This window comes from Poecilia mexicana, unplaced genomic scaffold (genome assembly GCF_051168715.1).
Source record: "Poecilia mexicana isolate PSO_F unplaced genomic scaffold, ASM5116871v1 scaffold_20, whole genome shotgun sequence".
NCBI lineage: Eukaryota > Metazoa > Chordata > Actinopteri > Cyprinodontiformes > Poeciliidae > Poecilia > Poecilia mexicana.
The window spans coordinates 25,017,891-25,089,979 of record NW_028263389.1 but is presented as its reverse complement, the minus strand read 5'-3'; the positions used below and the strand labels follow the sequence as shown (position 1 = coordinate 25,089,979).

The 72,089-nt window shown below is 39.1% G+C and overlaps 2 protein-coding genes and 1 long non-coding RNA gene across 3 annotated transcripts; all 3 read right to left on the bottom strand.

Moving 5' to 3' along the window:
- Positions 1-19,395: 19,395 nt before the first annotated feature.
- On the bottom strand, positions 19,396-21,073 carry LOC148153522 (uncharacterized). Its single transcript, XR_015761684.1, has 2 exons — positions 20,343-21,073; positions 19,396-20,066 (listed from the first exon to the last, which is right to left on the bottom strand). It is a non-coding gene; the product is annotated as an uncharacterized LOC148153522 (long non-coding RNA).
- Positions 21,074-43,219: 22,146 nt separating this feature from the next.
- Positions 43,220-52,197, bottom strand: LOC148153521 (uncharacterized). The gene is made up of 5 exons (XM_088001333.1): positions 51,987-52,197; positions 51,801-51,894; positions 50,915-51,368; positions 43,798-43,957; positions 43,220-43,446 (listed from the first exon to the last, which is right to left on the bottom strand). The coding sequence occupies exons 1-5, from the start codon at positions 52,195-52,197 to the stop codon at positions 43,268-43,270; spliced, it is 1,098 nt and encodes a 365-aa protein (XP_087857459.1). The 3' UTR covers positions 43,220-43,267.
- A 23-nt stretch (positions 52,198-52,220) lies between these two features.
- On the bottom strand, positions 52,221-54,242 carry LOC148153520 (uncharacterized). Its single transcript, XM_088001660.1, has one exon. It carries the CDS (start codon positions 54,240-54,242, stop codon positions 52,221-52,223), a length of 2,022 nt encoding a protein of 673 aa, XP_087857786.1.
- Between the last annotated feature and the right edge of the window lie 17,847 nt (positions 54,243-72,089).

Genomic DNA, 72,089 nt, shown 5'->3' with positions numbered 1-72,089 from the left:
GTCTTCCTGGCGATGAGTCCAGTCGTAGTTCCAACATAGCTCAGCTTTCTTATTTAATTTTTAAGGTTTTATCGGCCTTGGTGGCCTTTATTTGAGTGGTCTCACAGGAAACTGTGTTCTGAGACAGAGGGAAGACATGTAGCAAAGGTCATTAGGCCGGTACTCGAACCTGCACGCTCTATGCCACCACAGCGCCCCATTGCTCAGCTTTTTTGTGGTGACTGCTTCAGAGAGGACCTACTGGACCTGATACCACTGGAAGGATATACCAACGCTGAAGTTATTTTTCTGAAAATTGTGTATTTTTAAAAAGTGAATGGTCTGCATGTGCGCTGTGTAAATGTGCTTGTGACCAGTGGTTGAAAAGACTTTCGGCTAGGCTGTCAGCTGTGGCTCTGCGGGTGAAATCCCTTCACTGCCTCATCCACCACAGTTCTGTGTGCCTAGCTCAGCAGCGAGTTAAAAACACCATGTTCTCCTCAGTTATGTCTGTTATTAACTTCCTGGGTTCAACATCCAGTTACCAGCAGACTGTTTTGTTGGCTGGTTGCACTAATCCTCTGAGCATCAGTACTTGTTTCACATCTTAAGGTCCGTTAGATAAGTAAGCAAAATGTGCAAGCTTTGGGAGGAAACAGTCACATTTTTATCAGAGAGGAAGCAAAACACAGCTGCCACATTAAACTCCATCATTTGAAAGAAAATAATCTGGGACTTAATAAAACTGTTGTTGATCTTGTGGAAAAACTGAAATTTTTATAAAAAAACTTGGATGCCTCTCATCCGATTTTACCAACAAACTCTTCCATTTTCCACACTGTACAACCCGATAAAATCCTCCACACTTGCTTCGATAACGCACCGTATGGGTTTGGTAATCAAACACCAGTGAAATAAGTTGACTGACAACTTTGCAGCAAGTTTTAGTGATTTTGACATGGCCAAGAAGCTGCTGCAGTTTGTTTTGGGACCCTTTTGTTGACAGCTTGAGATCACTGATATGCAGACATCATCTGCTTTGAAAAATGTTTCATGGGCTAACTAAACTGATACTGAGAAATCACCATATATGAAATAACTCCACTCAAAGGCTTTTAATGTACTAACTTGGGCTCAATGTAGACATGCGGTATGTAATTTTAACAAAAAATGTTTGTTTTTTTTACATATTTATTAAAACTATTACCTTATCTGTCAATATGAGGCAGATAAAGTATGAGAATATGAAGCTCCTCTGCCTTCTATGGTGCTGTCATCTGCAGAAATACATGGGTTGGTCAGAACCAACTTGCTCTCTGTTACACTGCATCTGGTTCACCAAATGAAGTCTACTATGAATCCTGAGGCTAGTTAGCATGGCCACCAATGATGGTCATGCTAACTAGCCTGGCCATTGTAACAGTCGTAATTGTGTAGTATCTCTTTAAGACACTCTAGTATCTCTAATGACGTCACATGTATGCGCCACTGCTTCTCTGTAGAGAGCGTGGGAGAAACGTGATACAGTAGGATACCCGGACTGAGACGGACATGTAGCTCTCTTAATGTTTACTAACGTTACGGGTTATCTTGGACTCTGCTTATTTCATGTATGAATGTATAGCAGCCGTTCAACCGGGCTTGTAAGGTTGGTGAAGAGCATTTTATTAAAGGACGACACTGTGGAATTCTCAGTACTAGTGTGGTTGTGAGTTACTAACCGTACAGTCGAGTTTACCGCCTCCTCTCCTCCCTTAAACACAACCCAAACCGTTACACCATCAAGAGGTTTTCAAGAGACCAACCATCACATGTCTTAATGACTTTTGCCCCATTGCATTAATATATATCATCATGAAGTGCTTCAAGAGGGTGATTAAGAACCACATCATCTCTATACTGCCTCTGTATATTTGACCCTTTCCAGTTTACATATAAATCTAACCGCTCTACTGAGGATGCCATCTCCACTGCTCTTCATCTGAGCCTGGTTCACCTGAAGAAAATAAACACATAAAGATGCTGTGTTTGGACTTCAGCTCAGGACGATCATCCCCCAGGATCTGGTATGCAAACTCTTTGAATACTGGCTCCCCACAGAGCTGTGTCCTGAGCCCCCTGCTGTTTACCCAGATGACCCATGACTGTCATCCCAGGTTTAACACCAACCACATCATGAAATATACAGACGACACAACAATTATGGGACTCACTCAGGACAACAATGAAGTGAACAACAGAAAAGTGGTACAACATCTTGTGGACTGGTGCAGAATAAACAACCTGCTCCTGAAGGTCGACAAGACAAAAGAGATCATTGTTGACTTCAGGAGGTCACAACCCAACCACACCCATTCCTCATCAACGGCAACCTTAGCTGGACACCTCATATCACTTCACTGGTGAAAAAGGCACAGCAGCGCCTGTACTTTGAGATGAATAAGAAGAGCTTCGCTCCCCCCTCCCATCCTCTACACTTCCTATAGAGGAACCACTGAGAGCCTGCTGACCAGCAGTATCTCCATCTGGTCTGGAAGCTGCAAGGCCTCAGACTGGAAGTCTCTGCAAAGAGAGGTGAAGACAGCGGAGAGGTTCATTGGAACTCCACTCCCCCCATCCAGAACATTGCACACAGACGCTGCTTAGCCAGAGCAAACCAGATCCTCTCTGATTCCACCATCCTCTCCATGGTCTGTTCATCCGCTGCAGAACAGCCAGACTCAGAAATAGTTGTCCCTACTGGCCACCAGATTGTTCAACAATCCCATCATGAAGACTGTCTGAAACTGTTTGAAAATAGTAATTATTATTTTTATATTATTTAATTTAAAAACTTGTGTTTTTCCGTGTGCTCCGGTGGCTAAGCAAGGACAACTTCACTTGTGTGTCTTTGTGTAATGACAACAAAATAAGTCTTAAGTTTTTCTGGAATAGGAAATTATTTTTCTGCAATTGGCACATTGAGTACAAGGTTGATTGACCCTCCTCCTGGCTCTGATTGGGTTTTTTCACAGGGAGCGGGGCATTTTTTCAATCAGTCAATGACAATATGTATTCTGATAGCCACATGACCAATATCAATAGACGACGCATCCAATACAATGTTGAATAATTTCACTAAACTCAGATCCAGAATCACACAGTATCCTGGGGGATGTAGGCACAGGAAAGGCTTCAGCCGCTCAACCTCTCACAGCCAGCTAAGCAAGGTGAGTGAGCAACTCACTCACTCACTCACTCACTCTTTGTTTACTAGCAACAACCTGTTGAGTTACCTTTAGAGCAGCAATTTCAAGTTTTGCCACTGCTTAAGTTTTATTCTGTTTATAAACCGGGTCGTGAAGTGAAAACTGTGGATAAAAACAGGAAAAGATCATTTTACCAATTTTGAAGTATTTCAGATATTTAAAACAAAAACTGATAAATAATTATCGATACTGACTGATATGAAAAGTGTATCTCGTAACACATACATTTTTCAGCTATATGGTCCAGCTCTACCGCTTAACAACCACAATTTAGGCTTCCAAATTCATCGTGAAAATACTTAAATCTTACATCATTTTTAAAGTTTTGCATCGAAAGCTCTGCCAATAGCTGCATTTGCAGTAACCATAAAATTATGCAAATTGGAATTACTAAAATAAGTTTGCTTAATACAAAAATTCATCGCACACATCTTTTTGGGTTAGAATGAGGTGGCTTTTCAGTCGTATCAAAATTAGTGTTTTTCGCTAAACTGCAATGAAAACACTATTTTAGCATCACACAAATCACGAGTTTTGCAGCATCAACATGCTCATTCAGAGACTCTGGTCTCCTGGCTGAACTGGTGCTCTCATAACATCACAAAGTTGATCCAAAATTAAATTTGTCATTCTAAAGTGTTGAATCCATAGCTCTTCTGTAAAATCACTGACTACCATTTTCCCTAAACAAGTATCAGAATCTTGTCACTGCAACACTTGAATGAAGACACCACTGTCTCTTCTGATGGCTGATGCTGAATGCTAGAGCCATGGTTGAAATTTGAATATATCTCACATAAGTGCACATGCATAATTTTTAATGACATTGCATGAACAAGCTTATTACAGAGTGGTTTTAATTACATTTGATATTTAGTGGAAACACTGTAATTATGAAATTGTGCTTTTTGGCATTATCAGAATATCAAAAATGTTTTACATACTTTTCTAATAGAGATTCAGATAGTGTTAAATGCAAACAATCACAAAAATACAAACACGTATGGTCCACTGCATGCCAACGTAATGCTAAAGTTGGTCTGCTGAGAAGATATTCACCATGCATTGATGATATGCTAGGTTCCTGCTTTTACATCCACAAAACCAATTCCCCTGCTCCTGTATCTTTGAGACACACAGACTCGCATACCTAACCAGATACACATTTGTACTCATTCAGGGCTTTCTGCTTTCCCAGCTTTCCCTCTCTGATTGCAATTAGTGAATTATGCTCTTGGACTTTGGCCAGCTGTGCAGGATTAAATTATTCATAAATGTTAATAGGGCCTGGCTCTCTCTCTCTTGTCTACTCACAGTCTCTCGATCTCATTTCTTCAATCCTCCTCATGGGCCTTAGCTCATATAGCCCATGCCGGAGAGATAATATTGACCTTTTCATTGGGGCGTGTTATTAGGAACTGTTCTCTATTAAAACAAATGATGACATTGTCTGTAAAACATAATACAATAAGTCATTTCAAAGGGATTACTTTTGGCTCCACAAAGCGAAAGCAGGAAGAACCCAGTGCAGGTTTAGACGGTTAAATAAGAATCAACAGTGATGAGTGAAGTAAACTGACACAGGAACACATAACGTGCATTGCCATATTGGTATTATACATCAGAATGTTCTGAGGAGGAACGGAAGGGATAAATGCTGTGGGTGTTGATATCTTTACACTTCCGCTATAAACAACTGATCACATATCCTCTGCTGTGAATACTTCATTAACCTCTTCCTTTGTTAGATTTCTAAGTTGGAACATCAAAGGCCTTAACAACCTGGTGAAGAAATCTAAAATATATTCACATCTGAAGCACGTCAACTCTGACAGTATTTTTAACCAGGTGGTGAATTAGTTGAAAAGTGTTTACATGAAGTGGCTGTAAATTCCCACTCGTTTTGGGCCCTTGAATATACCTATGCCCCGTTTCCCCACCTTCACTTCCGGTTCACAGCATTGTCAGGCTCATTAGTGTACAGGCATCAGGTGTGCCCGCCAAGCTATGAGTGTCATGGATATTTGTGCTGCTGGTAGAGTAAATGGATTTTTGATGTCATCTGTTCTGTGTAATGACAGGCCGCTTTTTATATTGTTGCTACTGGTTTTTCTGACGTGATTTCTAATTGTTTTTTAGTTTGCATTTCAGTGGCTTTTCACTGCAGCGTCTAACTATACCCGTTTGTGTGGCTGATTAAGGTACCAGTTTTTCATTTTACCTTATATGGCTTTATTATTGTCAGCAGACACTTTATTGTCATTTTGGGTATTTCAGATTGCTGCTGTTGCTTATTATGCTCTCACCAAGGTGAATCTTGTTTCTGTAGTCTTAGATGCTCTTGGTTAATTGGCTAATAGCTCTAGATCTGGAGTTGAAGCACAAGCACTACAGAACCAGACCAACAGTTCATATTTCTTTTTTTTTTCATTATTATTTTATGAATTAGCTGATTGGGCACAGCTTTATAGGACTGGATTGACGCAATGTGAGATTTGCTTTTCTTTTGTTATTTAACATTATTATGTTTCATTAATTTGCGTTACTAATTTGGTTTGCAATTGTTTTTAAGTCTCAGATTGCTTCTAGTCTTGTCCTGGGTTGCTGTGCTTTATTGGGTTTTAAATTAGAATAATAGTTTTTTTTTAATATTGTAAAAGAATGTATAAATAAAATATATTTTGTATACCATTTCTGTTTCATCATTTTAAGCCAAACCTACATGGGTACTTTTAATTGGGAGACCCTAGACCACTTGATATTATTTGAGAGGTCTACCAGTTGGTTTTAGGGTCACGTCAACACAAAAAACAGAGCAATATTTCACCATTTGATAAAATAAGTGAGGCAAAGAGCCACTTGTGCCTCCAGAGATTAAGGTTGCAGATCCCTGGCAGATCGAATTAAAAAATGAATTAAAAATTAGTGCTGCACCTTTGTGCAGCTGCACTTTTGTGCAGCGCTATAATTTTTAATTTGTTGTTTAAGTAAAATTGTGAAGGTTAAAATAAAAACGTGATCCACCACTGAGTATTAACATAAGACATTTATTTTGTATAACTTCTTTGGTATCCTGTTTGCCCCCATCTAGATCCGCCCCTGAGCTGCAGGTCTATGTCTGGTACATTAATAATACATTAAATGACCACTGAACTCATGAATTCATAAAATATATCAACATTTCAAAATAAAACCTACAGAAAGCCCTAACAAACCTTTTAAAGTAGGAAGTATTTATGTATTTGGTAGAGGTGTGCCGATCGATCGGTCACCGATCATAATCGGGCCGATTTTCGTGAAAAAGTGTATGATCGGTGATCGGCGATCATTGGCTCTTGTTGCCGATACCGATCATCTCATTTCCAGCCTGCCTGTGCAGCTGGTCTCCTCTTTCCTTCACTCTGCGCAAACGCGCAGCAACAAATCCTAAGCGATGTGGAACTATAACGCACTGAGTGAATGGGGAAGTTTGCGTGTTGTGGCGGAAAATTGAAGCAGGTCAAAATGCATCAACACAACGAATCTAATACGACATAAAAACAATGAGATACTTGACGGAGTTTGGCTGCATCGAGGCTCACTGCAGTAAAAAAGACATACGGAGGATCAGATAGCAGGTAAAGCAGCGCACAGCTACAAACACTCACCCAGATTAGCATGACGGTCAGAAAGCTAAACAAATAACCCGCAAAATTATTTAAGTCTTCGAGCTGCGATGTAAGACGCTGGTTCTGCTCTCGCTGTTGAACCGCTGCTACGCTACAGGTAGTAATATCTGACAGACGGAGCTTCGCTTCTGCTCCACCTGGTAGTGACTCTCACACCGAACCTGCTTAAAGCTGCAGCATCTAACTTAAAAAATACATTTTACATACGTATTAAAACTTTCACTGTCCTAACATGAGGCAGATAATCTCTAAAAAAATAATCGATCTCCTCCCTGTTCTGCATAATTACTCCGCTCAGTCAGAAACAGCCAATCAGAGCTAGCAGTAATCAGCTAGCCGCCATGGTAACAGGAAGTTTTCATTCAGTAACTCTGGATTGTTTATTGTAATGGATCCTGTTTTTGCCTTTGAATGTTAAGTTTTATACTTGAATTTTTTTGGCAATGTTGAGAGGTTTTATTTTGGCTCTTTGCATTATTTAGCCTCTTCAGAGCCTTCATATGTTATCAGTCTGTTAAAGATAGTATTATCAATAGCAGTACAATTTGCACAATGCCTGTTTTGTTTAGTTTTCTTCTTGAAAAAAGTTATTAAAAACAAGTTTTTGTCTAAATTAAGGTGAATTCATGGTTCCTTTTTCCACATATTTTAACCGGTAGTGTTTATGATAAAAAATAAATAATAATTATGTGATCGGTATCGGTGATCGGCCCTCCTGATCGGCACATCTCTAGTATTTAGTGTTAATCTATTTATATGACTTGTTCTTTAAATGACCATTTGTATTCTTTTGGCTGATATTATACATTAAATAAGCAAATAATCAAACCAGTAAAAGCACAATAGGAAATTTACTCATAGAAAAACGTTCTCCACCATATCAACCTCAGGTGATCATTGAGGGATGAAGAGACGCTGATTTCTGGTTCTTTAGGTTTTGACGGGTCTGCAGTTCCTCTCCTGATCCATTCATACAGCAGCGCACTGCGCCACAATGGACACTTTTTTTTTTTTAAATTGCCTTTCTAAATATATTTCCTACTCTTGTTGCATGGATGTAAGGTGGATGTTTGTTCATCCTCACTAACATTATACAGCCTGGGATTTGCGTCTTCCCTTGCACGTCTGTATCTTTACGAGAGGTTTTACTTCTAAGGACAGTGGAGAATCGGGTCGAGGATGTTTTAAAAAGACGCGGGTTGACAACAGCTCACCCCGACTGCATTTCTAGGCAATCGTGACAACAGCCTCGGTCCGTAGCGATCTGGGGTCCTGTGTAGCTCCTGCCACAACAATTTAGCTGACCTTAATATTTCATGTGTTTTATATTGGTCACTATTGTTACACTTAGTGTTGATATGTGTGTGATAGGCGTGTCTATCGGACATTTATAGAAATACGGAACAAATCGCGCCCTGTATCGGTTCAATACGGGACGATTCTGTATTTTACGGGACGGGTGGCAACACTAAGAAAGGGTATCCTCTTTTGCCCTAAGGTCCATCACTTCTTTTCACAGAATTATCCGCTCTATTCTTATATTATAGACATAATATAAGAATAGACGCCTCATGCACCGCTTTCGCCTATTGTAGCTGACAAGATTTAGGGCGGCCATCTTGGAGCGGTTGACCACTCCAATCAGCCTTATATGTTTAGCAGCACAATGACGTATCAGCACATTTAATCGATCATAACACGCATTTTTGTTATTTAAAACCATATTCAAACATCTATCAAAGCTACATTTGTAAACAACTGTATTTTTTAGGTATTTTTTTAATTGTATTGATACATAGTTCAGCATATTTAAATATGCTTAGTGGGGAAAACGATAGAATAGGAATAGAATATTGATGTAATATTGAAGTATGATGAGCATATTACAAAGCACACAGCTGTTCATAATTTATTTAATTATTTAGTAATATCAATACATATTTATACAAACACAAATAATGATTAATAATGACACAAATAAATAATGTAATAATCTAATATTATTCATCAGCTGTTTTCCAGCTTCAGTGATTCAGTAGCTGAGATTGAGTCCAAAATCCGATGTGAGATTCATCAGTGCTGCAGTGAATCCGTCTCTCTTTATAGATTTCTCCCTCTTCTTCCTCACATCGTGTCTTTAGGAAACCTTTAAAACAAAAAGAGAAGATTTGGGATGTTTCTTACTTTCGACAGAGTGAAAGAATTGCATATAAATAATAGTCTTTACCACCAGTGTAAACTTTGCTGGTGAATGTTATAACACATAATATAAGTTTTATAATATATGTTACATTGTTTCATTTCTAATGTTGACTCTTTTGTCAGATAATCTAAGTCAGTACTAGAGAAATAAAAAATAAAAAATTCCCTTCTCACCCTCCGCGGGTGGTCTCTTTCATCCTCTGAGCTCTGGTCCTCTCCCAGAGGCCTGGGAGCTTGAGGTTCTCCTCCAGTATCTTGGCTGTGCCTAGAACTGCACATTTCTGGACTGAGATGTCTGATGTTGTTCCTGGGATCTGTTTGAGCCACTGCTCCAGTTTGGGGGTGACTGCCCCGAGGGCCCCGATGACCACAGGCACCACTGTGGTCTTCACCTTCCAGGCCTTCTCCAGTTCCTCTCTGAGGCCCTGGTATTTCTCCAGTTTCTCCTTTTTCCTGATGTTGTGGTCACTTGGTATTGCTACATCCACCACAACGGCTTTCCTCTGTTCTTTATCCACCACCACAATGTCCGGTTGGTTCGCCATTACCATCTTGTCTGTCTGGATCTGGAAGTCCCACAGGATCTTAGCTCGGTCATTCTCCACCACCTTTGGGGGTGTTCCCCACTTTGATCTCGGGGCTTCCAGTCCATATTCTGCACAGATGTTCCTGTACACTATGCCTGCCACTTGGTTATGTCGTTTCATGTACGCTTTCCCTGCCAGCATCTTGCACCCTGCTGTTATGTGCTGGACTGTCTCAGGGGCCTCCTTGCACAACCTACACCTTGGGTCTTGTCTGGTGTGGTAGATCTGAGCCTCTATTGCTCTGGTGTTTAGGGCCTGTTCCTGGGCAGCCAGGATGAGGGCCTCTGTGCTGTCCTTGAGTCCAGCTTTCTCCAGTCATTGGTAGGATTTCCTGATATCAGCCACTTCAGTTATTTGTCGGTGGTACATCCCATGTAGGGGCTTGTCTTCCCATGATGGTTCCTCCAGCACCTCGTCCTCTGTTCCTCATTGTCTGAGACATTCGCTGAGCAAATCGTCCGTTGAGGCTTTGTCCTTGATGTATTTATGGATGTTAGATGTTTCATCCTGGACAGTGGCTCTCACACTCACTAGTCCTCTGCCTCCTTCCTTACGGCTTGTGATATATATATATATATATATATATATATATATATATATATATATATATATATATATATTTTTTTTTTTTTTTTTTGTCATAGTACCCCCAAGAATTCAAAGCTACTTTCACCCCTGGTTAAAGGCAACACTTTTCTTATACCACAACATATGCAATTTATTGCATAGAATACGCTCAGTGTTTTGTGGAGAGGTGCAGCTTTGGTTTGCTTCTCAGAGATGCTTTCTAATTTGTGTCAGTAAAGACAGGCACAACAGGCTCTTTTTGGTCCTTTTGGTTTCAAAGGCCCAATACTCTTCAACTGATTATGTCATATCTGTACAACAGCATAGATCACAGTTGAATATGGTTATTCCCATGTAAATGAGCATGGAGCTTCTTTTCATTTTCATCCACTTCTCTAAAGCTCCATCAAGCCTTCTAGTGGATGAATTTAGATTCAGCTACATATTCAAACAGTCTTACCCTTTCCCATAGCATTTCCATAGCTTTTAGACAGACATTTATTTGACTAGAGATAGATTTTTCTCTTTTTTCCTTTTTATATCTGTGGGTTTTTGGCTGAAGACTGATTCTGAAGAGGTGCACAGGGCCTAATGAGCTTCTACAATTCACAGACTTCATTCCAGAGTCAACATCTGAGATCAATATGCCTTTCTGCATTAGTGGGAAAATGTATGCAACATTTGCTTGGCCTTCTACATGAAAGAAGTTGTTCATGGGCCTTACAGCACCATTTTGTTTGGCATGCAACACTCCCACCACAGCTACAAATGAGGGTTTAAGACTTGTTTGAATAAAATGGAGAAAGAACTAAATCCCATTGTCTTTAGGGTACCAGTGTCAGAAATTCTAATATGGGGAGAAAGAAGCAGAGAAGTGAAACAGAGACAGTGACTGTTTCTGTTTCCGTCTTAGATAATGGTTTCCTATACATTGTGAGTGAAGCGATGTCACTTATTAAATCTCAGACAGATGGACACTCATCTGAGGCGACAACCTTTTAGCCCACACTGCACTGACAGACATTTGACACTTTAACTAGCCTCATAATGTGACCTCCGAGATTCCTCTGCAGAGCTTGAGCCATTGTCAGGGGTCAGTTGCATATTAGTGAAAAGCAGCAGTTTTATCTCATTTGGGAGCCAAGGGATGCAATATTCTATCCGCCTCCAGTTCTGCCAACACTGACAGCACTGCTGATGAGCATGTGTTTGGTCTAGAGTTCATGACCACAGCCCCTAGATTGATGCCATGTTGATATTTAATGATGAGCTGCCAAACAAAAGGCAACACTGGACCTGGACAACTCTGATAGAAACCGTTGGCTATGCTAAATGTCATTCTAATTATCTGTCTCATTTTGCATTGAATTTGGAAGTGTTTTCTGATTTTGTTTCCTCTTAAAAGCCTTATGTATCTCTTGCTCCAACAAAGCAATGAAACATCACTGTTTTTGTTATAGCTACAGTTTAGTTTGTTTTACTGCTTCCTTTTTCAAAAAGTTTGATAATTGTCACAGGATATTACGTTTGCTCACAAGAAATAGAACACAGTTAATCTAAGAAAACCTTTGTGCTCTGATGAAAACCTTTCTGAGGTACTCATTGTTTTACTCTTCATATCTGTGTAAATATATTTAAGAAACATCTCAATCACGATGACTTGATAAATTGCAGAGATATATCTAATCTTCCTTTCTGATCAAAAATTCTTGAATCTTACCAATCAAGTGAGTGAATATTACCACAGTAATGAGCTGTTTGAAGAGTTTCAGTCAGGTGTGAACATGTTGTATGTATCGAGGGAACAGCATCAGACTGGCTTAAATCTTGTCTGTCTGAGATTACAGTTTGCTTATGTAATGATCAATCTTCTTTACACTCGTGGATTATCTGTGGAATACCACAAGGTTTTGTGCCTGGGCTAATTCTTTTCACTATTCATATAAAAAAATAAATAGAAAATATGTCCCAATGAGGCTTGTCTGTCAGATTAAAAGTACATTTTGAAAATAACCATTATGCAGGTATTAAACATACTTTTCATTAATCCCACACTTTTGCTTTTAAAAATATTTTGTTCACTGGTCTCGTGCCATATTCTAATTTGAAATGTTTTAACGATACATATAAACTAATAACTAAACATGTATGTATGTATGTAAATTCATGTAAATCCACACAAAGTTCTTCAGAATAGAGGTTTGAGGAGTCAGGTGATAACTAGTAAAACAGCTTAGACATCTACAATAGTGATAGTAATATTAATGATAAAATAATAGTCAGTGCAAAGTAGCCTACAAATTCTTTGGTGGGGGGCGGTGAGGGACCTGGATAAAGGCTAGGGGGGCGCTGGCCCAAATAAGGTTGAGAAACACTCGTCTACACTATAACTAGATAAGGTGAAAAATAAGTTTTAACTAAGAAAAAAATTTAGCAGCGATAGCTAATCTTCCACAGTGATCACTTATTAATAATCGCAAAATACACATTAAGCTTAAAACCCCCAAACTGTAATGAACTGAATGTTCTGTTCTATGTGGGGTAATGTTCGAGTGTTTTTGGTCCTGAATCCTGATACATAAAGTTGCCTTGTTGTCAGTTGCTATGGCAACGAGTGTAAAGCCAACAGAGCTAGAAAAAAAGAGAATGAGGGTGCGTTCACACTGCAGCCTGAAGTGACTCAATTCCCATTTTTTGGCAATTCCGATTTTTTTGCCGGGGCCGTTCACACTGCCAGTAAATGCAACCTGCATGCGTTCTACAGTGTGAACGGGCAAACGACCTGAAAGTGTCCCGCATGCGCAGTAGAGGGCGCAATAGCGTCAGCATTCTAAGTGTTCTGCCAACTGCCATAAAAAGAAGAAGTGCTCAGTGTTTGTGGAAGTAAACATGGAGGCTAACGGTGGAGCTTAGCTTACATATTTCAAGTTGTTATCCGGCGGGAGCAGCATGTTAACAACTTAATCCTCATATGATCCGTCATGGTTGTTGTTTTTCTTCCCACTTGCGCTTATCAGGATGCAGAATAGTGAGATTTGTTGAGAATCAGTGATGTTCAGTTCGGATGAATGCGACCTGGACGTTAGGTCGCATTTGAATCGGATACGTATCGGATATGGGTCACATTCAGAAAAGAATCCGACCTTTGCTGTTCACACTGCCATGAAAAGATCAGATACAGGTCGCATTACGTCAAAAAAATCGGAATTGAGTCACTTCAGGCTGCAGTGTGAACACACCCTGAGTAGTTTTGAGTTATTTTTCCCATTGCATATTATTCAATGAATCAGACATACATCTCCAGATTTCACTTTAACGGACTGGTCCTACCGCGGCAGCGCGGCTATGAACGGCATGTAATTATTAAATTATTACTTTAATTATTAATTATGTAAAGGACTTTGAAATGCCTTGCTGCTGAAATGTGCTATACAAATAAAATTTGATTGATTGATGTAAAAGAACAGTCTCATTAGGTGGTGAAATAACTTTGTAGTACAACCTTTTGTGGCAATAGTTTTATAACATGTTTTGCAGATTACCTCATTTTGTTCGACATCCTCCATATAAAATCCAAACCACTGCCAAATTATTGATCCAGTGCTGTTTCTCTTCAGAACTAGACGAGTTCATCTGACTCCTCTTCAGTTACCGTCTCATTCACGGCTCGCATCATATCGCTGTCACCATGTTGTTTGTTGATTGGTAGAATGTTTTCAGGTTGGGAGGGGCGATGGACTAGTGATGCATTCATAGGGTGTCGGATAAACCATACTCGCAGTGAATTTGATGGTGAAAGTTGATTATTTGAATGACAATTTATACTCAATAGTTGCGATATAGCCAATTTAACTATCGTAAATTGAAAATATCACGATACATCAAGTATACTCGATATATCACCCAGCCCTACTTGAGAGGATATCAGATGTTAGAAGATCTTAGGGAGTTTATGCCCTTTGAGAGCCCAAAGTGGACCTTTCTGCCCAGAAACAGGTGATTCAGGGAACAGTCTGCATTTCTACTTGCTGTTATTATGCTTCTAGAAGAGCCTTACCTGTGAGGGTTTTTGTTGAATGTCTGACCATTCATAGTCTGAGTGAAAGCAAGGTGACAAGTAAGAGGGACTCAAGCAACCACTCACCTTACTGGTTGTAGTGTTGTGTGTTTCCTTCAGCCCTTTTGCTGCTGCCATTTTGTCTTCATATTGTGACATGAAACCTAATCACAGCTATGAGGTAGGGGAGGGTCAGTGCAGTCACGCTTGACCTTTCTCTGTTTGTTGGTAAAGCAAGACTACTCTTCATATCTAATGATGCAGAAACAGTCAAACATGACCTTTAAAGTTACAATGCTGTAGTATGTCACCACATCGACCCAGTTTGCATCCTCAGTGTCCACCAGCACAGACATGGATTGCTGATTTCCAAACTTACATGGCTCTTAAATCAAGACAAACGGGTCAGCACACTAAACATAATCAGTATGTAATTGACATTGAGATTAACCGGGGAAAGTGTATGATGTGGGGAAGGAGGGAATAAGATAGGAAGACATTGAAACATATTGTGTGATGTATTCTTTGGTTTAGACCAGTGTTTCCCAACCCTGGTCCTCAAGGCACATTGCCCTGCATGTTTTAGGCGTTTCCTTGCTTCAGCACAGGTGATTTCAATTAGCTGAAAGAGGTGCATTAAAGCAGGGAAATTTCTAAAACATGCAGGGCAGTGTGCCTTGAGGACCAGGGTTGTGAAACACTGGATTAGACAAACCATCTGAGGCTCAGTACCAGCCTGTTCACTGTTAGAGTGACACCAAAGGGATTATTGAGAGTTGCAGCTTCCAGTTTCTAAATCTCCTACACTACTTTGGCAATAAATAGATAAACTACCATGGAATTCCTTTCTGGAACCTCTTTAGAAGTTGCATTTACAAAGATAACTAAAAAATACTTTCATCCCATCTTGTTTTTCCTTGTTCGGCCAGACCTTTCTGTCATGGTGCAAGGACAACTGATGATTCAAATGGATGAATGGATAGAAAACAAGAAAACAGATGGTGTGAAGGGAAAAAAGAAAGGCTTTTACAGATAACAATGCTGATGATGGAAAACAAAAGTAGATTATGGACCTGATCTTTAGAAGGCTTGTGTGTATAAAACCAGGTCCAGACTTGAAAGCATGGATAAGCATGGATAAAGTACAAACTAGCTGCAACTAGGATTGCTTCAGCAAATTGACCAGCATAGCAGGCACAATCCATTTAATGTGTCTGGTCTTATGGATATCCAGGACATATGCTGATCATCAGAAAGTGAAAAACAGTGGGCCAAGCAAACGTATTGACTTACCACCTACAATGGATTTATTAAACCAGAACCAGATTGAGGTGCTGTTTCTGCATGTATATTTAGCACACTTGAAAAGCAGGAGCAAACTGGCATGCAAAAATGTCTGGGCTCACTGTGACAAGCAGGAGGCATGGATACAATGACAAGACATCACGTATCAAATATTTGGGACATTTAAAGAGTATATAAAAGCCATAATAAAAAATAGATTAGACATTCAGTATTGCTGAATTTGAGCTGCAGGTTTACAGAATAATTCTAGCACACCGTCGATGTTCTGCAGAATACACTGCCATGATAGAGCAACACAGAGAGACGGCATAAACAACCATGAAGGCACTCTCACACCTGATCAGAATTTACACTGCGAAATCAAATTAGTTATTACTTAAAAAAGAAGGTACATATAAGTATGTATGAATTGTGCAGTCAGCTCGGATTCAGGAAGAGCAGTGTGGTTTTCGTCCTGGTCGTGGAACACTGGACCAGCTCTACACTCTCAGCAGGGTCCTGGAGGGTGCATGGGAGTTCACCCAACCAGTCTACATGTGTTTTGTGTACTTGGAGAAGCCGTTCGACCGTGTCCCTAGAGGGGCCTTGTGGAGGGTCCTCTGGGAGTATGGGGTACCGGGCCCTTTGATAGGGGCTGTCAGGTCCCTGTATGACCGGTGTCAGAGTCTGGTCCGCATTGACGGCAGTAAGTCGGGCTCCTTTGCAGTGAGAGTTGGACTCCACCAAGGCTGCCCTTTGTCACTGATTCTGTTCATTACTTTCATGGACAGAATTTCTAGGCGCAGCCGAGATGTTGAGGGGATCCGTTTTGATGGCCTTAGGATCGCATCTCTGCTTTTTGCAGATGATGTGGTCCTGTTGGCTTCATCAGGTCGTGATCTGCAGCTCTCACTGGAGCAGTTCGCGACCGAGTGTGAAGCGGCCGGGATTAGACTTAGTGCCTCCAAATCCGAGGCCATGGTCTTGAGCCGGAAAAGGGTAGAGTGCCTTCTCTGGGTCAGGGGGGGGTACCCTGCCTCAAGTGGAGGAGTTTAAATATCTGGGGATCTTGTTCACGAATGAGGGAAGAAGGGAGAGGGAGAGCCACAGGAGGATTGGGGCAGCGTCCACTGTGAAACGGGTGCTGTACCAGTCTGTCGTGGTGAAGAGAGAGCTGAGCCAAAAAGCGAAGCTCTTGATTTACCAGTTGATCTACGTTCCCACCCTCATCTATGGTCATGAGCTTTGGGTCATGACCGAAAGAACGAGATCACGGATACAAGCGGCTGAAATGGGTTTCCTCCGCAGGGTGTCTGGACTCTCCCTTAGAGATAGGGTGAGAAGCTCGGTCATCTGGGAGGGACTCAGAGTAGAGCCGCTGCTCCTCCACGTTGAGAGGAGCCAGTTGAGGTGGCTCGGGCATCTGGTCAGGATGCCTCCTGGACGCCTCCCTGGTGAGGTGTTCCGGGCACATCCCACCGGGAGGAGGCCCCGAGGAAGACCCAGGACACACTGGAGGGACTATGTCTCTCAGTTGGCCTGGGAACACCTTGGGGTTCCCCCGGATTAGCTGGAAGAAGTGGCTGGGGAGAGGGAAGTCTGGGCCTCCTTTCTGAAGCTGCTGCTCCCCCGACTCGAATCCGAATAAGCGCAAGAAAATGGATGGATGGATGGATGGATGGATGGATGGATGAATTGTGCGGTCAATCTTTGTACATTGCTTACGTCACACCCACTAATTGCATTTTGCACAAGCAATTTAGTTCTCCTATTTTCAAGGTGTAGGATCCATGGAATGTGCAACATTCTACTGGCACAATTATAAGATCCTTGTAGTTTCTGCTCACACTAATCCCAGCATTCATTTCACACACGTCGAACACAGTGAACAACATACAGTCACGGGACAAACTGAAGGCGAAAGTAAGACATAACTCTGACATTACCCTCATAAAATGTCACTGACCTCTTAAAATCCCAGAAAATTTCATGTTCAAGACTAACTGTGAGGCCTAATTCACGAGATAGATATAACATTTAATCCAAATTGATGAACAGAACCGTATCAAATAGTTTGTAATTAAATGTGTTTTTTTCTGATTTAATACCTAGTGAACAAGCTTATTTCATTTTATAGTAAACAGCATGATGACATTCAAGAGGATGCACATTTATACAGCACAATAATGATGAAAGTAGTGCAAAACAACACAGGTGATCGTGTCATTCAATAAAATCAAAACATTTCCAAATTATTTGTCTAGAATATTAAATATCTTTAGATTAGATAGATTTAATATCTTGTTGGAAAAAGATCTATTATTTTAAAGATAACAAACCTTTAAAATATTTTTAAATTGAGAGAAAACAACCATCTTAGGTTTCAGATCATTTAAAACTGTTTAATTTCTTCTGGTTTATATATTGATCTTAATTTTTTTTTATTGTTTTAGCTTTCTGGAATAAATGCCTTTCTCCTCTTCTTTGTCTTGCACTGCCTGTCACATTGTCGTAAAGAATATGGACCAGGACGCCACATAGAAGTAGAGCTGTATTTTTCAATGAAAGATTATTTAAGAAATTTTACTAAAATAAGGGAAGCTAAAGTGCGAGTCAAAAGTAAAAGTAGTGCAGAAGAGAAATGAAGGGAAGACAATATGAAATAGGGGCAGGGGCGAAAAAGGGGGAAGCTTTTAAAATAATTATCCTGCCAACAGAAGGATCATCCACAGAGGGTGAAAAGAAATAAGAAATGCTGCTTCTGCTGATGAACCCTGCAAGTCTGCATATAACACTCAAAGCCAGGTCAAACATCACTATTCTTATGCAATATCCACAAGACTCTGCTAATAGCACTACAAATTGCCTTATGAATTGTCGTGAAACCTGGTTGGGACTGGTTGAGATCTTTCCAGGACTCACAGAAAACAGGTCGCAAAAACCCAGAGACAACAAGTAATCTTGAATTATGATTTAATGTTGATTGAAACATATATAACCCGTATTGTAATAGAAGTTTTAAAGCAATAAGAGATTCTGTATTATGATTTGATGTGATTAATCCTTATTTTAAAATGTACTATTGATTAAGGTGATGAGTTATGTGAGCTTGATTTAAGAAGTAAATGGAAAACAAATCATAAATAAATATTCTTGTTCAAGTTGGATGGAAAAGTCCTGTACTGTGTTGCAACCAGAGGCTGCGTGGGAAGGAGAGCTGTGAGCACGGGAGAAACAGGAAGTGGTGTTGCGAAATGAATAGAACACCAGATGTTGAGTGTGGATAAGAACTTCAGCAGGCGTAAAAGAGGAAGTTCAAGAGTCGAGTGGGGAAGGAGTCAACGATTGACCAAGACGTTTGACGTCAAGGAAAATTGTGCAATAGGAGATTGTGCAAGCAGCTAGTGCATGCACAACTGAGATGCAGAAGTGTAGAAAATTGTGAAAGCTGCAGATACGCATGTAACCGGAGTACAGAGGGTATAAAAATACAAGCGAGAGAAAGACAGACGTTCTTCGTTCCGCAGTGTTCGAGTCAAGACCACACGAGGATGCAGGATCAGATAAGGGCTACGTTTTGAAACCACAGGAAGAAAAAGACTTCGCACTGCTCAAGAAAGGAACAAGATCCATTTACCCACAACCCGGGGTTCTGATTCGACATCTGCCCTACACTCAACCCAAGAAATGTAACACTCGCTATGTGTTTACAGTTAATAAATTTGTAATAAGACCAGAGCTAGGTTCGGCTACAGGAGTAGTGAGAAGTGTAGTTTGAATTAATGACCACAGACCAAAGAAAGTTAAGTTAAAACAGCCGGCTTATTATTAGTTTAAAGAACAATAAAAGAATAAACAACAACAATGTTACACAATTAACACACAATGACACAAATTCAAAAAAAGAAAAATAGTTTCCAGTTCCTTTCAGAGTACTTTATAAATCTAAATTAAGGATACTATTTATTTTACCTAGGTTATAGTTCTATTTAGGTTCTAGTTAATACTATTTAGTTCTATTTAAGTTCTAGTTAATACTATTTATCTATTTTGATTTACAGTTTGTTTTAATCTGTTTAATCTATTTTTAATTCTTTGGTGTTTCCCTTAAGGAGTTAAAAAAAACAATAACAGCAAAACAACAACACAGCAGAACAATTCAGAAAGGACAGATCAAACTGTGCTTCAGATTGATGTCTTGTTTCTTCCGATGATCCAACAGTTAATTCTGTTTCAGTGACCCACTGCTAATACGCATGACAACATGGGCAGGTCATACCAAGTTGCAGGGTTGGCAATGTCCAGCAGAAGGCGTAGCTCCTACTTGATGGTCTTTAGCTCCAGGGTTGGCTCGCCATCTCGTTCTCCTTAGGAAGATCCAGTTCAGTGACGATCCGAGACTCCTTAGTCCAGATCCCAGCCGAACGAAAACGACAAACAAAACAAAACAAAACAAACAAACAAAAAAAAAAGCCTGTTGCCAACAAAGAGCGACAGTTAGCAACAGTTAGCTCCTCTGCTGATAAGCGGTTAAATTTCTGTTGACAAGAGCAGCTGTTAGCTTCAGCGGATCAGCTGTTACTCCTGTTGACTTTCAGTTGACTTGCTGTTAGCACCAAGAGCAACAGCCGACGCCTCCGCTGATCAGCCTTCGCTTCAGCTTTCCATTTAAGTTAAATAAATGTTTAACAAATACATTATCTTTAAAAAAAAAAGAAAACAAAAGAAACAAAATACACTTTCAACTCACCAAGTCCAGTTCCACAACACAAAAAATGATCCCGAACGCAGTCAGGGTGAGAGAAAAAATATGCGAAAAGCTCCTTCTCAAGAAATAAAAAGAACAAACTCGTCTTAGACAGCAAATCAGCTACGAGTGCTCAATTTCTCTTATCTGTCTTTTCTTTTCAGCACAATCCCGTTTGCTTCTGCGCTCTCTGCTTGCTTTACGCTCTCTGCTTGCTTTCTCTCACGTCAGAGAACGTAGTAACCCGATTGGCTGAAGCTAGTCACGTGGGTTACACATAAATGCGACCCTTCAGAATAAGAGAATAACAATTTTAAGATCGATTAATTCCCTATTTATTTTCCTATTTATTTATTTCCTATTTATCTAATTTACTATTATTTTTATGAAGAGGCTATTTTAACCTGGGTTACAGAAACATCTCAGAGATGCTGCAGTAGACATGGGGGGTAGACAAAGATCACCTATGGATATGGAACTGTGCTCATCGAGGATACTCACCAGTTCGACTTTGGACTCTGCTTTGGACTCTGCCAGGACAAGACAGATCCCTGACCATGGATGTTTAAGTTTCTGCTGCCAAGACCAACTCAGCATCTGGGGACGAGTGGATTACATCACAAAGCCTCTCTCATAGCTCTGTGACACAGTATAAGGACTGGAGGGAAGTTTGATTTCTAAATATCTTACATATATTAAACTTCTAATTTTTGATTGGAATAGCTGTATGTCATTTCCCCTGCTAATGCTTGCTAATAAAATATTAAAGTCTAATTGATGTGGTGGACAGTTAAATTAATTGAGTCATCTAAATATTAATCCTTCTGATTAACATAAAATCAATGTTCATGATCCTAGTAAACTAGGGGTCTTCAGACATTTCTATAGTTAGGGTCTAGACGCATCATTCTCGCTTCCAGCTTAAACAGAATGCCCTCTAAGATCTCATCTGTAGTAATACTCAGGAGTTAGAGGCATCACGGACCCGTTAGGTGGAAAGCTGGTCAGTAGTCAGTCCGCTGGAGTCTGAGAGGAGGTTTTGGGTGTGGATGACTATTGCGTAATAACAGAATGTAGAGATATAAGAGACATTATTAAAATATTATCGCAGCCATCAAACATTTTATCCAGCTGTTATTCGTTCTCTCATTAAACAGTGCTGCTACATGTCTTCAGACTGCCAGCTTGATTCTCCTCTCTATGGGTCAAACCCAGACGAGAATGGACGGGGATGGATGCATTACAAAGCTCTACTGTGACTTGGTTCTGATGGTTCTTGTTAAAGAGGTTCAATAGATTAGGTCAACGGTTGGAGTGGTGTGGAGAATCATCCGTTCTCCAAGCTGAGTTCTTGATGTATGAGGTTACAGAAGAGTTAGTGAGTTGAATTCATGAATTCCATTTATTAATACCAAAATACAGCTGGTCCATTTCACATACCACTTTTAAGAAGTAGCAAGTCAAAATGGCCTCCCAGAAGGGGTTGTAATCTTCTTTGTTAGCCTTTATCTAAGCTATGCCCCAAAGAGGGCGTTCCCTAGCCTTTGGTGACTTTGGTGTTCTTCAATTTTGGATTATTTCATCCCCTCTTTGTCATAAGAGGGGTTGAGGTGGTGAGGATGAACGCAGGCAGACCCAGGAGATAGGTGAAAAAAGATGACTTTAATGATATTAATCCAAGTATGGAACACCGGGGAACAGCACGGAGGAACAACTGACGGCTTGAGGGAACAGGTAACAAATGACAAGGATCCGACAAGGGAATGAGACACACCTGGAAACAATCAACGGGGAAGACGCAGAGACAGAGACACAGGGAGCAAACTGAAGACAAAAAGCTCTAAAAATAAATACACAGAAACACGGATCATGACACTCTTTGTAATCTTATCTTTGAGGATGTTTCCTAACATGTCATGTCTTTTAGCTTTAGCTTAGCAGCTAGCTAACAGAGATAGAAGGAAAACACAGAATTATTTATTCTCAACAGTGGCTCCAAATTCTGGTAGCCTGACCTGATTTGCACGTAATTTATCACATCATTTTGTGACAGTAGTCTAGTCATGTGACCATGTGGCGGTTACTCAGACTTGTGTGATGATCCATGCCCTTTAATGCCGAAGGGCAGTATCCTCACATTAGCATACTTCTAATATATATCGATCTGTTTTTAAATTCTGGTAGAACTAACTATTAGTGTGCAATTGCGCTTTGAGTTATCAGCATAGAATCATAAGTAGTAAAGTACAGAGGGGAAGATGGTGTGGATCTGTATTTGTATAGTTGGTGTCAATCCCCCAAGTTCCAGTCTTACTGCTTCAGCGTGCCTGATAGTTTGGACATTCTGTAGGAAGAATGAGGGGATGCCCCGTCTTACATAACCACTGTAAATAAAGAAATGATGAGTGAGTTTGGTGTGTCTGACCTCAAGCTCATAGAAACATTTGGGTTGAATTCAAGAAGAGATATCTGGGAGAGGCTTCTGGAGGACTCCTTGTGGAAAACCCTGCTGGAAGACTAGAAGCTGCAGTAGCTACAAAAGGTGGATCAACGTGGAATGGATAAAGAATAGAATGTGACTCAAGTTCATAAGAGCCTTGTGCACTACAGAAGACATGCCACTGACCAACCTCTTAGTTTTAAAAACTCTAGTCTGAATGTCAAGTAGTCAATAAACCAGCAGTATTTTGTGTGCTTTGTCTGAACTTTCTGGAATGTTTCTCTCAGGCTGCATTAGCCTTTGTTGTGCTAAAAATGTCTGTCCTGTTGCAAGAGGCAAAACATTTTGTAATTTTCTCCTCAAACCCTTAAGACCTTCCCATTACTCATTACATGTTACATAATTAGAACACACTTGCTTAGACCTTTCCCTGAAAAATGTCTAGCCTTTTTGTACAATTCTAAAGTTTAGAGGGACTGAGAATTCCCCTTCAGGGTTCTAACATGGATAAATGTGGTTTTGTATAAATGGGTGCATATCTTAGTAGTAAACCTGCTCAGCCCAACAGCACCATACATTGTCTGATGAATGCATGTCTTTATTAGAAACCATTAATAAGGTAGAATTCTTCTCACTATCCTGTCTTCCACAAGACAGTGTGTGTCAACATGACCAATTACCAGCCTGATAAAACACACACGGCTCCATCTACTGCAACTCCAGGCTTGTGATAAATTACAGGGGATATTTATTTAACTGCAGAGGAGCCATTAATCCCTTAATATATCTGATGCTCTGTGATCTCCACAGACAGATTCCAATTGCAGAAGGGGCTCTGGCTGTCAGGAGGTTTGGTTCTTTCAGTTTCATTTAGTTTCCTCCAAAAGTTTAAGATGTTTAATGTTGCAACAAAAATATCAAAGTCTATTGTCATACTATAGAAACATCATAAATGCATTTATGCTCTTTATTCCAAACATATATGTACTCATCCCCTTGTAAGTTTTACCCTTTTATTTGTTTATTTATTTTTTTTACAAATAAATCAGGATAAACAAAATATGGCTTTTTTGACAAAAAAAACCCTTCTCATACGGAAAAGTAATTTCTTTACAACAAATGACAAATAAAAATATGCAACGTAAAATATGTAATTGCATAATTATTCACCCCTTTTGAGAAGCAGATGCACTGCAATGACAGCATGGAATCTGTGTGGATAGGTCTCAATCTGGATACGACAAACTCCCCCCAACCCCCAAATTTATTTATGCTTTAAAGTATGGAAGCCCGTTTCCACCACTCTGTTAAAAGAAATAATAAAGTATCTCATAATGAGATAGTATCTCAAAATAATGAGATATTATTATAATGAGATTATTTATTTTTATAACATACCCATTTAATTTTAATTTAATTTTTAATTTAATTTAATTTTTTCATACCCATTTAATCCCAAATATTTCCCAGACATGAAAATATTAAAATCAGATGTCATTTATAGCCCTTTTAACTAATCAAGGGGAAATAATTAAAGAAAATGTGAAAAAATATATGAAAAGGTGTGTTTTATGATTGGTCACAATTGTGACCGGTGGGATAATATGGTGTTCTTAGGAAGATGAGCTAAAAGTGCTGTTTCCCAAATAGAAAAGATCATAAAAGGTGAACTTTGTTTCAGAATCGGTGACAAAGGGCAGCCTTGGTGGAGTCCAACTTTCACTGCAAAGGAGCCCGACTTACTGCCGTCAATGCGGACCAGACTCCGACACCGGTTATACAGGGACCTGACAGCCCCTATCAAAGGGCCCAGTATCCCACACTCCCGGAGAACCCCCCACAAGGCCCCTCTAGGGACACGGTCGAACGGCTTCTCCAAGTCCACAAAACACATGTAGACTGGTTGGGCGAACTCCCATGCACCCTCCAGGACCCTGCTGAGAGTGTAGAGCTGGTCCAGTGTTCCACGACCAGGACGAAAACCACACTGCTCTTCCTGAATCCAAGGTTCGACTATCCGACAGACCCTCCTCTCCTGGACCCCTGAATAGACCCTACCAGGGAGGCTTAAGAGTCTGACACCCCGGTATTTGGAGCACACCCTCCGGTCCCTCTTTTTGAACAGGGGGACCACCACCCCAGTCTGCCAATCCAGGGAACTGCCCCTGATGTCCATGCGATATTTCAGAGTCACGTGAGCCAACACAACCCTACAGCATCCAGAGCCTTAAGGAACTCCGGCCGGAACTCATCCACCCCCAGGGCCCTGCCACCGAGGAGCTTCTTAACCAGCTCGGTGACCTCGTCCCCAGAGATTGGACAGCCCGACCCAGAATCCCCACCCAGCTAGCATTGAATGTTTGGAGCACGTCCGCCGAATGTCCGGTGATTACGTTTGGTCGACGTTCAAATGACGGTGGACGTTCGGGAGGACGTTTCCAGACTCAAAATTGACCACCATTAGACTTTCGGCGGATTTTCAGTTGAATGACCGCCAAAAGTCCGCTGACTACTTTCAGCAGACTTTGGGATTTTATTCTAAAATAAAAAGCTATATAATGGTTATGCTTGGTCCGGGGAAATGATAACATAGCAGCAATTTTATTGGAATGCAAGGTTTTCATGAGGAACAGTTGTCTTCCATTACCATGGGATATTAATCCAATGTTGTAACAAATTGTAGAAGAAAAGCCAAGCTGGCCCCACACTTACTGTTTTCACATAGCCTCCTGACTACCAGTAGTTCATTGTTGTCCTCTGTAGAGGACATTTCTAAACTTGAATATTTCCCACCCCCTGCATTCTACTGAATTAATTCCTTTTGGTATCTACAGAGGACATTTAGGGCTTTTCAATTATACCACATGTGAAGGGGTGGGACTTTTGTACGTACCTTTTTCTCATTCATAAAAATGACGCTCATCGGTACAAGCACATTTTCATAAAACTTTAAATTTTGGTTTAAAATGTTGGCATATTCTAAATTAGTCTGTTAGCAGCATATTAAAACATTCTATGAATTATTTTGACTTTACTTTATCGTAGTATTTAAAAGTTGAAAAATTGTCCTCTGTAGTGGACATTTGTAATTATTTTTCTGTTTTTTTCTGTATCCATCCATCCACCTGTTCATCCATCCATCCTCCCACCAACCCATCCATCCATCCATCGTCCACTGTAGTGGACACATGATATTTCAAAAATAAAAACTTTTTTTCAAAAAAAAATGTTTTCAGTATGCTAATTACCTTACAAAGATTGTGGAATTTAAAAAAAATGGTGATTGGATAATATTTTTTTCCTGGTAGTCAGGAGGATAGAACAGTTACAACACATTTTAATCTAATGTAATAAATTGTACAATTGATGACAACCACTTAAAAACACTTGGCAAGGATTTTTAATTTTATAGTATTAACATTAAAGACTGCCCACACCAAAATATAATAATCACATGTATTTATACATATGTTCCAAAAAGACATGAAACCTCCTTTGAACAAAGTAAAACAGCACAATATACATTTTAATACAATGGGTTTTTAGAACAGACATTCACAATAATACAAAATCAAAGCAAAGTCAGCATTTAAGAACCATCCAGTGCTTAAAAATATAATTTTAAAATAAATATTTACACCAGAACTGATTTTATGAGCGTTGACACATGCACAAAATAATAATAATAATAATAATAATAATAATAATAATAATAATAATTAAAAAACAAAACAAAAAACAAACCAGATAACCTTGATCCTTCTTAAAACTGTTTTGGTGTTCTGAGTCCGACGCTTGGTTCTTTGGTACAGCCAAGGGTGTAGGAACGAGTCTGTCATTGGGGGGGACGCATATCGGAAACCTGACAGATCAGTAAATAGCTTGAGCAGAAATGTCAAACAATTATGCCATCAACACATCAGTAATGTGTTACTCTAATCTGACCCTTATTTCAGTAACAAGTATTCTAACATGTTACTATTTACAATCCAATAATCAGATTAAAGTTATGCAGCATAATGACTGTCATTCCAGGATGAACACTCACTTTAGCATTTGCCTCACAACTAGCAAGCTACATGCTCTGGTAGCACAGAGCCGACCAGATTCTGATGTATCTTATTGGTCAAAATGCATTGATATAAATTGACTGGCAATTGAACAGGTTCTACTTATTTCTAAAACCAAAGTAGAAAACAGCTCATAAAATAAGACACAACAGTTTTAAACTCAATACACCAGTTTGACCAACAAAAATAAAATCTAAAAAAACAAGTTTTGATCTTCTTTAACAACAATCAGTGCAACAGTTTGATCTACAAAATAAATAAAAATTATACTTTTCACGTCTAACAGACACCTGAGCTCCTCACTGTTAACTCAGTCTCACTTTCCAGCCCTGCATTCAGTAACTTACCAAAGATCCATGAAAAACACTGAGGCAAAAAGACTAAATGTTTTTTTTCTCCTGTCATTTTCAGCCACAAACATTTAACTAAAATATCTACGGATATGTGTTTCTGTCTCTGCCTCCCTCTGACTCTCTGCAGCCTGATGTTCCTGCATGGATTCATGGATTTACAATAGACACTTTAGTAATGTACAGTGTCAGAATGTGAACTAAATATATAAAAAATGTTTTTATCATACAGAATGAGAATTTAAACTTAATTTTCAGATGTATACATTATTATACATCTCAACTCTATTTACTGTGTAGCAAAAATTTTCACTAATTTATTTTTAAACCTCTCCTCAAGCACTTTTTTTATTGTCTTCTAACCATTAACCTTATGGTGTGGAAATAATGAAACAATATTGAAACGTTGAAAGAAATCAACCTGACATCAGTCTCCTCCTGTTCTCCTTTCTGGTTCTATCATAATTAATATAATTTTTATATCTTCACACCCTGAAATGCCAACTGGCTCTCCTATGTCTTCCCTGACCTGCTCCTCTCATAATAAAATAGTTTAGTTTATTTAAAAATTAAAAACAGTTAATACATATTTCAATAAACTAAATGAAGACCTCACCAGAGCTTCTTCACCTTTCTTCAACATCATTCTAGCACTGCTGTTCTCCTAAATATATAATATAATATAATATAATATAAACACATGTTAAGTGGTCGAGTATGATCAGGTGTTGCTCAGTTTGCTGCTGTTTCAGTCTAAATCATTGTGACTAGACTAGCTAACTGTTAAAGTTAGCAGTAAAATTTTGGACATGTGACTATTCCAGAATTTAAACAGCTAAACCAAAAAGATTTAGTTCTATATATGAAAGTAAACTGACAACAAGATGTTATAAACGAGCGATATTCATGGCAACATTCCTGACAGATCGTTTACCTCCTTCTCTGTTTGCTGCTGCCTTTACTCTGAGTCGTTCAGAGGGGGGAGGGGGAGGAAGCGCTCTGCTGAATGCGCTGTTATGCGCCTTCAAAATAAAAGCACGCGAGTGGAAGATTTTAAAATTCTTCGCAACTGCAGTGAAATTATTGGGGGGGACGAATGTGGCTCTCTCCAATATTGGGGGGGACATGTCCCCTGCGTCCCCCCCGCTTCCTACGCCCATGGGTACAGCCCTTGAAAAACAGACAAAATATATATTTTAAACGCAGACGTCTATTATAGAGAAATATTTTATGGTGTTATGAAACAAAACGTCTCATTGGCTACAGAGAAACAAAGTCCAGCTACAGGATAATGTTCAACAATTCACACAATTTTAGACTGAAAGGCACATGAGATTCTGCGACAGACTGGCGACCTGTCCAGGAAGACCCCGCCTCTCGCCCAGAACGTTAGCTGGAGATAGGCAGCAGGGTGTAAGGGACAAGGGTGTATAGAAAATGGATGGACGAGATTATACTTACTAAATATTTCAGTCACCAAGAGCTGGTGACCAGAAAGAATTCTGTCTCCACCCAGTCTGAATAGATCTCTGCTGCTCTGCTTGGTGGTTTGAGAGGATTTTGGATAAAATGTTGCAGACAGCATACCAACTTACCATACCAACTTTAATTATAAAGCACTTTAAAACAACCATAGCTGATACAAAGTGCTGTACATTAAAACACAACATAACAATAATAAAAAAAAAAATAATAAAAAAATAAAAACTCTTACAGTTTAAAAACAAACAAACATACAATTTAAAACTAGATCCCGCTGGAGTTGAAAGTCAAGTAAAATAGATGGGTTTTAGGAAGAGCTTTAAAAGCAGCAGATCAGGTCCCTCGGAGATCCAGCTAAAAAAGTAAAACAGATAATTTAAAAGTCAATATTTAAACAGTACTGCACCTGATGGAAGGAAAGAATAATGTGAAGAGAAAGGCTAATTATGTTCTCAAAGAAATATACATACTATTTATTTCTGATCAGCTCCTGATTCCAGGTTTTGGTTCAGGACTTCTAATTTCTCTGCAGTGGAGGCTGGAAGGCCGAGCTCATCCAGTGAGTCCATCTCTTCAGCAGAACCAGTGACTGTCAGATGGGTCAGAACGACTCGCAGCATCCCGGGGTTTCCCAGGCAAACTTCTTCAACTCCTTAAGGCTTTGAAGACGTAACACTGAATGCTGCATTCTGCAAAGAAAGATTTAAAAAAAATCTCAGTAATGTAAAATAATAATTTATTATAATGTAGACTGGGGGTGTTCAGCCCTGCAGGTCAGGACCCTGTCCTGCTTTAGATGAGTCTCTGCTGCAGCTCACCTGGATTAACGCAGGAAAACTAAAACAGACAAAACTCCCACCACACAAACCTTTATTTACATGTAACTCTCTTATTCATGTTGTCAACTAATCAAATCCAAAAATGCCTTACATCTATAAATAATTCAATTAAAAATATGAAACATACACAAAGTGTAGTCACTATTTTTACATGTTGGTTAAATTTACCTGATAGAGGAATTTCCAGTTGAAGGGAGTCGGTTAGTGGAGTTACTGGTGTGACTAAACAGATACAGGTGAACACAGAGCAGCTGGTGGATGAGATGGTGAAGGTGGAGGACAGGTGGGAGGCTGTGGCTGCAGGAGCTGCTGGTCATGGGGGAGATCCTCTGGATCTGTGGCTTTTCCTAAGAATCTGAATAGATCTCAGTTCACCTGTAACGAAATCATTTAATTAAAAACCTGCATAAACATCAGCGTGATTTATTTAATTAATCAAAGTTTTGTCCAATAATACTTGATTGTCATGCATTTGTAAGTGGTCTCTATTACTGTAGTAACTCCTAAACACATTGAAGCAACATAAAGGGATCAAACTGAAGGAAACCATGAACAGCTCTCTCTCTCTCTTTGCAGCTAATAATCCTAATTACTGCCTTACAAAAACTTTTTACCTGATCCTCTTGGGCTTCTGCTTTGAAGTCTGACATCTTCAGCCAGGTGACATTTCTGTCTTACTTTCAAGTTGTCACCTAAAATTACATATGAGAAAAAACAATTACTTTAATCAAACATATTAAAGGAAACATTCAAACACAAACATAAACACAATAATGTCCATTAAGAAAGAGTATGACCGACTCTGAGCGTCCTCTTCATCAGATAAACAGTGTCTTCAGTCAGAGGCTGTAACACAGACTGCCACAGGAGGTCCTTCCTGCTCACAGCCATCAGCATCAACAACTCTTTTAAGGACCTTGAAATAATAAGATAAACATTAGATCTAACTGGCAATTTAACTAACACTGAATTAAGCAGAACATCACCCAGTAGTTTGTGCTGCGATACCAACGAGTGTGCTATTAATATGTCCAGCTGCATATTATTTTGTAGTTGATGATCCAGAGAAAAGGAAAAGACAGACAGTGTTTACAGTAGCTCAGGATAAACCACAGGCTCACCAAAACATGCTACTATGGATCAGACTGAACATTTAGGGGGCGTTTACACGACAACGATCCAACAAAAACGGAAGTTTTGTTCCCTTTTTGTTGGATCGTTTACACGAAAACGTTCTAATCACGATCTGTGTTTACACAGTAACGGCACACATCGAAAACGTGTAATGGTTTCGCTGCGCCTAGTTGGTGCTAGGTTCTTTGAAACTGAGTGCGCATGTGTTTAAAAACAAGTTGAAGGCATGTGGATTCGTGTTTCCCTATCAGGTACCGTTCTCCCATAGATTGGGAGAAAACACACATTGTGTGCGTCTGATTAGGGCGCATGCAGTTGGAAAAAGTGGGATAACTTTGCTGCAACACCTTGTTTGAGCTTTCACGGTGTCCGTAGCGGGCCCCGGACTGGAAGCTGTTTATTGTTTTTACCTTGGAATGGCCAACAGTCTGTTATTCCTATATAAATTTGGTAAAATAGGAGCTCCCGCCCTTCCCATATCCGTGTCCTCTGTCACCTTTTCCAGCAGTTAAAACAGTTTAATCCGTTGCTAACAGGTCGTAACCTGTTTTTCCGAGCCGCCTTCAAACGCAACATTAACGCTGAGACGCTCGCGCTGGCCTACTCTTTACGAGCTTCACTAGCTTCCTGTAACTTATAGGATTCAGTATAAAATTGCACTTATCACTCATTATTGTCTATATAGAATCTCACCGGATTATTTGAAGGACCTCCTTATTTCATATTCAACTTCCAGATCCTTACGATCCCAAGCCTGTAATCTTCTCCACCTTCCTCGATCAACACTAAGGACTACGGGTGATTGGGTATTTGCTGTGGCTGCTCCTCGTCTATGGATTTCTCTCCCTCTCTCCAGGCAAGAGTGTCAATTTATAACCCAGTTTTTCTCCAAGAGAGGTGGATAGACTGTGTGAGATAATCAACCAATTAGCATAGTTAGTCTAGCTACAGACTACTGTTTGCCTCCATTTCACTAGCATTTAGTGAATTAAGGAAAAAGGGAAAAAATTACCAACATATTCATATATTTAACTTGTCCCTTGTACCTTTTATCACTTAACAACAGGTGAGTCAGTCAGCAGCAGCTCTAACCTACGTCCCTCCTGACATGTCCTAAGTGAAATTAAAGCTGGAGTATGTAACTTATATAATTTTTTCCCCACATATTTGTTAAAACTGTCATTATGTTGTGACAGTATGGTATGAGAGATAATCTGTGAAAAATCTATTTCCTCTGCTTTCTCCCAGTGCTAGAAACAACCACTCAGTGGCAGGAGAGGTTTAGTGCTGCCAATCACAATCTAATGTGGCTCATCCTTCCTCTGCCTCACTCTGTGCTATTCTATAGCTAGCATAGCCTGTTGTAAATGCTTAGTCTAGTTAGCATAGCTACCAGTGATGGCAGATAAACGATTTTCCTGTAACAATAAGTTGTTTTTCCACTATTAGCACATTTGGCAGTGAGTGAATGAGGTTGATTGACAGTGCTAAGACCCTCCTACTGGTTCTGATTGGTTGTTTTGGTCAGAACGATGCAGTACCTTAGCTAGCAATAGTAGTTCAAGGAGGAGATTGATTGTTTTCACAGATCATCTGTCTCATAACAAACTGCTACGACATGGTGACAGCTTTAACAAATATGGAGAAAACATTTTTTATTAAAGTTATCTACTGCAGCTTGAATAAAATGCAACTACATAGCATTTTTTGAGAAGTCTGGATTTCTTTATGTATATTTTGCATGTTGCCTATGACTGTTGCTCATGGGGAGACATTTCAATGAGCTAAAACTAATAGAAAAAATTTAAGCAACCTAGTTTGCATACTGTATGCATACTGAATTTTACTCTTGCATGTAAAATTCATGAGCAGTAAATATAGTACTAGTTATCAGTATTGGACCAAAGAAAGCAAGGCAATTGCAAGCCTTTGAAATTGTGACACTTTTGATGGGTCAGATAGACTCAAGAAATTTAACAACAGCTGCGTGAGGGGGGCCCAATTTAATTTTTTGTGAGGGGGCCAAAGATTCCTGGCAGCACCCCTGCCTGGGAGTAGTGATGGACTCAGACCTGAACCTTCAGAGCCACATTAAGACAGTCACAAAGTCGGCCTTCTATCACCTGAAGAACATCTCCAGGATTAGAGGACTGATGTCTCAGTGAGATCTAGAGAAACTCATCCATGGATTTATCTTTAGTCGCATTGATTATTGCAACAGCGTCTTCAAAGGTCTGTCCAACAAATCAATCCTCCACCTGCAGCTGATCCAGAAGCTGCTGCTCGAGTTCTCACTAAAACCAGGAAGTCAGATCACATAACACCAGTTTTAAAGTCCCTACACTGGCTCCCTGTAGCTCAGAGGATAGACTTTAAAATACTGTTAGTTTATAAATCACTGAACGGTTTAGCACCACAATACATTAAAGATCTAGTGTTGTTATATCAACCTTCCAGACCCCTGAGGTTCTGGTTCTGCTCTTCATCCCCAGAACCAAACGAGGAGAAGCAGCATTCAGCTTCTATGCACCACAAATCTGGAACAAACTTCCAGAAAACTGTAAAACAGCTGAAACACTGACTTCCTTTAAATCTCTACTAAAACCCACCTGTTTAGAGTTGTATTTGAAACATAATCAATTAAGAATTTAATGATGGGACTTAATGTTGTTTTGATAGTTGATTCTATGTTGCATGACTTTGTGTTTTTGTGTTTATGATGTAAAGCAGTTTGAAATGCCTTGCTGCTGAAATGTGCTATACAAATAAAATGTGATTGATTGATTGATTATAAAAATATGTATCTTATTATCAGTCCACTTGATAGACAAAATGTACAGTACTAGTTTTAAATGTATGATTTAAGCTGGGCATTTATTTAATTATATTCCAAAACTAAAGTTAATTTATGTTGTAAACGTTTACTAACTTAAGTTAAAATTAATTAAAGTATGTAAAGCACTAATATGGCCTGACTTAATTCCAATACCTTTGTTTAAGACCCTTCTCTGTGCCGAATTTGATTTTCAACACTGCAGTGGTCTATAAAAGGCATTTCTGTCAAACTACAACAGTGGCCTTCAAACACAATTGAACAGCAACAGAGTCGCTATGGGTCATTTTCAAATTAATAATGGTATTTTCCAACATTATAATGTTAAAATATACATACTTGACTCAATACCAAAATGAATTAGTGCTATTTTAATGCTGGTGATAAAAAACAGACAGATACAAAAATGGAATCACAAACAAAACTCATTGGCTTCTGATCGATGTGATCGCTGTCTGTAGCCAGACTGTTAACATGGTCTGTAGCAGGCTAGCTTCACATAAAAAATCACCATGGCAACTTATGTGCTACCTCTTTGAATCAAGGAAAATCCCGGCTTAAGCTGCTGTTATTTTGTGAAATAACTGTCTGGTCTGTGAACTCCCAGGCATTTATTCAACCACAAGAAGCCTTTTGCATGTAAAACTTAGGTTTGTAAAAGATTAAATGTGTGCAGATTACTTACAATTAACATTTGCAATTACTTGTAGTTATGCACATCACTGTGCACACATGTAAATCATTTAGCACAAATAAAGCTATTCCTCTGGATCTATGCTACAGTTCAACCAGCATGTGACTGACATGTTTCCGGCTGTGAGACGACTGGGTGTGTTGTGCTTCATGTAGTTGTGCAGAATTTGATTTTGTACAGAACACATTTAGAGACATGGGGGCAGCAATGTGATTTGTGAAAATTGCTTTCATGCCAGGATGCCACGTAGTTCTCAGGCACAACATGCCGCTGAGGCTCTGTGAAAATGCAGTCAATCAGCTGCTACTAAGGAAATTGGGTAAGACCAAGTTGATCATTGATTTGCCCTCAATAACAGTAAAAAGCTGTATTTTTGATCATATGGAACAGTTGGAGGAAATACAAAGATTTGCATTGTAAGAGTGCTGCAAGACCAGCAATTACAGTGACAGTTTTGGAAAAAGGGCAAAACTAGAACAAAATATGTACAAGGGTAAATCAGAGCTGAGTTTCAAGAGGACATGAGTGCAGCGCAGAGTGTTGTCAGGCTGATTTCAGATCAACAGGGTCAGAACAGAAGATGTTTGATGCTGTCAGCGTTGTAGACTATTCAAGGAACAGAGACAAAAAATCTACCCAGAATTTACTGTAGTGTAGAATGTTTACTATGTACATTTTTATTACCTCTAAGTATTAGTTTCTTATTATCTTAGCTCAAACTACACAAGAATGATCAATGCTGTAGGAAATCTTCAGTCATGTAGTGGCCTTTATTCATTACTAGTTCAACAGCAAGAAGGGCAGAAAGTTACCTACCTGTGGTTTCACATAGCTTCTGACGTTCATTGGTTCTTAGAGCTAAGTCATCGAAATAAGTTTCAGTGTTAATATCTGTATTTTATCATTGATAGCAAGAGTTGTCATATTTACCTTTTTATATATGTGAGAAGGATAATCTTAAATTGTATTCTGGGATTTAAGCACGAGAGCCTTACTCTTGTGCTTCTGTGACTGGACTTGGTGTTTGGATTTTGTATTATAACCTATAAATTAATCTAAGTTCTGCTTCCATCTTCATAGATCCGTGTTCAACACATCCAGTTATGACAGAAGAGTATTAGAAACATGGATCCAACAGGACTGCACACCTCACTGGATGTTTTTGAAGCAGCAAACTGTGAGGACATTTATAGACACTGTGGCTTCATGCCATGGAGATGACTGGAGGTTGCAGCTGACTGCAGGTTCTTGTTGTGGGCATGCTGTCTCTGATACCCTTTCTGGGGTTGGTTAAGCTGCTGGAGGAGGAAGTTATTGATCACCTGGCTGTGTTAACACAACACTGAACACATTTCCCTGTTCTCAATGTCAGGAATCACTAAAGACCCAGAACTCTGAGACACCTCTGGGTCTCACTTCCACAACTCAACTCACAAGCCCTGACTCTCAGCTGCTTCAGCCTCAAAAGTCCAGCCTAGAGAAGTGGAGTGAGACATTGGCTCACACTAAAGGTAGAAAGGAGGCAGCAGTGGAAGGTGTTGACCCTCAGCCCGGTTTTGGACAGATGGTAGAATGAGTGGCTGTGACCTAACATGCTTTCTAAAGTTTAAATTTCATTGCAACATGCAACTATCCATGCATGTTTTTGTTTCTTTTTTACTGATCCTACTTTATTTTAACCAGTTTTATGCCCGATGAAAGACACATCAAGACTTATTTCCTCTCACATGCAGGGCATCATTAAGAACAGTCATTGGTTTATAAATAAAAAATAAGAAAAACAAATAGAAAGGAGGGAAAAAACAGAAGTGGGGGAAACGCAGACAGCGGGTGAGAGGCATGATAATCATGTGATTTATCCTTGCTGAACTGTGGCAGTCATAGCATAATTAAACATGAAAAGCTAAATTTTTGGTAGTGCGTACAGAATCCTCATTAATTTAAAGCTGAGACATCCAGAGAGGAGGCCATTTCTAACCCACCCGCTGTGTCTCTTGTTGTCTTTTGTTCCTCCTTCCCTGCCTTCCGTTATGGAGCCTTAAAATGTATTTTACTCTCAGGGTTCTGTCAGCATGGACCACAGAGTCTGTGGGGAGGGAGGGAGAGGGGAGTAAGAGGAAGGGGAAGGATGAAAGGGGCTAAGTGAAATCCTCAGAGGAGTTTGAGATGGAAGGATAATATGTGAAAAAGAGAGAGTGTCAGTCTCATTAAGAAAAAGGGAGCTTCTCATTAAGACAGAGCTGTCTTGGTCTAATGTCCTGCATGATAGCCGCCCATTTGTTACCTAATAGCTCTGGCTGGTTAAAACTTGTGAGATCCATTTCCCATAATGGGAGGTAGCAGAGGTGATGGCTAGCAGAACGCCTCAGCGTCATTAACAATCAGCTAAACATGCTCTAATTGGCTGCTGTGTATTCTCATCTCTTCCTGCCCTACAACCAGCCTCCTTCCTCTGCAAAAACACTCTCAGCCGCAGACAAACTTGTCTCTGCTTTGATTTGTTTATGTGTTCTATTTGTTACACTCGCTTCTTTAAACTGTAAATCAGAAGAGTGGCGTAGCGTGGGGAGCTAATAACCTGCCTTGTACATCTGCCTTCATAAATTATGTAGCAAGCTTCGCTGCAGCCTTGTTGTCTGTCAGGCAGACGGCGTTGGTCTTGTCAGCACCCACCTCGCTACAAAAAGTTAGGGAACGGTTTCTCAGAGCAACTGGGAACCTGAAGTGGAGTGTGCGGTGGGTGGAAACTGTCAGTAAACACTGTAACCTTAAAAAAAAGTTGATCCAAAGAGGCAATTAAAAAACTTCCGACTAATGAGCAACTCTGTACTTTGCCTCCACTGATTCATCATCAGTCAAGTTGAATCAGTCTCAGTTTTGGGTGTGGAACAAAAGGAAAACAAGCACACAAACCTGATTGTTGTACATTGCCAATTAGATAGAAAGAAAAGGTTTATTAATTTAGTAACTACAAAGTTGTTGGATTTCCAATGGCTAACATTTGGCTTCTGTCTTTGTAAATTGAAAGTGTTAAAAATAAAGCAAACATAAAACAAAAACTAGATTTAAGGAGTTCTTGCTAGACATTTTTCACCTGAAAAAAACAAACAAAAAAACAAAATCAAAGCTGGCCCAAAAGGTGGCAGAAACATCAGTATTAAGGGCATTCTCTTTTTACTTGGTTAATGCCTCTGAGACGTGAATAAAGATTCAAATATCAAACAAAGGAAACAGAGCAAAAGCAAAGGGAGATCTGACAAGGAGGTGAGAAAACTATATGGCTTATAACTGCTGTGGAGATGATGGATGAATGAAACAATCAATGGAATGCAGAGCAGCTGTTTCAAAAAGCTGAGAAAAAATTAGTTGCGCAAAAAATGAAGCACAGGGTTCTAATAGGGCGCCAAAGCATCAAACTAAACAAAAACTAAAGAGTAACACCAAATTAAAAATCCAAACAAATGTTTAGAGAAGAATAAAAACCCTGTTAAAAAATCTCAAGACAAAGGAATAAACTGAGTACAAAACACAGAGAGGCGGAAACCAAAGAACAAAAAATGATCCAGAACTAAAACCAAGTGACAAAATCAAACTGTCCATGTTGTTTGTTCCTCAGATTCGTCGTTGTACAACAGTCTCAAAGGATTCTGATGGTTCTCTGTAATAGTCTTCATTTAATAGAGAATCCTTCTTTGCCCCATCATCTCCAAACCTTCTGGAACAGAGCCAGCCACACATATATTGTCTCCTAGCCTGACTGACACATCTAAAGTTTTGTGTGGACCTTACTTTTGATAATACTAAAAATAGAATTGACTTTTAGCTTTTGGATCAACTCAGCCCCAGAGCTAAACCAAGACCATTCGCTACAATCATCTCAAGCCTGCTGTCTGTGACTAACGCTCCAGCATGACGCCCAGAATCCACATCTATTACCCAGCACCAGGGTCAAGCTGTAGACTGGATCTTCATAGTGATTAGACCATCTTCCATGAATGATGTTTCTCCCCTGCAGGGTCTTATTCTCTATGCATCTCAGAGAGAGATCATGCCACAGCAGCTGCTCCTGAGCTGATGTGTTATTGTACTCCAGGTCAGGATGTTATCTGCCCCCCCACAGTGTTACAGAATCTCTGTACTTGAACTTGAACTGTTTCTTATTATTTTTTTCCTCAACCTCTGTTCTTTAGACAAAGGATTCTGAATATTATTTATAATATCCAAGCCTCATCCATCCATCTCCAAAGAACACTTCATCAAGACCAGACACCAGAATCTGGATCATCTCAAGAACTCCCTGCAAGAGATCAAATCAGAGGACTGTCAATTAAAACAGTTTGTTGTGATCTGTGTTTTTCTGTGTAGTTATTTTGAGATTTTCTGTGTTTAGTCCTGTCCTCCCTGTTGATTGATCCCAGCTGTGTTTGGTTTCCTGATTACCCTCCTCATGTATTTAAGTCCACCTGTTGTCTATTGCCCCTTTTCCACCGGCTCTACTCGGCCGGCTCGCTTTAAATGCGTTCCCACCAGCCCTTTTCAACGGGGCTCGCCTTGCTTTTTAGGGTCCTGCTTCAGAGCAGGGCCAGCCGGGCCGGCCCTGGTTTGGTAGGTGACGCAAGCTTCGCTGCTGTTCACTGATTGGCTGAGGGCGTGGACAAGACGGAGCAGCGGAGAGAGAAGAAAAATGAAGGCGCGACTTCTGAAACTCGCTGCAACACGGAAGTGATGGAAGATACAAACAAGCCGTTAACTAAAAAAGATGCCGGCTTTTTTCTTTGCTTCGGATTTCAATATTCAGCGGCATCTCGATGGAGCCGTGAGGAATGAGTCGTTTTTGTCAGTAGTGGAGCGAATGTAAAGCCTCGTTAGCCGGGAGCCGACGGAGCCCCACGGTGAACACCGACCAGACGCAGCTGACGCCGCTGCTGCTCTCCAGCCAGGTGAGCAGTTTGGAGATATATCTGTCTGGTTTTTACTACATTTAAGGTTGCATACATACAGTCATGGAAGACATTTAAAACACAAAGTCTGCTGTATTTTTATTGCTCAAACACAACATGAGCATTTTCTGAAGACACTCGGTTGCACATTACAGTTCTAAATAACTCAATATTGTACAGCATTTTACCTTCGCTTGTTTCTTATCTTTGCGTGAATCTACGTGCTTCGATTGTTTCTCATTTTGCTGTTGCATCTGAGTTTCCCCCGTTGTGAGATAATAAAACATGTTATATGACATCCTATTATTGTAAAATGGCTAGATATCAGTTCTCTAATCAAATTATGAATTAGTAATTGTAGAATGAGCAATAAACCTGAAGAAAACGATGGTGGTATTTTATCCATGGCTGTATGCATGCATAGGTCTAAAACTTACAAGTAATTACATTTTGTCTTTAATTTACACTATTCCAGTTATTTATAATTCTGTATGGCTGGATGGTAAAAAAAAAAGTGTTTGCATGTATATATAAAGTAACATGTCTGTTTTAAATAATTCCTTATGTGTAACTTCCACATTAGTAACTGTTATTTATCTACATTTATGTGCTATAAGCTATAACATCTGATTACTTTTCCCAGGGAGCAGGAGAGCAACATGGCTGACATGATGGAGAACGATGAGGAGAACCATCAGAACAACAGGATCTCCTTCAGGAGGAAGCAGCTACCAGCAGAGATGGCAGAGCTCCATGGAGAGTTGAGACAAACAGAAAAATAAAAGTTGTTCTCTCAGTGAACAAAGTCTCTATTTCTGCTCACTCCACACATTATACTGTAGTTTATATGGCATCAAACTCCTAATACAATCCTCCCAAAATGTGAGGAGCTTTAGCCAGAGTGAAAATAACATATTATATAAATATTTCATTGAACTTAACATTGTAGATTACCAATGAAGCCATCCGAAACTGAATACGTTATTCAGCAAACCAAACATTTTGACATTATTATCAGGGTTGCTATTAACAAGAACCCTAAATACAAATCATGTTAGTTTCTAGTTTATACATCATCATTCTATCCACTCACTGTTTATCTGTCTTCCTGCAGAATCTTCAATGTAAGAAAGGGAGAAAATGTGTCCAAAACCTGTAACCTTAATTAGTGATAAATAAGACTGAGTTTAAACTTTTAATTCTTAAGTATCCAAAATGTGAAAACATGGAACTAGAACCAGTAAGATTGGAAGGAATGTGGTTTTATTTGTTCTCAGTATACCTTGGACATCAGGTGAATCATAATTAAACGTATTGAGAAGTTAAAAACAGACACATTTTTTTTTATCAGAAATGTTTCATCAGCATATTGAGCTCATGTGATTCCTGCTCCAGAAAGGTGAAGGTCTCTGGACATCCTGAAGGTAAACACCGACCAGCAGTCAGGAAGACGGACACTGATGAGATCCTACAACCCAAAGGCTGCAGAAGAACCACGATGGTCTGCGGCGGCAGTTTACCAACATGAAAACACATTGAAATATATGATGAATTAATTCTGATATTTGTAAGTTATTTGCAACACCCTGACTAAAATAAGCTCATGTATATTCGGCACTATTACAAGTTTTATCGTAGTTTAATACAAAAATCATCGTTAGCTTACCTGAACCGTCTGAGCCACCTGCTTTCCTCCCGCTGTCACATTTTCTTTTAGTCTCAGAAAAATCGGAATCAGGCTATAAAAAATAGCTCAGCTCTCTCTTCTTGTTTTGTATCAGAAAACCAACAACTCGCGTTAGGTCGCATGTAACGAAGCACAGCACGTAGCTGCTGGTGGCGGGGCGCTACACCCCCCCGCCACCAGGAGGCGGTACCCTGCAACAGAGCCAAGTGGGCCGGTGGACACGCAGTCACTCCGAAACAGAGCCGAGCCGAGCCGGGTTGTTGAAGTAGAGCCGGTGGAAAAGGGGCATTTGTCTCTTGTCGGGTCCTCGTCTAATGTCCTTCCATCTGTTTCAAGCGCTACCTGTATTTATGAGTTTGTTCCCGATTCTTTATTAAAACAGTGACGTACGGTCAGGGGAGGCAGGTGAGTCATGGAAAAATAATATATAATAATAAAATAATTTATATTGCTATTTTCACCCTGTGGTTTGTACTATAAAGTATCTATTTTTTACTTAGCTTAACCAATTCTGATTAGTTTTTCTTCAAAATTGCTGGATTTTCCCATTTTCCCATTCAAATGCTCAGAAGCGAAGCTGGTGAGGCAGCAGTGAACTGAGCCTCACCTGGACTGATCAACTTCTCGCCAACTGCACTGGCTGCCATTCTATGGGAGCAAGTTCGTCCTGTTTGTACGCCGGCAATAAAATAGCTAAAAAACATTTAATATATGGACTGATTTTTCATAATTTAGCTTATGTATATAATGTACAGTGTTTTTTGTCACCAACTGTGTGTGTATCGTGTTTTGTGTGCGGAGGAGCGATCAAAGAACAGACTCGAGGTGAGGCAGGCAGTTCTCTTGCCTCATCGCTGGGGGCGCTCATGATCCCAGATATTGTGACTCCACAACTGCAGAGTAACAGACAGCGAGCTAGCCATGGAGCTAGCCACACAGTAAATAAGTAAAGTACAGCGATATATTTGTTTTCTCCTCTCTTCTAACGTCAACATGAAAGACTACATTTCTACACTTAAACAGTTTTCTAAAGTGGATTTTCAATTGAAGCAGGAGATAATAACTAAGGAAGACCAACACCGGAGCTGAAAGTTTTGCTTCCAGACAGTTTTATGATTTTCACAGTAGAAAAGACATGCCGCGGATAGACGCGGGTTTGGATGAACGGATATTTTTGTGCAGAATTAGCAGTGCATGGATTTCATTGATAGATAAAGGTAAGACAGCAATGAGATGTTTTTTTTGTTGTTTTTTTCATGAAATGTGCGTTTTGTGGGCTAATGTTTGTCTAAATAATTCAGTAAAGTAGAAGCGGTAGCTAATCTACCACAGCAATTATTTATTAATAAAACATTAATCCTAAAACGTCCTACAACAACAGACTAAATGTTCTGTTCTGTGTGCAAAATTCTTGAATGTTTTTTGGTGTTAAATCCTCAAACATCCCAGCCAGCATACCCATGTGGGCCCCATATGGGATAAAAGAGGGCTGCCAATATGGGCCCCAAATGGGTTTGTCCGCGGGTTCCATGGTGGCCCCACATGGGTTTGCCCAGGTAATTTAAATGGGTGCTGACTGGGTTTTGAGTGGGGCTCAGATGGGTAACTTACATGAGGCCCATCTGTGGTGAGGGTGCATTCAGGATTATTTACCTGTGTCCCAAATGGGTCTAAACTGGGCTAGCATGGGTAACAACTGTGTATTTCCACATTTTCCATGGACCCATAGCTGTAGCCCATATGGGTTTAACAAGCCCTGAGTGGGTTTTCAGTGGGAGCCATTCCTGTAGGAACAATGGGGTCTTTTTCTCACAAGTGAATTACATTCATAGATATGCAATCTTAACAAACCAAAGTACTAAATGCTTTAGCACAAAACTTGTGTGTGTGTGTGTGTATATATATATATATATATATATATATATATATATATATATATATATGAAAAAGAGATGAAAAATTTATTTTGGTTAAGGCTTTTATTTAGTAATTTGAAGTTTTTTTTTAAAACTCTTCAATTAAAAGAACTTTAACATGGAGGAAATGATGCCAGAACAAGAAATGCAGTGGTAAAAAAATCTACAAAATTATTCATATGGCATATGAAAACAGAAACTAGTGTACTATAACATTTATTAACGTATATCTGTATAACAAATGTATAAACATATCTATATAACTAGATAGAACATATCTAGATAACTATATCTAATTATGTAGATGACTAGTTATGTATCTATATATATATATATATATATATATATATATATATATATATATATATATATATATATATATACACAGATCTATATACCTAGATATATAGATCTATAGCTAGATATACAACTATATCTAGACATGTAGACATATATATATTACACAAAACTATACAACTCTTTCACACTGTTTTTGGCAAACATTTTTATAACTTATATGCCACACTTCAAAGCTCTTGTACGTCACTGCAACTGTCCATCTTGGAAGACCTGCCCACCTGAATCCGAGCTGGCAGCCTCCCTAGTCGTTCTAGCCTTTCTGTTTCCACCACGGTCACGGGCTCCAGTAAACCACTTTGAGAGTGCCTTTTCCACATCTTTGTGTGTGACTCCGTGGAGGGATGCATTTCTTTTAAGTGCCCCTAAATATCAAGCAAAAGTAGAAATTGCATTAGTGTTTTACTTTTAGTACATTGTAACATTAATGAGATCTGCATCTTCCCCTTTATGGGTCAAAAATGCTTGCAGAGATCTTCCAAAATTAAAGCACTCTCGAGTCATTATTATGTACACATTAGAGGTGTGCCAATCGATCGGCCACCAATCATAATCAGCCGATTTCCGTGAATAAGAGTATGATCGGTGAATGCCAATCACAATCACTTGTATCTTTTTAACCTAAAGATTACTAAAAATAAATAAAAGGCGTATGACAACCAAAATAAATTAACAGATGTATAAGAAAAAAAGTGAATATAAAAACTGATCTTTACCATATACAACATCAAAGAGACGCAGGTCCCGGAACTTGTGCTTCCCATGTCGCCCAAAAAGGTTGAACTGGAATGCCAATTCATGGGACATGAGGAATCGCATTGCTCGTCGTACTGCGTCATCCAAGGATGCTCCTCCAATTTCTGCAACCATGGCAACCTAAAGTATAATGACAATTGCAAAACAACATTTTAAAATCAGGATACAACATTTTAAAATCAATCAACACATTTAGTTGTTGATTGATTTGTTATCGTTTCACACATATATAGCTTATACGTTTACTTTTATACATGGACAAAATGTCAATTGTTAATGTATGTATCAATTTAAGCAACAATAAATTTTGCTGGTAAATACATTTCCAGAAGTTACTGTGATTAAATGTTTTGAGACCATTTTCAAATAATATATGTCGAGAAAAGTCGAGCTCATCCCACTTCCCCATGCTGGAGATTTTAGTTTAATAATAACAATAAATAAAGTTATCTTTAAAACTGATTACACAGGTGACATCAAGACCCAACAGTAGAGTCAGACGGTAATAAAATTAATCTGGTTGTGTGTGTTGTTATTGTGTCCTGCTTTAATTCTACTTTTTTCTATTTAATCATAAAAAAATCATAGTCTGACAGAAGGAGAGTTATGAAACAGGAAAAGCAGGTTTCCTGGAAAAAGAGGAAGTTTCCAGCCTGCAGTGATTAAAATAGTTCAGACTGCTCATTTTGGGCATTAAAGGTTTAAAGAATAAAATCTAAACATTTTGAGTAATTGGATAAAACCCAGAGTAAAATACTTGAATTAATAATGATAACTTATAATTAAGCTAATAATTAATATTGGTTGATGTTGGTTTGATTATAAGAATATTTAACACTTACTCTTACACTTATGGAAGTACTTAAAGGTGAAACAAGTAACTGTAACATGGTGTCAAATGATTAGAATAATGAATTATTCTTGGTTTCTTTTCAGAAATGTCTGTAATAACACATTATGATTATAAGAGTAACTAATAAGTAATGGTTATTATAATATAAGTGAATGCTAAACCAGATAAACTAAAAGGTTATAAATGTGATTTTGACATTGAACTTGAAATGTGGTGAAATGTGTAACTGTAACTAAAGGTCACTGATGTTGTGTTAGAGGTAGATGGTAGGTGAAGGGTCAGGTGGAAAGAGGAACTGATGGGAGAGCGGAGGTGTCCAACGCCTTATTGCTAAACTTCAACTTTCCTAAGAGAAGGTTAGACACAAGAGGACTGTTGAGCAACCTGGGACACTGGTACAGACATCAGGTCATGTCCAAAGATGGTGATGAATATGAGATTATCGGTCCAAGCAGTCAGCCAATGAGACAAAGCTAGCCAATGCAAATGCACCAAAAGGGTGGGTATATCCTATATAAGGTGAGTGCAAAGAGGAGTCTTTGGTTGGATCCTTCAGGCAGCTTCGAGCCAAGATCGAGATGGACAAAGAACTCTGCAGCTGAAGAAGAGCCGGGGCCACAGAGCCGAAGACTGCTCTGCACATGGGGACCAACCCGTTAGCCCCGCAACATGTGGCTTCAAATTGCACTTTTCTCAGCTGGGTTCGAGACCCCAAAGACAAAGACCAAGGCAAAGATGAAGATAAAGACAAAGACAAAGAACAAAGGCAAAGAGGAAGAACTGGTGTGTTCCTTCCATGAGACCAGCTCGTCTACATCTCGAAGGACCAGAAAGATCGTGAGACGAGGAGAAAGGAGCTACAGAGCTGCAAGACAAGAAGGAGAGGGCCGCTATGAGCATGAGGAAGTCACCCTGAGGCCCGAGACCTGCCGCTCTGACTCAGTACTCTTCCTGTACTGGGAGCCTCCTGCTGCTGCAACGCCTTTTTCATCATCAGGCCAGTTCTGGGGTTCAAAATGCCAAACTCCGTCCGTCTCTCTCAAAGTTTTTCTTTTTTAGTTCACAGTGTCAGCATTAGGGAAAGATAGGCTAGATTATTGATTTTACTTATTTGATTATTTCTGCTACTGATTTAAGCTGTACTGACCCTTGCAAAACTGCCTTACTAATAAAATAATTAGCATTAAGAAAATCTAAAAGATGTTGTGGACATTCAGTTAATGAGTCACCTTAAAGTTCTTTGATGGTTGTAAAATAGCTATGAAGTTTGATTCTGGGAGGAGAAAGTGGAAAATGTTTTATAGGTTGCTTTTGGCCAAAACTAAAACAACACCCTTGGGACTCGCCCGAGTCACTAAAACCAACCTGGTTCAATAACAAGTGCAAGTTGTAATAAGAGAAAGAGCGACCGTTAACAGGTGTGCTCTGTGAAACTAGCTGATTCCGGGCTGCTTTATCTGGCTAATTCACAGAGTGAAAAAGGGTGGGACATCTGGATGGAGGTCGTTAGAAACCAGGCTAGTCTTTCTCGCACCCAGCTTAAACAGAGTTTACTTCAGTTCTGGGTAGGGTAAATCTCGGCAGATTTAGGAAACTCAATTCACCCGTTAGACGGAGAGCTGGGAGCAACATCTCCCTCCTCTCAGAAGAGGAAGTAGAGAGAGAGAAGGGGGGGGGGGGGGTGTTGTGCAACAACAAGGTGGCGCCCAACGTGGGGCACCGCCCCTTGAGAAGAGGTGGGCCCATTTCAATTGAGTAGGAAGGACCTACGTTAACCAAGTCAGTAAAAACAGAGAGGCGAGTATCTGAATAGCTCACTTGGAGGCTAGCTCTTAAGGAATAGAGTTAGTGGTGACTGATCCGGCTGTCAGTCACAACCCTCGCAGTAACTGTATGGCATGCAGGTGAGGGAGAGCTTCTGCTGAGGATAGACGCGAGTGTCCAGACGAGAAGCTAGTAGCCATAGCCTGGACCCATCCCTGCTCGAAGGCTAAAGAGAGGCTTTGGGGGAAAGGCGACTCGAAGACAAAGACAATCATGGATAAAGGAAAAGAAGAAGAAGAAGAAGGATCAAAACTCCAGCAAACGTCAAAAGCAGAGCAGGAGAGAAGATGAAGATCGATCCCTGTCTAGATCCCTGTTCCAGTCAGCCCCAGTGAGAGTGATTCTGTGTGGAGAGGGATTTGAGACATGGACTCGAGTGAATCAAAGGAAGGTTGTCTTTGCTGGAATCGAGAAGTGGGACAGTTCTCCCAGAGGAAGGGAGGTCCCAGAAGAGTACGGGGACGAGGTCGTGCGGAGCGTGCATGGGGCCCTAGGACATGCAGGCGTGCGATCCACCCGTAAGGAGCTGGTGGAACAAGACCTTTGGACGTCCCTTCAGACCGTCCGATGCAGCTGTGAGACTGTGAGTATGTGGTCCATACGCAGGGCTCTCAGGGCAGCGGATGGAAGGGTTGTTCATCAAAGAGCACATTACCCAGGGCTTTAGTCTGCATGGATGTAGCAGACCCCATGGATAACAGAAAAGAGAGGTCAGGAGTACCTCTTGGTGCTGATGGACATGATGTAACAGTGACAGCTGTAGAAGAGTAGGTCTTCCCCTGCAGAGAAACTCCGTTCACGTCACGGAAAGCAGGAGGGCGGAGGCGCTTCTCCTTTTGGCCCAGAGAGGGAAAGGGGAAGTTGCGGTTTGCAGTGTCATTGAAAACAGGGCAGAAAGTTTGGATTAAAGCTCAAGATTGGCCTGCAACAACGGTGATCAAGCTGAAATTCAATGGAAAGAATTTTGTGAAGCAAGTACTGCACTGCAAAACAGTACTATTAATGAGGAAAGGGGTCCACAAGGTCAGTGCTCAAGCCAGTTCTTAGCTAAAGCGAACCAGAACATTGCAAGAATCAAGCAACATGCCATCATGTGTTAGATTTTCCACTATTACAGGATGATTGCCATTCAAAGAACAACTTCAAGGCTTTGACTGGGAGGGCCCTGAAGAAATTGGATTATGCTAAAGAAGAACTCCTGTCACAAACGGATGGATTAAACTGGAAAAGGGACTGAAGTCGTGAGGAAGGAGTGGCATCATAGAGAACCACAAAGATCATCCTGCAACAAAGTATTGAACACCTGGAAGGGGAAGGGTCAACAGTTTCCTCCCAGGACCTGAACAACTTCTGATGCCTCCGACAACTCCAGTACCCCTTGATGACCTCCAGCGACGGAAAAGGATTACGATTGTGGATAAAGCATCCTGCTGCTTATGCTTTTTGTGTTGTTCTGCTGAACTTCCAGATTTTTTTTTTTGGAGGCTTTCTGCCTCAGCCCGTCAGCTCATCAACCTGTCCCTAAGGATATTCCACATCCTGAAGAACCGACAGTTCATCCAGCTGAGGATCAGAGCGACCTGGGTTCTCTTCGACATTCGTCACTTCCTGGGAGGCATCAAAACTCCAAGGAGGGGGTGTCAAAGAGCAGTGGAGTTTTGAGACTCTGCATCTTCACATCACAAGCTGCTGTGGCCTTGGTGACGACTGAGGATCTGCATCTTCACATCACAAGCTGCTGAGTCCTTTGTGACGACTGAGAATCTGCATCTTCACATCCCAGAGGACCATCTTCTCTTTCCAGGGGATGACGACGCAGACCTGAAGGAGGGTGTTGGGTTCCCAGCATGTGAAAGGTCCGACCTCGAGGAGGGGGTGTCGAGAAAAGTCGAGCTCATCCCACTTCCCCATGCTGGAGATTTTAGTTTAATAATAACAATAAATAAAGTTATCTTTAAAACTGATTACACAGGTGACATCAAGACCCAACAGTAGAGTCAGACGGTAATAAAATTAATCTGGTTGTGTGTGTTGTTATTGTGTCCTGCTTTAATTCTACTTTTTTCTATTTAATCATAAAAAAATCATAGTCTGACAGAAGGAGAGTTATGAAACAGGAAAAGCAGGTTTCCTGGAAAAAGAGGAAGTTTCCAGCCTGCAGTGATTAAAATAGTTCAGACTGCTCATTTTGGGCATTAAAGGTTTAAAGAATAAAATCTAAACATTTTGAGTAATTGGATAAAACCCAGAGTAAAATACTTGAATTAATAATGATAACTTATAATTAAGCTAATAATTAATATTGGTTGATGTTGGTTTGATTATAAGAATATTTAACACTTACTCTTACACTTATGGAAGTACTTAAAGGTGAAACAAGTAACTGTAACATGGTGTCAAATGATTAGAATAATGAATTATTCTTGGTTTCTTTTCAGAAATGTCTGTAATAACACATTATGATTATAAGAGTAACTAATAAGTAATGGTTATTATAATATAAGTGAATGCTAAACCAGATAAACTAAAAGGTTATAAATGTGATTTTGACATTGAACTTGAAATGTGGTGAAATGTGTAACTGTAACTAAAGGTCACTGATGTTGTGTTAGAGGTAGATGGTAGGTGAAGGGTCAGGTGGAAAGAGGAACTGATGGGAGAGCGGAGGTGTCCAACGCCTTATTGCTAAACTTCAACTTTCCTAAGAGAAGGTTAGACACAAGAGGACTGTTGAGCAACCTGGGACACTGGTACAGACATCAGGTCATGTCCAAAGATGGTGATGAATATGAGATTATCGGTCCAAGCAGTCAGCCAATGAGACAAAGCTAGCCAATGCAAATGCACCAAAAGGGTGGGTATATCCTATATAAGGTGAGTGCAAAGAGGAGTCTTTGGTTGGATCCTTCAGGCAGCTTCGAGCCAAGATCGAGATGGACAAAGAACTCTGCAGCTGAAGAAGAGCCGGGGCCACAGAGCCGAAGACTGCTCTGCACATGGGGACCAACCCGTTAGCCCCGCAACATGTGGCTTCAAATTGCACTTTTCTCAGCTGGGTTCGAGACCCCAAAGACAAAGACCAAGGCAAAGATGAAGATAAAGACAAAGACAAAGAACAAAGGCAAAGAGGAAGAACTGGTGTGTTCCTTCCATGAGACCAGCTCGTCTACATCTCGAAGGACCAGAAAGATCGTGAGACGAGGAGAAAGGAGCTACAGAGCTGCAAGACAAGAAGGAGAGGGCCGCTACGAGCATGAGGAAGTCACCCTGAGGCCCGAGATCTGCCGCTCTGACTCAGTACTCTTCCTGTACTGGGAGCCTCCTGCTGCTGCAACGCCTTTTTCATCATCAGGCCAGTTCTGGGGTTCAAAATGCCAAACTCCGTCCGTCTCTCTCAAAGTTTTTCTTTTTTAGTTCACAGTGTCAGCATTAGGGAAAGATAGGCTAGATTATTGATTTTACTTATTTGATTATTTCTGCTACTGATTTAAGCTGTACTGACCCTTGCAAAACTGCCTTACTAATAAAATAATTAGCATTAAGAAAATCTAAAAGATGTTGTGGACATTCAGTTAATGAGTCACCTTAAAGTTCTTTGATGGTTGTAAAATAGCTATGAAGTTTGATTCTGGGAGGAGAAAGTGGAAAATGTTTTATAGGTTGCTTTTGGCCAAAACTAAAACAACACCCTTGGGACTCGCCCGAGTCACTAAAACCAACCTGGTTCAATAACAAGTGCAAGTTGTAATAAGAGAAAGAGCGACCGTTAACAGGTGTGCTCTGTGAAACTAGCTGATTCTGGGCTGCTTTATCTGGCTAATTCACAGAGTGAAAAAGGGTGGGACATCTGGATGGAGGTCGTTAGAAACCAGGCTAGTCTTTCTCGCACCCAGCTTAAACAGAGTTTACTTCAGTTCTGGGTAGGGTAAATCTCGGCAGATTTAGGAAACTCAATTCACCCGTTAGACGGAGAGCTGGGAGCAACATCTCCCTCCTCTCAGAAGAGGAAGTAGAGAGAGAGAAGGGGGGGGGGGGTGTTGTGCAACAACATATAGTAGTAAATAATGCAAGAACACATTCTCAAAGATTGTTCAACTTTAAATTCTAATGAACAATGAACACTGCAACTGGAAGACAATTTCAATAGCCAAAATAAACAAAGCAACACAATTAAATAAAATGAATTGTGAAGTCTTTGTAAGCAAATGTGTACTTCAGAAAATGGCTAGTTGAGACCCAAACACCAGACTGAATACTTGTCAAGCAATTCTTGGTAGAAACAGAAAAATGATAAATCATGAAAATTATTTGTTTTAATTTATCATGTGGTTAGTTGATTATTTGCTTACTGCAATTGGCCTAATTTAATGTTCATTTTAAGGAACAAAATTTTTACTTACAACTCCAGACATGAAGTCTGAGTCACTCAGCTTTTCATTCATGCCCAGGACATCATTGATTGTACACATTGGCAAAACGGCTCCCTCAGGCGGTTCAGCCAGTGGTGAAGCATTTTTCTGTCTCAGTAAGGTATTCAGCAACTGTCCATGTACTTTTTGAGTTTCTTTGACCTCCTCAAGGAGCATAACCAGTCGTGTAAACATAGCCTCTCCCAAGCTGGAGCTGCTCCTGCTCAATGAAGTCCCAGGACTTGCAGAAAGACTTGCACTGGGGCTTCTCAGATTTGGAGTTGGTGCTGTGCTGGGGCTTCTCCTCCTGTGCCCACCGAGACTATACACTTTTGAGGCAGATCCAATTGTGCTAAGTTCCAAGGGAGGAGAAGGTGGAACTTCATTCTCCAAGGAGTCCACACTGTCTTCACTTGATGAAAATGTGCCCCATTTTTTGGAGGATCTGAAATGATAAATCAGAATTTAACTTGCAAAAGTGGTAAAAGTTGGTTTAAAAAAAGCTGAGGTCTAGTGAGCAATTTAACTAGGATTTATTTCAAGTTTATTGTGAGAGATACAAAAATAAGATCTAAACAAGATCCAAAGGATAAGAAAAAGCTACAGCTGAACCTATGAAAACCAATAGGGAAGAAAGTCAAGAAAATAGTAATTTAATTCATTTAATGTGGCAAAGTCTACAGTAAAGCTCACAAGCATTAGCATTTCATCTTGAGTAGTTTTCCATTCTTACAAATATGTTGTTCCTTTAAGCTCTGAAGGATTAGGAGGAAAAAGCAAAGCAATGAGAACCAAATGGAAAAAAGAATGGAGAGCAGCTCAAATGACAACTAGGAAGAAAGAGTTTTGTGTTACATATGTTCCTGTTCCACAGTACCTTTTACGACGCTTTTCTGGGATGTCATTATCCGTTTGCAGATCTGATGTTGCTTCTGCCTTCGCAAGCTTTCGTCGTGCTTCTACATAGTAGTCTTTAGAAAAAATTTTTAAAAAAAAGTATTAAAACATTTGTAAATCTAAAGCTCCTGTTTTCAAAATTTTCATATAAGTACATGTTTGTCACCTGCATTTCCAAGAACACGCACACAGCATATCTTCCATGAAGCATCTGGCTGTAGTTGTTGCTTTACTGCCTTAGTGACATTTATACCAAGGCCTGCTGGCCAGAAGCACTGAACCTTGTATTCGTCTGTAAACCAACATGATGGGATAATATCCACCAACTTCTTTCCCTCTGTTGACTCTTCACTGAATTCCACGATGCTGAAGGACATGCTGGAAGTTCATATTAAGTCAATTAGTGGTCATGTAACTGAGGAAAGACAACATGACCGTCCCGCAAAGGAAGGACTACCAGTTTTTTGGTCAGGCTTGTCACTGGTACACCATAAAGATGGTCAGAAAGTTGCATCACAGTTCTGATTCCTAGACAATATGAATCGATAGGGTATCTGCAGAAACAGTCTTGTTGTTCATAAAATTGACACACAGTGTACATGACTCCAGAAAACAACTGTATTATATTCCTTATTACAGCAACTTTGCCCTCAACATCAAAACAGTTGTCTCCCACGGAACATGATATGACATTTCCCTCATGTCTGTATTGCCTGAACTGCATGCGAGCAGGAAAGTCTGGGAGAGTTGGACCACATGAATGTGGAATTTGAGGTTTACTCCATCTTCCATCTTTTCCCAGAATGGGCTTTTCAGCTAACCGCCGGACGACTTGTTGGAGAGGGTTTTGGGGTCTCCGTACAAGTCGCTTCAATGTCCCAAGATAATTTTCAAAGGGAAAACATGAAATATTGTCCAAGGCACCATATTTTCTAGCATCATCTGCTAAATGTATGAGACAGTGGGTGTTGTAGACTAAGTGTTCTGTTCCATATACCTTTGCAAAATTGGAAACATAACACTTCAACAATTTTCCAGCATAGTCACAGTATTTACAGCACAAAACAGGACTGAGAAGAATTCTCATTGCTATTGAGAGCAACAGAAAGTTGTTGTACATTTGTGCTGATAGTCGTCCTTGAAGAACCACTGGGCCAGTGTACAACAGAAATTGTCTGAATTCTGTTGCCTTCCATTGACTGTATTCCATCAGTGACCGTGGTTTTCTAGAAAAATTTCTTGGAAGGTGACCTCTGACTGATTTCAAGTGATGCGAAATAATGGAAATGGCAACTGCAGACAGACGACACCTTAAAGGTCCTTTGATCCACAAACTTATAACTTTTTTAACATGTCCTAAACAAACTAGATGCATATAGTCAAGCACAAAGCTTGACACCATTCCTATGCCAAGCTGCTGCAAGGGTGAAACTCTATGATGGTGGTCTTCATCCGTCAAAAGTTCAAACGTTTCATCTGTTCGCAGAGGTGCTGTACAATCAGGAAACACAACCTTCTTATCCATGTAAATTCCATGCTCTGTACAGCGTTCACAGGAGCTGTAGCCAGAATGACTTTTGATACATTTCAAAAATGCACGAGCAGGTGCATCACAGATAAAGGCATCTGGAAGTGCAACATTAAAATGTTTTCCTCTGTAATTCAAACCCTCTTGAGTTACTGATTTCAGGTCTTCAATAAACTCTTTTAAGTATTTTGTGACACAGTCAGGCTTGGTCACACCTGCATACAAACCAATGATAACACCAGACTTTGGAAATTCCTTAATCATGGCCAAAATAGGCCACAACTCCATTTTTGAGCTTTTGAAGAGTGGTAAGCCATCAATGTTCACCCGGAGAGTTAACGTATCAACTGAAAGATGAGAGTCATTTAACAACTGTAAAGTTAGTGCCTTAGCCAGACCAAAATGATAGTAAATACCATGTCCCATTTCTTTCACTTCACAGGTTTTGGGAGTTGACAAAAGACTTCTAGAATCCTTGGGTAAATCCAAATTATAGTGCGCTAAAATATGTAGCAGCTCTGTCAATGCACTGTGTGAGATATTTCGATTTGCTGCCCAATCAGCGAGCTTAATTTTAAGTTCACATGTGGGATCAGTTTCTTCAGAGGTGCTGTTGAAATCCATTTCAATGTTACTGGCAGTACATGTTCTTCCAGCGACTGATTGTTCTTCATTTTCATCTTCGAATTCTGCATCAGATTCTTTTTCGTTTTCATTTAAATGAATCTCAAAGCTCCACTTTTCACTGGGAATCTGATTGTCCACTTCAGAAGCACAATCCAAATAAAAACATGTGCCACTTTTGACCTTGAAGTCTTCCAAAAACTTTAAATGCTCAGAAACTTTGGCTTTAATCCGTCTTCTTTTTGTACGAGTACTACAATAGTAATCCATTCTTTTAATTCTGTAAAACACAAACAAAGCACACTTTTAGATGGCTATTTACTAAAAATATGAGAGAACACTTGTCTAAAGTCTAAAATCTAATTTTGTCTTTGCCAAATACTTTTTTTTATTCAACAATAATTAATTAGAATAATTTTACTATTAAGGTATTTTATCTGTTAGTTGAAATTTAAAAGATGATAAGCAAGGACAAATTGAGTTTTCAGGATGTAAAATTGGTATGGAATTAAAATTAATATTTCACAAGAAGTGTCCCACCGATAAGACAACAGCCCTGAATCATAAAATAAACGCATGTATGTCTTAGGTGTCACTGTTTTTATGACACTGATACAACTGGTTATCCAGCACAGTTCTTATTAGTCAGTGCATTGCTCATTCAAATATTGGCAACAATTATATAAATAAAGTAATGGCTTCATTAAGTAGTTAATTAGCAAAATCTAGAAAATAACAAAATTTTGATTATACATTTAAAAATTGTTTCAAGATTGATTTGTTTCTTTTAGTCAAGGGATTTTTATTTTGAAAATTTACGACTTCCATGCCACTCTCACACACAGCACTGAGAAATATTCCATTTGTTTCTATGAATGGCTTTTTTCTACAGATTGCTTCATTTCTTCAGCCAAATTTGAAAGCACATTGACAAAATTACTGTTAAGCTCATATACAATAACTAGAGGTGTGCTGATCGATCTTGAGAGGTTTTATTTTGGCTCTGCATTATTTAGCCTCTTCAGAGCCTACATATGTTTTCAATCTGTTAAAGATAGTATTACAGATAGCAGTACAATTTGCACAATGCCTGTTTTGTTTTTTTTCTTGGAAAAAGTTATTAAAAACAAGTGTTATTAAATACCATTAATTTAATGGTGAATTAATTAATTCACCATTAAATTAAGGTGAATTCATGGTTCCTTTTTCCACATAAGGTAACAGTAGTGCTTATGATTAAAAAAAATAATAATTATGTGATCGGTATCGGTGATCGGCCCTCATGGGTGATCAGAATCGGAAGTAAAAAACCTGATCGGCACATCTCTAATTACCTTATCATTTAAGGCATTGTCAATTAGATCTTTTAGAGTGACGAAAGCAATAACTTAACCGTTGTCAAATGACTCATCTTTGAATTCATACTTTAACTCCAAAGGTAAACATTCCTGGGGTATCACTCTTCAGAAGCTGCCTATTTTGGCCATGATTAAGGAATACTGATGAGCAGTTTCTAAATAATGATTGTAACTTCACCACTTTTGATTTTTCCCCTATTTGTACAGCTGAGGTTCTCAGAGAATTGAAAAATATAGACACCAAAAAATCGGCAGGGCCTGATAACTTGGATCCTTTTTTTCTAAAATTAGCTGCGGAGTTTATAGCAGAGCCATTGTCTCATATTTTTAATCTAAGTTTAAGTTCTAATAAAATTCCTAGTGTCTGGAAATCAGCATTTGTTTTACCTCTATTTAAAAGTGGAGAAGCATCACAGGTAAACAATTACAGACCAATTTCTAAACTATGTATCCTAGCAAAAATTTTTGAAAAATTAGTGGCAGATCAATTGAAACATTTTTTAGATTCTAATTGTGTCTTACAAAATGTACAGTCTGGTTTTAGGAAAAAACATAGTACTGTTACTGCCACCTTAAAGGTTATTAATGATCTTATTCAGGCTCTTGATAACAAAAAGCATTGTGTTGCTCTGTTTATTGATTTATCAAAGGCATTTGACACAGTAAATCACACTCGCTTAATTGATATTTTACACAGGATTGGGCTCTCACATCGAGCTACCCTGTGGATAGCCGATTACCTGTCAAACAGAACCCAGAGAGTTCAACTGGCTGGCTTCACTTCCTCTATTCGTACGATTTTAAATGGTGTCCCACAGGGCTCTGTTCTTGGACCACTTTTATTTTCTATTTATATAAATAACTTGTGTGAAAATCTGTCAAATGCTTTTTATCATTTCTATGCAGATGATTTAGTGATTTACTGCTATTCTTCATCACTTGTACAGGCAATTCAGTATCTGCAGCTTGCTTTTAATGTAGTTCAAACCCGCTTACAAACTCTGAAATTAGTTCTAAATGTGGATAAGACGAAGGCAATGGCTTTTTCAAACTCTAGAAAACTACCAGACATCCCTCTACTGCTTACCACTGCTGTAGGGACACAAATTGAGTTTGTCAGTACTTATAAATATTTGGGCTTCATTTTAGATAAAGAACTTTCTTTTAAAAATCACATAGCAAATTTACTACGAACACTGAAAATGAAGATTGGGTTTTATTACCGAAATGGTTCTTGTTTTTCACTTAAAGCTAGAAGTAAATTGGTAGCTGCAACATTCCTGCCACTCCTGGATTATGGTGATGTTTTATATATGAATGCTTCGACTAAATGCCTTCAGTCATTAAATACTGTTTATCATTGTGCTTTGAGGTTTGTAACTGGTAGCAGACGTTTCATACATCATTGTAAGCTGTATGCAGAAGCTGAATGGCCTCCTTTAAGCGTACGGAGAAACAATCACTTGATGATCCTGATCTATAAATCTCTACTCGGATTGGCTCCAGCATATTTAAACTCTCTTTTACATAGATCTGTTAGTTCCCATTCTTTACGTTCCAACAACATTTTTCTTTTGCATGTTCCACACTGCCGAACTGAAAAAGGAAAGCAAGCTTTCAGTGTGATGGCTCCTTCAGCCTGGAATCAGCTTCAGTCTGAAATCAAGATGTCAGAATTGATTTCACTGAATTTATTTCGAGCGATTCTTAAAAACAGGCAACGAGAATCGTCTAAACAGTGTCACTGTTTTTAAATTGTTTTATTCTGTTTTATAATTATGTATATGTATTAATCAATTTTGTTTTGTAACCAGGTTGCTACGTACTGCAGACTTCTGCCCAGGTCCCCCTTGAAAATGAGATCTAGATCTCAATGGGGTTTACCTGGTTAAATAAAGGAATAAAAAAAAAAATAAAAAAAATAAAAAAAAATTTCCAAAGTGTAATTTTAATATTGATTCTTTTATTTACTGTCAGTTTGGCAGAAATAGTCATTTGTACATAAACCTTGCCTTATAAAATGGTTATAAAATTGCAAGAAAACATGTAATTCCTAAAACCTAGATATTAAAATCACAATGTATTAATCTACCTTTTTCAAATCTTTTGAAGGTGATCTTCATAAGTTGATGCTCTTGAAGTCTGCAAAGAAATATAATTTTATTAATGCAGTTTATATAACATTTGGGCTTTTCAAAAATAATAATAATAAAATATTTAAGGCAAAACACCCTTTGTATAGGTTAATCACTGTAGTCATATATTGTAAACACTGAATTTCACCAATGCAATTATCCTCATTTATATGATACTGTGACAGGACCAAGACAGTAGTATTAATCTTCAGAGTAGTTTAGAAAACCACTAATAAATCACTCCTAAAATATTGCACATATAAAAGAACAAGAGCTACACTTACATATAAGTAAATTTCACATAGTCCTAGCAAAATATTGCAAAAACATCAAAAAGAAATTCATCTTTCAATCTTTGATTCAGGCTTGGCCACTGAAGACTACTCTATAGACCACAGGTGTCAAACTTCACTCCTGGAGGGCCACTGCCCTGAAACTTTGCCTCTGCTGCACCACACCTAGAGTAATTAGATAATTAGCAAGACTCTGGAGAACTGATCTACACAAGGAGGTGATTAAGCCATTTCATTCCAGTGTTTTGAGCCTACATGTAAAAACTGCAGGATAGTGTCCCTTGAGGACTGGAGTTTGACACCCGTTCTATAGTCCAACACAAAAAAGTTGCAGATTGAAACAAACTCTGACAGAATAAAACACTTTAAAAACATTTACTACTATGCCTTCATTCCATTTACAAAAAGCGTTTATGCAAAATATACTGAAACCGCATGGGCCGCATATAGTGTTGCCCATTTCTGTCCCATTCCCTGTTAGCCCACGATAATGATGAACAGAGTCCATTTAGCCAAAATGGACTGACAATGAGTCCCATTTTAGGTTAACCATATGGGCCTCATGTAGGTAGCCCAGATAAAACCCATGCCCATTCATCATTACCTATAGCCCACAACGAAACGATTCAATATGCAGTTTCATTAAAAAAAGGCACCTATGCATGGGTGGCTCCCAGCCAAGCCAGCGTGCATGGGATCTAGCCATGCATGCTGGCTTAATTGGCTGTGAGAAAGATTACTAAAAACCAATGTACATAGAATGAAAGCAAAGTAGTTGGTTTTATCGTGTCAAGATACTTTAAAACAACCTCCGCTAGAAACTTAAGATTGATTAGTGAATAGACTTTATTCTGCCGCTCAAATTAACCGGTTGGAGCGGCAAATACGCAACCATGGCGCCGTAGCGTATTTGAAAATGGTATGGCCCAGAACAGTTTGAAATCGCTCTGCATCCAAATATTCTTACCTTAATGATGGCAGATGACTTGTGTGTGCGTGTGTGTGTGTTTTAACAATATCACCAAAAAAAAAAAAAAAAAAAAAAAATTAAGTCTCTTTTGGGGTACTCCGGTCATCCGAACTATTATTTAACTAACGAATTAAAATCTATCCCTAAAATTTGATACAATACAGACAGACAGAAGTGTACTTACAGATTCTTCCGTTCGAAGGCCAGCCAACCTACAGACTCCGCGCCAACGGACTGATGAAGAGACTACGTTTGATTTTGAAACAGCATATCCATCCGCAGTTAACAATTGTACGTTTTCCAAGAAACACAAGATTAATTTTGAGAGTAATACATCGGTTTAACAAATGTAAAACCGATGTAGCACTCACAAATGTTCTCAATGAAAATAAATAAATATAGTCGTGCTTATTCAAATGTGTTTTGGAACTACTTTCTTTAGTGGATGTGTAAAGTGTCTACTTCAATTCACCAACCTTTATTGGCAACGGTGCCAGAGAAAAAATGAACAAAAAGGTTATTGAAAAAAGATTCAAAGATATAAAAATAATCATTAATAGATAGAAATGTTAAGTTTTTTTTATTTTATGTATGCTGACAACTTGGAAAATGTTTACAGATGAACAAACATGCTAAAAATTTTACTCTTGTCTTTCTCACTTGAGTTTGTTTGAATTGATTTAACATATTTTTCACGATGGTCTGATCTATTTCTCCAAATAAAAATTAAGTCCTGCTGTGAAAAAGCTGCAGTAAACACTTTGGATGTCTGAACATCCAATTGATAATTAAATTAAATTAAATAATAAAAAAAAGCAGCAAGGACAAAAGTCCACTCTGAACCAGGACCTATTTTGAGTGAGCAGCAGAAGATTATGCATATTTAAAACAGATATGTCACAAAAATGTTAGAACACGTCTGGACTGTTCTGGTGTAAAATAATAAAAAGGAAAAATGTTAGGAGTTCAAAGTGTAGCTTGAACAATACTGGACTGGTTTAAAAAATAAAGCACGCATATTTTCTTAAGCCTATGTCATGTCAGTGTTAGTAAATGAGCCAGACACAGAAATCATGTAGTGAGCATGTTAGGCTCAAATACAATACGTCTTTATGACCTCCAAGACGAGGTAACCATCATCCAAGGAGAGCTTTTCATTTTGTAGAAAGCTTATACAATTGCTTCAACAATTTACCTTTTATCAGCTCCAATACAGGCCAACTGAGTAACAATTTTCTTAGCTAAAAGGCCATCAATCTGACATCTCATAATTTTTTTCAAAGTTTTTATAATCTTGCTCTTGCAGCTTTTCCTTTTGACATATAGTGAAAAGTTTAAAAGTGACAGGGTAACCACATTGTCTAATCAGATTTTAAATTTTTTTGTCCCATTACCCCACATGAAAAAGGATTAAGGTCTACATTTTCCTGACCAGGTCTAACCCATGTATGGTCAGCCCATGCTTATGTCATGTGGGTTCAATGTGGTCAGCCCACATGGGCTTCCCATGTTGGGCCCGTGATACTGAAACTACATGGGCCCCACATAGTGTTGCCCACTTCTGCCCCATCCCCAGTTAGCCCACATAAAAAAGGAATGGGGCCTACATACGCATGCCCAGGTCCAACCCATGTATGGTCAGCCCATACTTATCTCATGTGGGTTCAATGTGGTCAGCCCACATGGGCTTCCCATGTTGGGCCCGTGATACTGAAACTACATGGGCCCCACATAGTGTTGCCCACTTCTGCCCCATTCCCAGTTAGCCCACATTAATGCTGAATGGGGCCCATGTGTTTAGCCCTAATGGGCCAGCCCAAGTGGGCCCCATTTTAGGTTACCATATCGGTCCCATACAGTTAGCCCAGATAAAACCCATGCCCACTCATAACCCATGTAGCCCACATCAAACCCAAGTGGGGCCCACCTATACATGCTGGCGGCATTGTTGTCAGTTGCTATGACAACAAGTCTGCGTAGCTTGGCGAACACACTTTGCTGTGGATCATAGCACGAAATTAATACCTACATTTCTAAGTTTCACTGAGTTAACGGCTATGGATGACATGTAAATGATTAATCTTTTTGCCCCCCAGCGTTGTATACCTGAGCGAAATTTCCGTACGTCCAATAACATGTGTGGTGCCTAAGTCATAAGTCAGTGCCTCACCAGCAATGAACATCACCGCACGTCACTGTATTAAAATCATCATTTTCATCATGACTTCCTGGGTTCACCGGCGTCTTTCTCACCACCAACCACCCCACATCATGACACAGTTTACCTAAACTCTATTACTCAAAATTCACTTTTCCATGTTTCTGTCATTCCCTTAGGATTTCTGCTTCTTGAAATGGTTCCTGTTCAAAAATAAATAAATAAAATAAAAATAAATAAATAAAGCACCAAGATTTTTTTTTTCTTTTTGGCATTAGTAAATGTTCTACTGACCTGTTTCAAAAACCTCTGAATTGTTGTCACAATTTTGTGACACAAGAGATAAGTTTGTTCTGCTGGATACTCTGCACAATGGCTGCTGGAAAGGGAAAATGTTTTGCTGTTGGCTGCAATACACAGCATGTGTTCATGCAGTTTTTTTGTCCAAGTCACGAACACAGATTCATTTTGTTTTCGCTTGTAATCTCCCAGAAAGAAAGTTGTAGTTTGTGCAAATCAGTTTCGGAAGGAGTCGTTTGAAAACTACCAACAAAACACAAAAGGATTTACCAAAAGGAAAGTTATGTTCCTACTGTTCAACACAAATCTGCAGATGATGTAAGTAGAAAGGTATGCTTTGTGTGTCTTATAGGTTACAGTGCAAGTAATGGATGATTTGATTTTCAAGCCTCCATAAAGTATTTTCAAATTGGAGGGCTTTAAAGAATGGGTATATAAAGATCATGTAGCTAAAAATGTCTTGAAATTTGGAAAAGATTTCAAATAAATTGACCAGTTCTTTAGACAATGCTAGATTTAAAAAAAATTGCACGTTTATATATTTTAATGACAACAATTAAAGTTGCACAGTGGTACAGTTGTTGGCACTATTGCCTTGAAGCAAGAAGTTTCTGGCTGAATATTGGTTGTAATGTATTGCCTTAATTTTACTCAGTAGAATTAAGGCAGAACTACCTGCACTGGCATTTTATTTAGCAGAGTAAAATGCCACCACTTGCAGCTTTTTCGTGATCTAATTTTTCAAAATCTTTAGAGCAGCTTTAGGATTATCTATGATCAATGTTGAGCCACAAAATTGAAAATGTAGAACAGCATCATAGGACAAAATATTGTCCTCAAGCCAGTTGTTCATAAACTGATTAAAACACCTCATGTAATTACTGATTATCAGTAATTTGTTGTTAAATTGTTAGGTTATGAACAAAATTTAAATTCTTTAGTTTAATCAGGGCACTCACTGCAGCAAATGGAGTCATAAGCCAAACTCAGTCTCTTATGAAAGAATGAATTCAGAAGAAATTATTCACACAGCAAAGAATGATCGCTGACACGCTGATTTCTAATCAAATCTGAAAATGTATTAACAAAATAACTAAATTTTACAGCTGAATTATTGCACAATATTTTTCTTTAACTACTGGCATGCAGTCTAACTACGTACTGACAAGACAAAAGGAAAATACTGAAAGATAAAATAGTAAACATATCAGGTTAATGAATGAGCTATGACAAAATAAAAGTGGAATAATGAATAATTAACATCAAAACTAATTAAACAAGAAAACAAAGGAAGATTTGTAGTAGCACGAGATGGACAAAGGAAACATGGTTTTAAACTGGTTGTTGAACCACCATTGTCCAAATACATAGAAAAACAGAGGTAGAAATAATAAAGAACAGCAGTAACATTCTACACAAACAATTCCATAAATGTAATTTATTTCTCTTACATCAGTACAACTACAGTAAAAAACAAGTTTGAGTGAACTCATTTTATCAATCTACTGCATGCAAAGAAGTTTTAATGATCTGTTTTATGTTGCAGTTCCTTCTACCACTGAGAGAACAATATTCTGATGATTCAGTCTTGTTCTCTGTTATCAGGGTTTTATTACCTGACACAGAGCAGACACAGGCTGCATGCTGCCAGTGAAAAGCACAAAGCATCAAAAAGCAGCCAGTTTGTTTCATCATCACCCTCCTACCTCTTTGTTTTTTTCCCCCTTCATTCTCTTGGCCTCTGGTCTCCAGCAGAGCTGGATGATCTGTGTGCTCTGAAGTCTTCAGAGCACAGTGTCGCTCGAAATCACTTCGAGCGACAGTGCGGCTAGCTTGCTGCGGCTAGCTTGCTAACATCGCGGCTGCTAACCGGGACGAGGCCAACGTCCGGCAGTTAACCGACCTAACAGAGGACAAAACCAGTGGAAAACGATACGTTGGATTGACAGCAAGCCGAGAGAGACAGCGCAGTGGCCTCCAACTGCTGAGTAGGAGCCTTAAGGAAGCGACAGGCAAAAAGAAGCGAAATAATGCCTCCAAAAGGATCCAAGACCGACGGGAGACAAGATGAGGACTATGTATCACTCACGCAAGTCAAAGAGTTGCTGAGCCAGCAAAAGCAAATGTATATGGAGTTACTCCAACAACAACAGGACAATTTTAAGGGTTTTGTTAAAATCATTGTGGACACTACTAACACCAGAATGGACGCAATGACACGAGAACTACAGGACATTAAAACCAGCCTGCAATTTACACAGAAAGATATTGACGACATTAAAGTAGAAAGTGCTAAGCACAAGAACCGAAGTGACACGGTGCAGTCAGACATATTTAAAGTATGTGAGGGTATGATGACTATCACTGATAAAATGGAGTACCTTGAGGGGCAATCAAGGAGAAACAATCTGGTTTTTGATGGAATTACTGAATCACCAAATGAGACTTGGGCTGAGACTGAGGAGAAAGTGAAAACTATTTTAAATGAAAAGCTAAACTTTCAACATAAGGTTGATATTGAGAGAGCTCACCGCACCGGTAAACATAGAGGAGACAGACCCAGGCCCATTGTTGTCAAATTTTTACGATACAAGGACAGATCAACTATTCTGCAGAGCACCAAGGCACTTAAGGGATCTAAGATTTTCATTAACGAAGACTTCACGGATGCAGTAAGGAAAAGGAGGGCGGAACTAATGCCGGACTTAAAAGCAGCACGTCAAAGAGGGGACATCGCTTACCTACGTTATGATAAGTTGATCACCCATCCACGTACTAGTACCCCTAAATTATCCAACAATGTATGACAGACAGCCAGACATAGCTGACGTTCACTTCTGAAAGAGAAACATGAAACAGATCACGGCCTATGAGGATATAGAGCTACCCGTATTCCAACACAGAAACTATCATCAGCAAGATATTGAAACTGACATTGATCCTGATAACAACTTCTATAATGTCAGCAATGATAGTTGTCACTATTACAGCGATGATCAGTTCAACAACAGCATTAAAACAGAACAAAAGCTGTCAATAATTCACTTTAATAGCAGAAGCCTTTATGCAAATTTTGACAGCATCAAACAATACCTCCAACAACTTTCACAGACCTTCAATGTTATTGCCTTATCAGAAACTTGGCTCAATAGTGATAAGGGCATAGATTTTGAAATAAATGGTTATGAAATGGTTTGTAAGAACAGAGAAAACAAAAATGGAGGGGGAGTAGCTTTATATGTTGACAAGAAGATTAATTATAAGTTGATCGAAACAATGTCAACTGTGATGGACAACATGTTTGAATGTGTGACTATAGAAATACTCGTGGAAAAAAGGAAAAATGTCTTAGTGAGTTGCATTTATAGAGCCCCTGGATCAAACATTGAAGTACTCAACAACTGGATAGAAGAAAAATTTATAACAATTAATCAAAAAATAACATTTTTCTGTGGGGATTTCAATATTGACCTTCTCAATCCAAATAAACATAGAATGACTGAAGAATTTATTAACACCATGTTCAGTTTAAGCCTGTATCCTAAAATCACCAGGCCCAGTCGCATTACATCGCACTGCGCTACCTTAATTGATAATATTTTTACAAATGTGCTGGAAAATAATTTAACTAGTGGAATATTAATGAATGACATAACTGATCACTTACCAGTGTTCATAGTCTACGACTGTAAGTGCAAAACAGACGATCAAAAAATAGAGACGCATTACAGACGGGTTACGTCTGAAGAGACACTAAAAGCTCTACAAGCTGAGTTGTTGGCCTACGATTGGAGATTAATATATAAAATGAATGATGTGAATTTAGCATATGAAGAATTTTTAAAAACATTTAAAATATTATATAACAAGCACTGCCCAATCAAACAATATAACAGGAAAAGCAATCAAAAAAATGAACAGTGGATCACAAAAGGAATACAAAAGGCATGTAAAAAGAAAAACAAACTTTATAGAGAATTTCTAAAACATAGAACGTCTGAATCAGAAAACAAATATAAGAAATATAAAAATAAGTTAACTAATATTATAAAAACATGTAAAAAGGACTATCATCATAAATTACTGGATAGGAATAAAAACAACATTAAGGAAACATGGAATATTTTAAATAGAGTTATTAGAAAATCTAACAATAACAACTATCCAGACTATTTTATAGATAATGAACAGAATATTACTGATTTGAAAAGTGTCGTCAATAATTTCAATAGATTTTTTGTTAATATAGGACCTCAATTAGCAGAAAAAATACCGACTACAAAAACTGCAACTCAGCAATATCTAATTGAGAATAATCCCAGCTCCTTATATCTCAACCCTGTACTAGAAGAAGAAATCATAAACATTGTGAATAACTGTAAAAATAAGACTTCCACTGACTGTGATGATCTGGACATGAAAACTATTAAAATAGTAATTAAAGGAATCTCTAAACCACTAACTTATATTTGCAATTTATCATTTCAAACAGGATCATTTCCCAACAAAATGAAAATAGCTAAGGTCAAACCAATGTATAAAACTGGCAACAAACACCTCTTCACTAACTACAGGCCTGTCTCTCTTCTCCCACAATTTTCTAAAATCCTGGAAAAACTCTTTAAGAAAAGACTGGAACAATTCATAGAAAAACATTCGCTACTTATTAGCAGTCAATATGGATTCAGAGCAAACCGGTCAACATCGCTGGCTGTAACTGACTTAATAGAAGAAATAACCAACGCAACAGATAGTAAGAAACTGGCAGTAGGGATATTTATAGATCTAAAGAAAGCTTTTGATACAATAAATCATGAAATCTTACTTAAAAAATTAGAACGCTATGGAATTAGGGGAGTAGTTTCTGACTGGATGAGGAGTTATTTAAAGAGCCGGAAACAATTTGTGAAATTGGGAGATGTGGAATCTGATTGGCAGGAGACTGTCTGTGGAGTACCACAAGGATCAGTATTGGGACCAATTTTATTTAATCTTTATATAAATGATATCAGTAAAGTGTCCAATGTATTAAAATTTATCTTATTCGCTGATGACACAAATATTCTAGCCTCTGGCGACAATTTAGAGCATCTTCTCTCAACAGTCACTTCAGAGATTAGTAAGTTAAAGATATGGTTTGACCATAACAAATTATCCCTAAATTTGGACAAGACGAAAATCATGGTCTTTGGGAACTGTTATAAAAATACTGAAATCCAAGTTCAAATAGAGGACGTAACTCTACAAAGGGTTTTTGCTAATAAGTTCCTCGGTCTAATAATAGATGACAAAATCAGTTGGAAACCTCATATTAAACATTTACAGAGTAAACTCAGTAGAAGTATTTCCATATTGGCTAGAGCTAGACATGTATTGAATGCTAAATCACTTCATATTCTATATAACTCTCTGATTTTACCATATCTATCATATTGCTGTGAAGTGTGGGGAGTTAATTACAAGAGCTCTTTACATCCGGTAACCGTCCTACAGAAACGAGCCATTAGAATCATCCATAATGTTGGTTATTATGAGCATACAAACCCACTCTTCATAAAATCCAGAATTCTCAAATTTGACGAGCTTGTAGAATTTAAAATGGCTCAGTTTATGTTCAAAGTATCTAAAAAGTTGTTACCTGAGCACATACAGAGCACGTTTTCTGAAAGAGAAGGGGGGTATAACTTAAGGGGTCACTCAAACTTCAAGATCCGCAATTTTAGAACAACAAGAAAAAGCTTCTGTATTTCAATTAAAGGTGTAAAGTTATGGAACAAGTTACATGAAGATTTAAAACAAAGCAATAGTTTAACACAATTCAAAAGAAAGTACAAAGAGGTAATTTTCAATAGATACACATATGGGTGACAGAAAGCAATAAGGTGTGTATTGCAGATAACTTGGTGTAAGGGTTTAGAAAGACAAACCAGCATAAAATGGGAAAATGTATAGGTAAATATTAGTAACTGTTACTTCTGACTGCCACTTTGATTTTGATTTTTTTAATGACAGTAGGACTCTAAAGTTTCAAGTGTTTAGGGGGTAGGAGTTTATAAGTTCTCACTTCTTCCTACCCCATTTTGAGCATGATATGTTAACTGAAACAAAAAACCTGTATTTTCTCTTCTTTCTTATGCACTTCTTGTTACTGTGCACTATTTTATTTTTATATTTGTATCATGTTCGAATAAAATTTCATTTCATTTCATTTCATTTCATTTCATTATCGCTGCTTGCTTGCCAACCATCAGACAGGACAAACAGCTATTTTGATCTGAGCCTCTTCTCTTGTTTCCCACTATCACCCAGTCACTCTCCCTGCCTCCAACAATCCTTTTCCATTTCCTCTTCTTGAAGCCTCTCCATCTTCCTCCCAGTGTTATAAAACTCACACTCCTGTCTCTTTTCTCCATGTTGCTTTTGACCCAGCTTCTCCATTTTCCTTGAAAATCCTTAGTAAACAGTATTCAAATAGTATTTAACCCCTTGGCATTTTACCTTTATTAATGCTTTTGTAAATCAATCCTGCTCAACAAAAATTGTCTTGTTGCTAAAAATTTACAAAAAGAACTTTTAACATTACATTTTAAAATGACTCATACAAAATGACAAATAAAGAAATATATATATACAAAAAACATAAAATAAGTGACTGCATACATATCCACCTGCTTCATAATGTTCAACTTAACAGAGGTCCAGACAATGTGTGCTAGTAGTCAGACAATGGGGTGAATGGAGATCAGCTGTGTGGAATGACTGTATTTCAAGTGAATGTAGTATAAAGACACCAGTGTCTGGAAGGTGAATCAGTATTCCTGGCTAACTAAAGAATGCTGTTTCTTAGTGTTAGCATGAAAATTAATCAGCTCCAAGCAAATCAGAATAAAGGTCTCTAAGGTCCCTTAGAGTTCAGTTAAATCCATCATCAAGACATGCAAGGAATCTGTTCTCAGCAGATCCCCACACAACTTAAAGAGTAGATCAAAAACGTAGAATCCAGATGTGCAGCCGGATTGAGAACTGTCCACACAGACTCCGTGCTGAGATTAAAGCCAGAAGAGCGTCTTCTAAATACTGACTAGAAGGAGGTGAATATTTGTGCAATGACTAATTTCATGTTTCATATTTAGATTTAATTGTCATTATTTTGTAGAAATCAAATATTACTTTGACCTTAAATGAATGGTTTTGTAAAAAAGAAATCAAAACTTATTTGATAATGATTGAATTGTAAAAGCAATAAAAAAGGATATTTTTAAAGGCACTGTTTCTGAGTCCAATAACAGACCCTCCTTAGTAAAGTTCTTTTTGAACCACATAAATAACTTTGGATGTATTCCTCACTTTCTGTGCCAGTTTTTTTGTGCAATCTGGTACAACCCAATCAATCAGTGGAAACATTTTATGCATTTTATTGAATGAAGGGATGAATAAATAAATGTGCAATTAGAAACTGAATACAAATAATTACTTCTATTAGGATAACTGACAATTTTACTATTAATGATCAATTTTAAGAAACTCAAAAAGTTTTTGAATTGTTTCTTTGATATAGAAGCATAATCATTGCTACAGTAATAAATTGCTGCACTTGTACTTGAATTCTAAGTCACCAATCGTAGTTCAACCCTAGTGAAGGAATCATTGCCTTGTTTAAATGGATAACTGTAAACCCATTTACCAGAACCATCACCACAAAGCTTTTGTTCCTCTTATATTTTAAAACTGTTAGACCAAGGAATGTACATTTTTGTTCAGTTTCACTAAACAACCATGCAGAAAACACATTCTAGGAGCTTTGTGCTCCTTAGCCTATAAGAAATATGCTTCCCTTCTGCCCACCCCAACATCTTTGGTTCTTTACCTTCTTTCATCTCAGGCGATACTTGTTGTCTGCAGTAGCTAACACCTTCACCACCTCTGTCCCCCACCTGCACAGTGCATTAAGTAATGTGATCACACACATACACTGTCTCTGTGCATGTGTGTGAGTCATGCTGGGTTTTAGCTGCTATCCTTCTAGCCCACCCTTCTTTTCCTCCCTTACTATTCCCCCCTCTTGCTGCCTTCAGGCCACTGCTGCCCTTTGCACCACAGGTGAGCTGTCACTGCCAATCTGGGCTGCCTAACACACTGGCCAGCTAGAAATAGGCTTCACTGGTTGAAAATGATACACACACACATTCACATCGGTCTACTGAAATAAAATGCAAATATGATGGGTAGCAACTTCCACATGTTTGTGAAGTTAAGCCAGCTATATTTGGGGCAAATTTCAAATGCTGATATAACAATGCACAATAACAAGGTACAATATTAACTTCAATTTAATTTAAGTATATTTCTTGGATGGATTTCACAGCTCTAGTAAAACCTGTTCCTTAGTCGTGTGGTTGTAGTCTTTAGGTACCTGTACGGTTTCCCTGACAGCAGAGGTACAGACAGTTTGTGTTCTGGGTGAGTGGGATCAACAGAAATACGACTCGCCTTACTTTGCAGTATGCCAGCATATATTAAGTCCAGGTTTGGTAACTGACTCCCACGATCCAGTTTTCACCGCCCTGCCACGTCTTTTTTTCCTGGACTGTGCAGTTGCCCTACAACACAGTCATACTGAGGCAGAGGATGCTGTCGATAACGGCCCTACAAAAGTTCTTGAGCAGCTGAGCAGAGACTCCTGTCCTGAGACCTTTTCAGTTTCCTGAGGAAGAAGAGTCTGTGTTGTGTCTTCCTCATCAGAAAAGAGGTGTTCAGTGACCAGGTCAGGAATTTGATATTGTCCACGCACTCCACCACCTCTGCTTGTGGCGTGTGCACCGTCCTCCTGGAACTCCTGAAGTCCACTATGACCTGCTTGGTCTTGCTGGTGTTCAGTACCAGGTTGTTCAGTGAAGACCACCGGGACAGTGGGTCTCCTCTTTACAGGGTTTTATTATTGTTTGTTATCAGACTGACTACAGTTGTAGCTTGGTTCTGCAGACTTTAGAACCCTTTTACAGGAGTGGATGGCTACACAACCATGGATGAACAGTGGAAAAAGAACCTGAAAAAATCCACAGCCATGTGGTGTGCTGTGTACACCACATGGCTGTGGACATCATCCAGGGTGGATGATGTTCAGTCCCCTATTCTCACTACCTGAGAAGGACCCTGATTCAAAGACACATTGATGATGAAAGTCCCAGGTCAGGAGCTTCACTATCAGCTTCTCTGGGACAATGGTATTAAATGCTGAGCTGAAGTCAACGAATAGCATCCTAACATAAATGTCTGGATGCCGCAGATGTGTCAGGGCTGTGTGTAGTTCAATGGAGACAGCATCCTCTGTGGATCGGTTCCTCCTATAGACAAACTGGTGCCTGTCCAGACCACCAGGAAGGCTATCCTTGATGTGTTTTAGGATGAGCCTCTCAAACCACTTCATAATGACTGGGGTTACTTGCAAATGGGTGGTAGTCATTTAAGACAGTCATAGCAGATTTATTTGGTAATGGCACAATGATGGAGGACTTAAGGCAGACAGTGGAAAACTACAGGGACAGATTGAAAATGTCTAAAAAGACCCTGCCAAATGGTCAGCATATAACTTCTGGGTTCTTCCTGATAGCTTGTCTGGTTGTGCAGCTTTGTCAGGGTTAATCCTCTTCAGAGAAGAAGTCACCTGGTTGAGCTGCAGGATTAGGGGCTGATGTCTCTCCTCTAGTTGGATGGGAGGATTGCTTTCTCTGCCATTAGTGGTGTTAAAAATCTAGAGAAGAAACTGTTCAGTGTATTGGGAAGAGAGGGATCCCCACTGAGCCACTGGCTGGTGTTCTTACAGTCTGCCATAGTCCTGAGTCCTTTCCACATGTTCTGAGGGTCGTTGTTATTGAATTGCTCCTCACTGTGTCAGATCTCTTCGGGCATTACTGTAGGCCAGCCTGTTAGATAACTTGTAGGCAGCATTGTAATTCACAGCCGTACCTTTCTTAATCTGGTATTTTTAATATCTCTGGAGGTTACAATAACAGAAACACAGTCATTAGAAGCACTAATGGTCTACATTCAGAGTGAAATGGGTGATAGTGACTGATCCCTGATGACCATTAATCTTGTTTGAACTGGCCAGCAGGTGGAGAGAGAATGCTTGTCATTTTTCTATAATGCATATTTTTCTAAATGTTGGAGAAAAAAGATGAAGACAATGGATTTAAAGTCCATCTGCTACAGAAAGATGTATTTTGCTCCTAAACAAAGTTCTCTGTGAAGGTCATTCAGGGTGTGCCAAAAAATCAATTCACATAAGAATCAAGATTCTCATTTACTATAATTAAAAATCAATTTAAGATATCCTAAAAGCCATTTTGTACTTATGTGGGACAATCTGACGTCACCACGCAGATGGTACTGGAACATACACATGCATGAAGAACACCGCAATAAAGAGGAAACTACAAAAACTTAAAAAGAGTGGGATCCAACCTGCTCTATCTTTGTTGACAGCAAACACTTGGATGTGTAGCGTTCTCTCTGACGCTTCATAAAAACAAAAGGGGGAGACAGGGAGGAAATAATTCCATCAAGGGACAGATTAAAATGTTAAATGTAATAGATATGACACTTTTTCTCCATTTGTTATTCTACCTAGCAATGCAGACTCAAGTACATCACGAGAATCGTTTACACACTCATAGATTAAAGCAGAAATTATTATGAATAGTTGTGACTCAAAAAATTTATTTTCAGTCTCCAGTGGTTACCATTGAGGGAGGTTCAAGGTTGCATTTTACCAAATTTTTCTCCTTGACCCCTGGAAAGTGACCCTCCATTTCCAATGGAGGGTCACTTTACTGGAGGAGTATCTCCTGTGAAAATCACTGCAATAGGAGGATGCTGAGATTGTTAATGAGATTCAGAGAAG

Coding starts and splice junctions, on each gene's coding strand:
- LOC148153521 (XM_088001333.1), bottom strand. CDS start 52,197: ATGTCCTTCAGCATCGTGGAATTCAGTGAAGAGTCAACAGAGGGAAAG. Junction 51,369..51,800: donor CCAGAAAAGCGTCGTAAAAG/GTACTGTGGAAC, acceptor TTATCATTTCAG/ATCCTCCAAAAAATGGGGCA. Junction 43,958..50,914: donor CAGACTTCATGTCTGGAGTT/GTAAGTAAAAAT, acceptor ATTATACTTTAG/GTTGCCATGGTTGCAGAAAT.
- LOC148153520 (XM_088001660.1), bottom strand. CDS start 54,242: ATGGATTACTATTGTAGTACTCGTACAAAAAGAAGACGGATTAAAGCC.